The sequence below is a fragment of the Malus domestica genome, chromosome 15 (genome assembly GCF_042453785.1).
Source record: "Malus domestica chromosome 15, GDT2T_hap1".
NCBI lineage: Eukaryota > Viridiplantae > Streptophyta > Magnoliopsida > Rosales > Rosaceae > Malus > Malus domestica.
The window spans coordinates 28,382,460-28,454,548 of NC_091675.1; the positions used below are offsets into that span (position 1 = coordinate 28,382,460).

The window sequence follows — 72,089 nt, forward strand, 5'->3', positions numbered from 1 at the left end:
ATCCCTAAACCAAGTCAAAAGTGCCCAAAGGAAGGTAACAAATTCATAGTTATCTCATCCATCCACATTTTAGGTAGTTACTTCATAACCTACCAATTATTCCACATATTTGAGATAATTAACAAATTAATGGGATTATTACCTAATAAACTCATTAATTTGTCAATTAAATTAGCAATTAAACCAAAAAACCTACCCTAATGGTCGGTTATCCTCCTCCATAAAGGGGGCCGGCCATTTCCTTTATTTTTTCCACCTTTCCTTACTCCTTTTTTCCCTTTTTAAGCCAATTATTTAATTATTGATTATAACCTTTTCATAACCACAAAAAACATTCCCCTTTGGTTTAATTAGTCAATTAACATCCAATAAATGGGCTAATTAAACCAAATTCAAGCCAAAAACCCTAGCTATGGTTGGCCACCTTTGATCCCTATAAATGGGATCCCATTCTCACTAAAAAACGGATTCCAATTCTCTTACAAAAAATCCCAAATACTCTAAACACTATTTCTCTCTAAAATTCTAACTTTGGCATCGGAGGTTCTTCGGCCAAAGCCCCCCCATTCATCGTGGGCGCGTGAGGCTTTTGGCCTTAACCTAAGGTGCTAGTTGTTTTGTAGGTGCAAAATCATCCAAGATCGAGGAGGAGAAAATTTGCATCCACAAATTGGTGCTTTCATTGAGAGTTGAAATCCATACTCGTAGAAGACTCTCGCACAAAAAGGTTTTTTCTTTCTTTTCTAGTCCATTTGAATATTTTTCATACGTTCTTATTATTAGAATTTTTTACTTGCAAAGGTTCTTTGGTAAAACATATAAGCAAAATATAATGACGAGAAATTTAGAAAACTTCACAAGTGAAAATTCTAATGTTCAAGAAATGGGATTGCGGAGATCCGTGAGGCTAAATGCAACAATAAGTGGAGCAGCACCACCACCACGAGTTTCCACCACAAGAACCACCACGGTGGCTACCTCGGTAGCCACATGGTGCCTTCACCACGGCCTGAGCTGTGCCATCCAAGGCTCACGGCACCAAGGCCACAGCTTAAGCCATGTCATCCAAGCTTGCACGCATCCGAGCCCAAGCCTCGCATTCGCATGCATCACGCGCTGAGCAGCCTGCTCCCGACGAGCAGCCCACTCTTGTGGTCCAGCCTGCTCTCGACGAGCAACCCACTCTCGCGGCCCCGCCTGCTCTCATGGCCCAGCTTGCTCCCGACAAGCAGCCCATTTTCGTGGCCTAGACTGCTCCCGACGAGTACCCTACTCTCGTGGCCCAGCCTGCTCCTGCCGAGCAGCCTACTCTCGCAGCCCAGCCTGCTCTCGTGCCCAGTTTGCTCCAGTGGCTTTCCAAGTAGCCCAAGTCGGCCCAAGACTATATCAACCATCCAGACCTACCATCGAGTCGGGGGCATTCTCACCATATTTTTTCACGGATTTGACATTTCCCAACTAAAATCTCGCACCCAGAGTCTACCACCCTTCCATTGCCCAATGAGGCACATTCATTCTAAGCTATTCCAATCCAAATGGCGAACAACACTTGTCTCGACAAGTTATAGAGTTGATGAGCGCCCTTGCACAACAAACAACCTTGGTGAATCAACTTTTACAACGCATCGGGATCCAACGTGCCCCGGACGAGGTATCCCGAAGTAGGACAAGGGTAGACGAACCTTTCCAGCAGCGTCCCGACAAGCAGCCACTCAACCAGCCACGAGCCGAGCGTTCGACCAATGTACATTCTCGATTAGGCCTCTGAGATAGTGTATACTCTTGTCTTAGCACGCGGAAGAGCGTGCACTCTAAACTAGGCCCACGGATGAGCATACGTTCACGGTTGGGGTCACACTCCGATAGTCAACATAAGCAACCTTCCGGGCAAAGTGTTCATTCATGGTTAAATCCACAAGGAGCATCCTCCACCTTACATCGTAGTAGGCAACACGACGGACGGAGAGAAGCAATTACTCAATCCAGCTCAAGTTCAACCAGTAGCCTACGAAGAACTCGCTCGCTTACTAGGAACGTACCACATGCACTGCATCCGTGGTATAGACGAGCCAAACACATGGAAGAGCAGCTTAGACCAGTAAGTCATGGCTGAGGGCAGCCGAGAGCTCCACTACCCCAATAAAGGCAAATTCAGGAAGAAGTAGAGAGACTCTTGACTAAACGATTGCATGATTTCCAACGCAATGAGGTCACCGACGGAACATGACCAACATAAGTAAGTCACCCTTCACAGACGAGATCGAGCAGGCAGAGCCTCTACGCGAGTTCAGTATGCCACATTTCGCATCTTTCAAAGGGGATGAAGATCCGGAGAGACACTTAAAGTGCTACCGAAACGCAATGATCCTTTATCGAAACAACGATGATCTCATGTGAAAGATATTCGCCACCACTCTACAAGGCGAGGCACAAGATTGGTTCTACACCCTGCCGCCACAATCCATCCGGAATTTCTACGAACTTTCTTTGGTTTTCACCAAAGAATATTCATCATATCGCTCGAACAAAAAGAAGTTTGACCATTTGTTCGACGTCAAGAAGAACCCAAAGGAGTTGCTTCACGACTATGTGAGGAGGTTCAAAGTAGAGAAGGCAAGGATAGTCGGATGCAATGACTCGATAGCTAGAGCACCATTCCAAAAAAGACTTCCAGCAAACCATTCGCTATTCGGAGAATTGATCATGAAAGAAGATCTAACTCTGGCAGACTCTTTTGCTCTGGCAGAGAAGCATGCATTTTGGGACGAGGCTCGCCAATACACATTCAAAGACTTGAAGGAGTACCCGACGTCACATCCTTACTATCCAAACCAGAAGTAGCGGATGACTTATTCACGTGTTTGACAGTATCTAAACCAGTAATAAGCTCTATCATCATGTAAGAAGAGCTGGGGGCCCGACTACCTGTATTCCACAGTTTAAAAGCTCTCATCGATGTTATCAGTTGTATTCCACAGTTTAAAAGTTCTCCTCGATGCTATCAGTTGTATTCCATAGTTTAAAAGCTCTCATTGATGTTATCAGAAATTCAAAAGCTAACTTAGGCGATAGTTGTTGTAAACTAAAAGCTCAAGTTTTACCTTCAAACGCATGCAGTCATCATCATGATGCACTATTCCACCGAATCCTGATGAACGCAACAACTAGGCCCAAAAGACACGCCAAGGGTAGACGAACACTGGAAGGAACACTCAAAAGCAAGTTTTATCCTCGTCGTCCTAGAAGATTCTACATAAAAGTAACATGTACCGGCAGTTGAGGACTACTTTCTACAGCCCAATGGCGCCCCGAAGGCAGCCAAGCACACTTTAGTTGCACCTTTTCTCTCAATGGAGATTTCTGGCATTTGCATATCGATGACGTAATACCTAAAGAAAGTACGCAAGCAGCTTGAGGCATTTCAGACTTAAACTTTCACTCAAGTTCCCTAGGTAGACAACGCCCATGCAGACGTGCTAGCCGGCTTAAGCTCCGCACTTGATCACCAACTCAAAACGCTCTATTCCGATGGAATATCTTGACAAGCCAAGCATAAAGATGGAGCCAGTAGCCTATGTGTCATAGCATTCTCATCCAAAGATCCCACACCGGACCACATATCCGCTGCCTAGCGCCTCCCGACAATTTGAAAGTTTTAAGATCAATCCATGAAGGTGTATGTGGAAACCAATTCGGAGGCCAATCCTTAGCATAGAAGGCTCTTAACGCAGGCTACTATTGGCCTACCATGCACCAAGATGCTAAGGAGTTAGTATAAAAGTGCCTTAAGAATATGGCATCTAGCAGCACATGTCCACGTCGAGATATCCTCAAAGCAATGGGCAGGTCGAAGTATCCAACAAGACGATCCTCGACTGCCTCAAAAAATCCCTCACCAGCAAGAAGGGAAAATGGCTAAATGAACTCTTCGGATGTCTATGGGCATATCGCACCACCAAAAGACGAACACCCGAGCAGTAAGGAGATGGCCACAAGTTTAGATCTGGCAGAGAAGAAGTGTGAGCAGACCATCACTTGAATCGTAGCCTACTAGCAGCAATTTCTCTTCAGTTACAACAAAAGGGCCAAGATTCGACAGTTTTAGCCCAGAGATCTAGTATTAAGGCCTTCCTCACTGCCCGTATAGAAGCCTCCAAAAATATGATTCTCATCTGGGAAAGTCTGTATAAGATCAGCAGAGAAGGCGGCAAGAGTAATTACATCCTCGCCACCATGAAACGGAAAAAAGATTGAAAACCAGTGGATGGCCTACAATCTGAAGAAGTACCGTGTGTGATCACCCGCTACATCAAAACCCGAAGACTCAAGAAACTCCATGGGCACCACCTCACAAGCTGAGGACTATCCAGTTGTTATGCAGTTCCTACCTTATAGCTAAGTTCTCGTTCGTTTCACTTATTTTTTCAATGAGGAATTCAGAAGTAATCACAAATTGGCTCAGCTGCATACTTATAACAACTGATCACTCCTACACTTCAAAAGAAAACTGCGCCTTAATTAGGGACTCATCGCAGGAATTGTGCCCCCCGAGGGACCAACCATGCTCTCCAATGCGAGAGGGTAAACTAATTACTCTCTAGTGCGAGAGGGTAAACCAATTCTCCGACACCTACATGGGTTAGCTCTCTAAAGACGGGAGGATAAACTCTACACTCCGAATATGCAGACATGGATGAGCCTGGCTGCTCTAGTATAATTAAATGCACGATGGCTTGCGCTAGGATTCCTAGAAGTAGCCACAATGGTCTTTCTCAAGGCTTAGCTAACTGAAGGATTTTGGGTCTCTTGGCCGAATTCGTGGGGAACTGGGCCCTAGAGACGGAGGGGGCACATTACGCAGTACATCCGATGGACGGCTGCCCTGGAATCCTAAAGCTGCTATCGAGTGCACTAAGGTAGCCTACGAATGTTGGAAGACTGTTTACAGCTTGCCCTTCGAGCAGTAAAACCGCGCTAGACTTATACAACCTCATATTCTTGTAAAAGGCTAAACAAGCTAGCATGCATATACGAAGTTTTATCCATTGCCGACATGCTACGTAGTTGATAAGCTTTACCTCTGTCAAGCGCGGAACAACCTATATCAAGTCCTAAAGTATTGTGATACTTGCTACACAACCTACGGAATTGGAGAAAGTCAAGTTAACAACCTAGTGGTTACGCGGACTTGTCTACTTCTGTAAGTAAGGCATCCGGCTGCCAACCCTATGGCTAACAACTTTGCAAAGTTGTACACCAAAACCTACGGCTGCATAGGCTATGCGGGCTTGTCTGCTTATAAAAAAGTAGCATGCCTGCCACTGGTCTATCAAGTCTAAAGGTTAGGGCATGAACAAAAGAAACGAAGATGAAGAAAAGTGAAGGAAAACATGTTTATAAACAACTAGCAAAGGCCGAATGAGTTCAAGCAAAACGAGAGCTACAAGAAAAAACAAATAAAATCCTAAAGGCTACCTAGAAGACTATAGCAGCTTGGACATCCCACGACCACTCGATCGCCACACCTTCAACAGCCGTGACGCTCTTAGCAGCTGTATCATTTGGCGCTTCACCCTCGGCTGCCCCAGCCTGGGCACTAACTTCTCTAACTACTTCACCAATAGAAGCCTCAAAAGTAAAATCAAGCAAGTCTTCCGGAGAAATAGAAAAGGTCTTGAAACCCCGAGCCAAGCCTTTTCACCTTTCAGCTGCTCATCCTCCTCGAGTAGACCAACAGGGATGCTCTGTAGCTCATCCACTTCCTCCTTCAGACTTTCATTGATCTTCAGTACACCTTAAAGTTCCAACACTTGGGGTTCAAGCCTATCGATGATTTTCTTGAAGTGGATCACTTGATTATAAGCAGCAATCAACTTTTCATCCTTTGCATAAGCAGTGAAACGAAGCTCAAAAATGGCACCCTCAAAATCTTGAATCTGAGTCAACAATATCTTAGTGAGCAGTCTCAAGCTGCAGAGAAGCAGAGGGCCGAGATATTAGACCTCTTCAAAGCTACGAGCTCAGAATCCAACGTTTTAATCTCGTCGGTCGAGGAGTAAGCTTCAGCTACCATAGTTTTTGCCACCTCCTTGGTAGCCTTACTATATCTGCATCATAGCAAGCATATCAGTCATTCTATATTGTGTCGTATGCTTCGCAAAGGAACTTGGGAAAACAAACCTTTCTAACACCATCAACAAACTTGGCACAGGAGTCTATGTCTTCAAGCAGATCTGGTTTCAAGAGCACACAGATCTCATCAGCCTCCCCAGAAGTAGGCTTAATGGATTTCTCACAGTTGCCCACGCAAGCAGTCTCTTCCTTCCCAGCAAGCGAATGAGTCTCAGTAGCAGAGAAAGTAGGCCTTGGCGCCACTTTAGCAACAGAGTCCATCTCATTGCTCTTTCAAATAGCAAGCTTTCCCAAATATGAACCAGACTTGGCTCTCAACGGATGTCTTGGTACAAACTTCAGCACTGGGAGCATGAAAGGACCTTTACATTGAGCAATTCTATCAACAATCGTACAAGCCATTCTCGACATGGCCAGCGCCACATGCTTAAATCTAGCAGCCTCATTTCTCTTCCCATTGGAAGAAATCATGTCAATCACAGGCCTCTCGACAGCTGGCGTACCCTTACAAACAACGGAGGAAGTTTTCAGTTTTTTCTCAACTGGCATCTCTTGTGCAGGCAGGGAAGATCTTTTCTTTCCACCTTCAACAATGCCATTCACGGTACTCAGCATGGGAGCTCAACCTATACTGGCTTATCCCTCATTTTTTCCTTTCGAACCAGCAAGTAGGAGGCCTGCATACGCAACATTCCAGCAGCCCATGAGGCCCACAATCTCCTAATTTCTCTCAATCGCCAGCCTAGCCCAAGTCAGGTCCAAAAGCCCAAAGGACATGAGCCATGTGGCTCGCCTAGCATTGCGCCCCAGTGCTATAATCCACGACCCCAGTCGCACAAGCTGCCCTTGGCTCAAGCCAAGCCAAGCTGCCCAAGCAGTGGTCTCTGCCACGACATCTCCCTAGCCCATGCCGAGCTAACTCATGCCCCTGCCAGCCGACGTGCCGCACCACCCCGACGGCTGCCTCGCAATAGCACTAATCCAAGAAGAAGGCAAGAAAAATTAATTTTTTTTTACATCGGTGCGACACGAAGAAGACAAAGAAATCAACGATAGACGGTCCTTTGCACGGGCAAGATGTAGAAGAATGCTAGAGGAGGGGGAACAACTATCCTCTAACTTTCTCTCTCTTGTAGGGTAGAATAAATTGCTCTCCAAAGTTGATTTAATAACCCACTTAAGGTGGACTTAAATAGGCTTTGAGAAAAGTTTATTTCCCTTTCCTAGAAGGACCCAATTTCCAATTAAAGAGAGAATCAACATCAAAAGAAGAAGCAATCATACGTTTCCTGAAGTAAGAAGATCTCTACACCTGCTGCCCTTTCCTACAAGTAGCCCAACAGGTGTGGGGGCATTTGGGTAAAAGAGGACAATAATACCCTTGAGGCATACTGGGAATCCTACGTGCGAGCAGCAGGTAATCATCCCTAAACCAAGTCAAAAGTGCCCAAATGAAGGTAACAAATTCATAGTTATCTCATCCATCCACATTTTAGGTAGTTACTTCATAACCTACCAATTATTCCACATAAATTGAGATAATTAACAAATTAATGGGATTATTACCTAATAAACTCATTAATTTGTCAATTAAATTAGCAATTAAACCAAAAAACCTACCCTAATGGCCGGTTATCCTCCTCCATAAAAAGGGGGCCGGCCATTTCCTTTATTTTTTCCACCTTTTCCTTACTCATTTTTTCCCTTTTTAAGCCAATTATTTAATTATTGATTATAACCTTTTCATAACCACAAAAAACATTCCCATTTGATTTAATTAGTCAATTAACATCCAATAAATGGGCTAATTAAACCTAATTCAAACCAAATTTGCATCCACACCTAGTTTCGTGGAGCGTCTCAAAGATCTTCTCATACTGCTCCTGGAGGACCTCATTCTTCATTGCTATCTTGTTGTTCTGAGCTTCTAGTTCATAGACTTTAGCTTGAAGAGTAACCCTCTTTCCTTCATTCTTTTGTTGCTTCGCACTAGGTGCAAGAGGAGTGTCATTCTGTGTGTTGTGGCTTCCTTGGCTCCCCATGTTGGAGAGGGATGCCTGGTCAAAAGAGAGTGTATGAATGGTGGAAACCAGCTTGGCAAAGCTAAAGAGAGTGGGAATAAGTGTCGTTCCCACAGACAGTGCCAAATGTTGATGCACAAAATCAATGAGGACTTTGGTACAACAGAAAATGTTAAGTTTGTGACCTTCACTAGATTGCTCCGGTCACTAGATATACGTGGTTCACCTAAATTGGCTACGTCCACGGAGTAGAGGAGTTCTCATTAATTATGAAGGGTTTACACAAGTACATAGGTTTAAGCTCTCCTTTAGTGAGTACTAGTGAATGATTTAGTACAAATGACATTAGGAAATATTGTGAGAGAATGATCTCTATTTATAGAAGAGAGTTTCTAGTTTCATTCTGACATTGACACGTGTCATGTTGTGATTGACTTCTAATATTGACACGTGTCGAGCTGTGATTGGCCTCCTGGTTGGAGGGAAACTCTTCTGGGTCCTTGACGGTATAACGTTGACTGGTGCTCAGTAGTTTCGGGATTGGTCAAGTATGGTACAAACATTGGTCACATTCATAAAAGTTTTAAAAACAAATATCAATTCAAAATAATTTCATTTATTCAAGGATGGTAATTAATTAAAACTTAATATCCAAAGACAAATCACCAACAAATAATCCAAATATAAAGGAAAATTGTTCAAAAATCAACCAAAACACAAAAAAAAAGGGGGGGGGGGGTTGGCCACTGATGTACATTAACTAACCTAAATAATAGATTAATTTAAACCAAATTAAACTCGCAAGCTTGCGAATCAATTTTAGAAATAAATGAAAATACAAGGTCTTTCCCACAGAGAAATATTGCGTTTAATACAAATTCAACCAGTTCATTATGTAAAACTTAACTTAACTAGGAAACGAATGATTGGTTAATTGATTACGAAAAATAATTAAAACTTCAACTTAAAATTAAACTAGAATATGAATAACGAAAACGCACAATGAATGCAAGTTTAAAAGAAAGCCTAAGGTCATGAATCCACCAATAACAATCCTATTTCCTTTTCTTCAAGTTGATTACTCTCCAATTACAATGCCAAGATTTAAGGTTGTTCTTTATAAAATATGAATTAATCTGTGGTCAGGCATCAACTCGTATGTCTATACATGGCAACCATATCCTATTGGTTAGGCATACAGTTAAACACATAAAAACCCATTAGGCACTGAAGAATTATGTCAACCAAGTAGGACTAGTTTGATATTGGTCATCCTCACTAGTTTGTCTGCTCTTCTTAATCTTAGTTCCAATAAACCTAATTGATTGGTCATCCTCTTAGTTTTATCTAATTATCTAGAAACAAGTTCACAATGATGGCCAGTCACAAGAACGTTCGAAACTAGAATAGATTAAGCATAAGGATTAAGAACTAAACATGGCATGTAATTAGATAATAATCAACAGGATACTTCGGAAATAATCATGTCATGGCTTCATCGTAAACCTTAGAAAAGTAGTTTAGTTACACATAGTCATAATAAAAATTACAAAAGAAGTCATGGAAAAAGATAAAACTCAGAAAAGAATGGTAAGAGCACGCTAAACTCTATTTATTCTAATAAAATCCTAAAAAGTCTAATAAAAAAGCTCTCTTAAAAGAGAACAAATTCATAAATAATCAATGAGAGAAACTAGGAAAGAATCCTTCTTGACTTGGGAAACATGGCATCAGACTTGCATGCCAAATTTTAGGTTGATTTATCTTCTGGAAAAATTTTGTAAAAATATGGGAAACGTAGCTTTATCTCTTATCTTTCCAAGCATATATCGCACGCCACTAGGAAAATTCGAGAAAGCCTTCAAATCTTCATAATATTACAGTTGCGCGATTCTGACGGGAAAGTTACTTCTGCAGGATTAACTTTGAAAATTGGAATGTTTGGCTCCATGGAAAATCTTAGATTCCTTCTCTAATTGTCCTTGCATAAAAACTCCTTCGGAAAGTCAAATTATCACCAAAAATGTCCTACATGCACAGATTAGATGAAACAAAGAAAAAGAAAGTAATAAGGCTCTTTTAAGACCAATTCCTTAACGAAACTTAGGGATAATTAACCTGAAAATGTGATAAATAATGCACCTATCAAATACCCCCAAACTAAACACTACAAGAAAGCATGGGTTTTGTGACGACCAACATTCATCACATAAATATGAAAAATCGTCACATTTGACTATATGTGACGAAATTTCAGCGTCACAATTAGCGTCACCTATATAGCGTCACCGATAGTTTAAGTGATGAATATTGGAGTCACCACATATTTTCCTTTTACGTGACGCTTATTCCGTCACTTATTATTCTAACATGTGACGAAATTAGCGTCACAAAATACAAAATTCAGTGACCTATGTTTTTCGTCTCATATCAGACTTATAAGTGATGCTTTTTGGATCATTCAATATGATCCCAGAATTATAGAATTACACTAAGTGACACTGAAATCGTCACATATTCTTTTGATGGGTGAAACGGCTTATGTCACATATGTTATAATCAAATAACTATTTAGGAATAATATTTGAGGAATCCATTACTTATTCATGTTTCGTAATCTAGAATAGCAACTCATAACAATTATATAAGGTAATACTTTCCATTTTCATTAATCAACAATTAAACCACATAAGTTCGAATATGTTCAACAACTATACATCCAACAAAATAACATAAACATCCCAAAATCAATCTAACCCATGGTGACCTATCTTAATAATAGCAATTTGTGAAGAAGGGTACCAAGGCCTATACATGGACCGTTTAAGTTACTAACTAACAAAAGAAAAGTCTAAGACACATTGAGGTGCTAACAAAAAGGTCTACCATGTGCATACTTAACTAATACAAAAGACATAACTATCAAAATCATTCTTCTTCAGAGTCATGTTCTTCCAGTTCAAGATAAACATTTTCACTAGATGAGTTATTACCACCAGATTCCTTTGAGTTGTTGCTGGTCTGCCCTTGACTTACAGCCAAAAAAGCCATAATTTTTTATGCCAAGGTTTCATCATCATTTTGTAAATCCAATTGAGCTCTCAATTGTTCATTTTCCTGTTGCAATTAGAGGAAACCATCTGATAGAATCTTGATCCGATCTCTCATATCAGTTAACTCAGAACTTGAAGCCATAGAAGAAACACAACTAAAGGTATCCGTACGAGGGAAAAGACCTACACCGTTAACAAATTTTCCTTTCCTTCCAAGGTTCTTAGCCATGATTCCAAATTCATCTTCCAAAAGTACTTGTATGGAATCAAATATAGTACCCTCAGGTGCTTCTTGGATTAGTTTCTCCCTAACTTCATCCTTCTTTTTCTTCATGTTATCCTTTCATATTAAAATACAAACAAATAAGTTTCTTTTGTTTCAAACAAATCAGCCACAATATGCTTAAGAAAACACCACTTAAATACTTGGATGTGATCCTAAACTGATGTAGAAGCAAACCATTGGGTATAAACTGTCTTTACATATGATTTTGTAGTTTATGCTTCAATGTGTTTTACATAGGATTAGGCAACATACAACGTATAACCTTTAAAGTAGTTTATGTTTGAATGTATGTTAGGTATAACCTTTCATCTTCTAGCTAGTTATATTAAGTTTTTTTTTTTAATTCAATCTTGCATGTTCACTTTATTTGTGTGTTCCTAAGTTGTCTCATGCCAAATTTGATTTTTTTTTTTAAACTCTATCTAAAATGACACAAATGATAAGTCCGTGAATGACTTACATATTTGTCCCGAGCAACATCATTTATCCACTGACCATTCTTGTCTTTATGGAGAGCTCCCCAATTGTCAATCATAGATAATGGATTTCCTTTCTGCTCAATAATGCAGAAACATACAATAGAATATGTAAATTCCATAATGAGTATAATAAGTAATTTAATTTCATTACCATCTGGGCCTTCCTAGCATGTTGGATAAATGGCCTTGCCCCTCCTTTGTGGTGATACTTCTGTTTCTTCCTATTAACAACATTTTGCTGTGAAAGCTCCTACATTACAAATTTGGTACATGACATACAAAAGAAGATTTAGTTAGCTATACATGTGTACAATTTGGAAAGTTTCAAGCTCTCAAACTTGTCATATATAACGTCATGTATTTCAGTTGTACATATTCATTCACCTTAAAAGGCTATCTCACCTCACCTTCTATATTCTCTCGATCAACAATGTTAGAAACATCACAAGCTAAGGAGAGAGAAATATATAAACACCAAGCTTAAGGAAATTGAATGGAAGATACTCTTTCTTCTACCAAGGGCATTAGGCTAACACTGTTAGTCAGATGAGTATATGATAACCATTTTCAAACATTAAATTTTAACTCCAAATTATCTAAGTGTCAACAAGTAACAATCAACAAACTTTAGATTTTAACTCAAAATTACCTAAGTGTAAAGAGTAACAATCAATTTAACCACAAGGTGAAATTCATTAATGCATGTTAGGATATTTTTATTTCAAATATGGCTATCGAAACTATTAGACGATATGGGATGACTGATGTTGCATATAACTGATGTTGCATGATTGATGTTGTATACATATGGGGTGACTGATTATTAGACTATATGGGGTGACTGATGTTGCATATAACTGATGTTGCATACATATGGGGTGACTGATTATTAGACTATATGGGGTGACTGATTATTAGACTATATGGGGTGACTGATGCTGCATATATATAGGGTGACTAATGCTGCATATATATAAGGTGACTGATGTTGCATACTGAGTGATTATTAGACGATATGGGGTGATTGATGCTGCATACTGACTGATTATTAGACAATATGGGATGACTGATGCTGCATACATATGGGATGACTAATGCTGCATATGACGGATGCTACATACTGATTGATTATTCGATGATATGGGGTGACTGATGCTGCCACATTTTATGTTTCTTTTTTCCATGCGATTCTCTATTAAGTCTAATCCCTTAATTTGAGGAAGATTGACATCTAGATGACTTGTTGATAGTTGTGTGCTAGCTACTTGCTGCACTCCCTCAATTTAAGGAGTGACAGCTTTAGGGTTTACCGAGTGATGAGTAGATTTTATATTATATATTTTACCCTCATCTTAGTATATTTTGGTTAATATTTTGGAAGAATTTTGATGCTTTGAATTGTATTTTCAATATAGGACTTTCGACTTCCTCTGGAGCAAAACAAGATCAAATGGATGAATTTTGGAGTAATTCCAGCTGGAAGACGTTCGTGAGTCACTTAGCTTGATCATATCAAAATCTGGGATTTTTCCACCAAGCGGTTATTTTCTGACGATAAAATAAAGGAGCGATGCGCAGTGCTAGAAAATGACGTTTTTGGGCTTAAATTGCGTTTTTGGAGCCCAAGATGACCTCGGATGGGTTCGTGGCGTTCTGGAGAAATGTTCAGAATATTCCAAACATTAAATCCAGCAATATTGGACCAGTTTTGGAGCAGCTTATGGGTCCAAAACGTGGCTGTTCAGATTTTAGGCGAATTTTACCATTTAATTTAGGGTTATGTTTCATATTTTATTGATTATTAATTTTAGTTTCCTAGGGGGAATAAAGGACCTAGTTTTAGGGTTTGTGTGGGGGGCTTAGCAGATATATTGCTTGGCCGTCTACAGTTTTTCACTAGGCTTTATTTTATGAAATTTTGGAGATAAAGAGAATTGCTAAGGTTTTGGAGATTTTCTAATTGAAGGTGTTTTCAATCATTTTCTTAATAATATTTTCTATGATTTCAATTATGAATATGCGTAACTAATTCCTTTTGCTAGGGCGAAGCCTTGAGCCTTAGCATGAATATGTGATTTTTATTTAATTGCGTATGATTGATTGCATGCATACTTTGAATTATTAATCACCGGGATAAAAACTATCTAATTGTCTTAATGCTTGATCACCATTAGGACCTTTAGAAAAGTAATTTGATGCAAGTTTTGGTCGGAAGGTTCCCTAAAATTGATGCTGGCTTCTCGTGATTAATAATTGTAATTTCACTTAGGATGAACACCACGTCTTAAGGATTGCATGGTTTTTCATAAGATTTTCATAAAGCATAATGAGTCTTTCATGTTCAGATTTGATCCGAACGTCCGGACGGGTTGCATGTTAGATATACGTTCTATGTTGGAGGTTCCAAGTAGAATATGAATTAGGAAAATCTAACCTTCAAAGTGACATGTGTAGATCATAAGTAATTGGTAAAAGTTTATAGGATTACTAGGTGATGGTGGAACCCTAGTGTTTTCTTAATTTGATTCTTCCAAAACTGTTTTCTTTTTCCCCCAATTTTAATATTGCAGATTGTCTTATTTGTTTTAATTAAATTCGTTTTTTAATTTAAGTAGCCTATAAAATCAATCATCATAATTTCTACTTTACAATAATTAATTGGAATTTGGGTTGTTTCGAATTATTTAATAATCCCCGTGGAGAACGACCTTGCGAGATGCATTTATACTACAACAACCTTGTGATTCTTGCAAGTATTATAGGAGTTTTTATCCCATTCACATGAGTAGTAAAATCCCTATCAAGAAAATGGCGCCGTTGCCGAGGATTATTTAAAATAATTTCTACTAATCAGATTTTCAATTACTTATTTCTGTTTATACTTATAAAAAAAAATTAATTTTTGTTTTTATTTTATTTTTCACAGATTACAGCAGTACAGTGCAGATTACAAAGATAATCTGTGCATGGTCAGCACTTGTTCAACAGTACAGAAATTGCTTCCTTTTGATCTAGAACTTGAGTAGACTTTGAGGAGACGCAGGGAGAAAAATTTGCAGTGGGTTCCTTCTCTGCAGGGTACTTTTCAGCAATCTTTAATTTCTGCGGATTTGCACAGTAAAGAAAAATGGCGTTTGTTTTCCAAAGGCAAGTCAGCCTTTGGGTGATTCTTTAACAGCCCATACCACAAATATACCAAGTTGCATTACTTATTCGGCAGTGGAGGAAGGGTCTACATTTGAAATAAAACAGCACATGTTGAATATTCTACCTACATTTCATGGGTTATCATCTGACGATCCAAACATGCATATTGCAGAATTTTTAATGGGATGCAAAAATATTTTGGTGAGGGGATTTTCAGCCTAACCTATTAAGCTCCATTTGTTTCCTTACACTCTAAAAGATCAAGCAAGAAGATGGCTCCTCACACTCATATCGGGAAGCATTAGTACTTGGGCCCAACTTAGTGAATTTTTTTTAAACAAGTATTATCCAACTTCAAAAACTCTTGACATGAGAACTCAGATTTTACTTTTTGCCCAAAAACCAAATGAAGAGTTTCATGAGGCGTGGGAGCAGTTCAAAGAGTTGATTAGAAAATGTCCACATTTGGGTATTAACACTACTGATCAAATGCATATATTTTTCAGAGGGTTGAATATGACTACAAAGACTCTTGTCAACGCGTCATGCGGAGGTTCGTACAAAGATAAAAATGCACAAGAGGCTTGTTTGTTATTTGAAAAAATGGCTGTGGATACACAACAGTGGGCAGTTGAGCAACCACAATCTAGGTCTGTTTTTAAGATGTCTAACAGTTCTCCGTATGTTACAGCACAAATTGAAAAAATGGAGAAAAGACTTGATGCAAAATTTGACATGTTATTACAAAGAATACCAGGTTCACAGGTTGCTGTACAACAGCCCTTACAAGCTGCCTGCAGCATTTGTAACATGATAACTCATGATTTTATGAGCTGCCCACATAGAGATGTTTGTCCAGATTTTACAGCAGAGTAGGTTAATGCATTTAACAATTTCCAGCGTTCCCGATATGGCCCGTATTCAAATTTCGACAACCCAGGTTGGAGAGATCATCCTAATTTAAAGTGGGACAAAGATCAGCACTCTAGGCCTCAATTTCAACAGCAGGTACAACAACCTGCTGCACCTAAGGCTGCTTGGGAGGTTGCAATCGAAAAATTAGCAAATACTACCACTTAAGAAATCCAAAATCTACAGGCAGCAATGAAAAACATGGAAAAACAAATTGGGCAGATTGCTTTGCAGGTTTCAGAAAGAGCTCCGGTTACATTTCCTAGTCAAACAGTACCTAATCCAAGAGGACAAGAAGAATGCAATGTTGTACATACTTTACGGTCTGGCAAAAGTTACGACAACAGACATGAAAATTCTGCTGGAAATTCGCGAGCAGCAGAACAGCCCCAAACTAAATCTGTAGATTCTGGGCAGCTACAAGACAGATCTGAAAATACTGCAGAAGTTACCACAAAAACTGCAGAACATGTATATGAGCCTCCTATGCCTTATCCTGAAAGATTGAAGCCTAAAGCTAAAGATCAACAGTTGACAGATTTTATGAAAACTTTGGCTAAAGTTCAAATTAATCTTCCATTAATTGATGCAATCAAGAACATTCCATGTTTGCACAAAGAAAAAGAAGCTTGTTGAGTTTGAAAAAGTGGTTCTTACAGAACAGTGCAGTGCGGTCCTATTGCATAAATTACCTCCAAAGAAAAAAGATCCAGGGAGTTTTACTATCTCTTGCACCATTGGAAATTGTGATTTTAGTAATTCTTTAATTGATTTAGGTGCAAGTGCAAACTTAATGCCTTATTCTGTTTTTAAACGTTTAGGTGAAAGAGAGCTGAAGCCAACCTTCAGTATTATTCAATTGGCTGACCGTTCAATTACCTACCCTAGAGGAGTCATTGAAGATGTTATTGTGAAGGTTGACAATTTATATTTACTAGCTGATTTTATGGTGTTGGACATGGATGAAGATTTGACAGCATCCATCATTTTGGGCTGCCCATTTCTGGCAACAGCCCGGACTCTTATTAACGTTAAAGCCGGAACATTAACATTCCGGATTAAAGATCAAACTGTTGTTTTCAAGTTGTTTGAAGCAAGCATACATTCAGGTGACAAGCAAGAATGCATGCGCGTTGATGCATTGGATGGTTTACCAAGTGCCGAGTTTATGAACAGATCATCAGCTAACAATAAAATAAAGGAGCGATGCGTAGGTGCTGGAAAATGACGTTTTTGGGCTTAAATTGCTTTTTTAGGCTTAAATTGCGTTTTTGGAGCCCAAGATGACCTCGGATGGGTTCGTGGCCTTCTAGAGAAGTGTTCAAAATATTCCAAACATTGAATCCAGGTATATTGGGCCAGTTTTGGAGTAGCTTATGGGTCCAAAACATGGCTATTCAGATTTTAGGCGAATTTTACCATTTAATTTAAGGTTATATTTCCTATTTTATTGATTATTAATTTTAGTTTCCTAGGGGGAATAAAGGACCTGTTTTTAGGGTTTGTGTGGGGGGCTTAGCAAATATATTGCTTGGCCATCTACAGTTTTTCACTAGGCTTTATTTTACGAAATTTTGGAGACAGAGAATTGCTAGGGTTTTGGAAATTTTCTACTTGAAGGTGTTTTCAATCCTTTTCTTAATAATATTTTCTATGATTTCAATTATGAATATGCGTAACTAATTCCTTTTGCTAGGGCGAAGCCTTGAGCCTTAGCATGAATATGTAATTTTTATTTAATTGCTTATGATTGATTGCATGCATACTTTGAATTATTAATCACCGGAATAAAAACTATCTAATTGTCTTAATGCCTGATCACCATTAGGACCTTTAGAAAAGTAATTTGATGCAAGTTTTGGTCGGAAGGTTCCATGAAATTGTAATTTCACTTAGGATGAACACCACGTCTTAAGGATTGCATGGTTTTTCAAAAGATTTTCATAAACCATAATGAGTCTTTCATGTTTAGATTTGATCCGAACGTCCAGACGGGTTGCATGTTAAATATATGTTCTATGTTGGAGTTTCCAAGTAGAATATGAATTAGGAAAATCTAACCTTCAAAGTGACATGTGTAGATCATAAGTAATTGGTAAAAGTTCATAGGATTGCTAGGTGATGGTGGAACCCTAGTGTTTTCTTAATTTGATTCTTCCAAAACTGTTTTCTTTTTCCCCCAATTTTAATATTGTAGATTGTCTTATTTGTTTTAATTAAATTCGTTTTTTAATTTAAGTAGCCTGTAAAATCAATCATCATAATTTCTACTTTACAATAATTAATTGGAATTTGGTTTGTTTCGAATTATTTAATAATCCCTGTGAAGAACGACCTTGCGAGATCCGTTTATACTACAACAACCTTGTGATTCTTGCAAGTATTATAGTAGTTTTTATCCCATTCACATGAGTAGTAAAATCCCTATCATCGAGTTAGTAGGATTTGCCAAGGTAGGATTGCTTGTAACCTTCTACCTCATTGTATATCCCCCCTTGTACATTCAATCAATCTATGAAAAATACATTCAAACAAACTTAAAATTGCCACAGAAACAGAGGTTATATTACCTTTGCCATATTCTTAATTCTAACCTAATTAAATAGGTGTTCGAGTAGATTTGAAAATTACAAGTAAAAAAGTGTTTTGCTGTATAGCCAAGTAAGCTAAGATACATAAATCATATCCTAACAAAATATAAATGTTGTAGACAAACAACATGAGATCTTAATCACACTGAAAGAAACAAAATTCATTTAAAACAAACAGTTGAAACACTAATCGGTGGCCTGCAAAATGACACTAAGCAGATGAGTTCCATAGGAACAAATCAGATGAATAAAGCCACCATCTACAAGATAGGGAAAATCTCAATAAATAAAGCGAAAATACGAAACAAAAAGTAACAAAACCAGGATGCAGAAATTTTAGCCATAAATACTGAATTTAAAGAACGAACACAGAAAATGTCTATGTATTTCACTTTGTAAGGATTAACCAGCCTACAACTAAAATGAAAATGAAGAAGCATATAAGGTAAGAGCTAGAATGCAAGACTTATAACTAGAAACACTATGTTTGAAGAACACGACAAGTCACAATTTCACATTGGAAAATTAAGTAGATGACAACCAAAATGAAAATGAAGCATAAAAGGTTAGAGGTTCTGACTATAAAAATTGAATTTGTAGAACATGACAAGAAGTCTTCATGTTGAAAGAATTGATTTCTAACTTGGATTTATACTAGAAAAGATTGTATAGAATACATACCAAAAGGAGTGTAGTATTGTAAACATTATCACATAACCAACCCCAATGACTCTTTGGTCTTCCATTCCATATCTTACATTTGGAAGCTTAGCTCGTCCTCTCGCAGGTGTTCCACATGACAAGTAGTGTAGATGCAACTGGTGCCTAAACTAAGAGTACAACTTTGCCATCTTCTTGTCAACATATTCAATAATCTTTGGATGGGATAAGTCCACAACAAATAATACCTATTATTAAACATAAATATATGCAAGTGAGTGCTTGAAATTACAATGAATAAATTGAATTAAATTGAAAACTCACAAGCAATTTCTCTTACAGTGTCTTCTTTTCTGAAGCTGGGACCTTAAACTATCTCTCATAGCAAACCGGTGAATAAGTTTGAACAATATTCCCTATCTCGGACGTGAAAAAACCTAACACAATTGGATCACTTGGAACTTGATGTTTAAAATCAAAGATGATTGACATCTTCAGCCCGTTATTGGCCTCCGAAATATCATGGACGCCTTTCCCACATGACTTTCCATGAGTCATTTTTTTTTGCAAAAAAATCAAAATTTATCTTTAGAAAAATATACGTATCTCTAATCAATGTAATGTGTTGTTTAAAACTACGTTAATAAGGAAAAAGTAAATAACCTGGGTTAGTGTTTGTTGGCGAAGGAGCAGGTGGTAATGGAAGAGGTGTTGGTGGATGAGGTGGTGGATGAGGTGCAAGTGCATCATTTGGAGGAGGTAAGGGATCCCTCACCTACTTCGCCCTCTTTCCTCATTGTGTAGAAGTTGCCATCTAAATATGAAACATAGAAGTAAATAACATAACCAAAATATTAATATATACAAACACAAACCATTATAAGCATAGTGACTATTTGTAAAATGATAGGCAAATATATTTACTATTGTAGGATAATAAACATTAATTTATAATGCATAGATCTCACCATAGTCATCAATTGTAATCATCATTAGTATCATTGGTTCCAACATTCTCCTCCTCATCATCCTCTTCCTCCTCCTATTCGTCATCATTTTCTTCCTCCTCCTCCTCATCCCTCTGTAGCCCTAGCATTCTTCAAACCTCCTCATTGTTAATATCAAACGATTCAGGATCAACATCATCTCTACATAATGATATATCAACTTCATCATCATTATGGACCCGCCTTGTAGAATTTTCAGTTTCATCTACATACTTATCATCTTCTTTGTCAATGGCATTGTCTTCCTCCTCCTCATCATCATCTTTCTTAGGAACATCCTAAATGTGTCTATGTTGTATCTTTTGCACAACTTTCCATGGATGACCCAATTTTAAGTCATCAATATAAAATACTTGATGTGCTTGTTTAGCTAACACATACGGATCACCATCGTACCAACGATTATTTACATTCAATGATGTAAGATGATAATCCTGTATAACTTTTTTACCTCTTGTATCTATATTGTATCAATGACATTTGAAAACAATCACCTTAAAACCTCTAGTAAATTGTACTTTAATGACATTAACTAAGATGCCATAAAAGTTACATGTTTCACCATTATGCGACCCCGGCGTCATAACCCCACTGTTATGTGTTGTACGGTTTTGATCAACATGTCTGACCAAATATCGAATGTCGTTCACAATACAACCTATGTATTGGAAAATATGTTGGTCTGGACCTTGGGCTAATGAAAAAAATATCTTCACTAACCAATCTAGGCTCTTGATAATATAATGACGTGATCTGCTGCCTAAACCATTCTGGAAACAACTGTCTATGCCTTTGTTGTACATTAGCATGACTATCTCTTTCCAAAATCTCGATATGCTTATTGCATAAATAAATAAAATGTAAGTGAAAGTTGTGGAAGTATAATTATTTAAATAAATGTTCAACTATTACTATCACATGCTTTTTGAAGTCTTCTATTTCGGCGCAATTATCTAAGATATACCAATAAGCCACTTTTATATCTTCCCTTGAAAGTTGAACCATTACATGAGCACTAAATGGACGTGCTTTTTGAGCAAACACTGAGCCGAAAGGAGGAGTGAAGTCACCCACTCCTAAGCCGAAAGGAGGAGTGAAGAAAAAGAAGGCAATGGAACCCAAGGGGAAGGAGAAGAAGTCACCCACTCCTAAGCCGAAAGGAGGAGTGAAGAAAAAGAAGGCAATGGAACCCAAGGGGACTTGCCACCACTATGGAAAGGAGGGGCATTGGAAGAGGAATTGCAGGTTATACCTTGCAACTCTTAAGGACAAGCCACAAGGTATGGTTTATGTTCTTATCTTCAATTCTAAATGTTAGATCTTCTAAATATTTATATTTGATATAAAGGGCTAATCACTTGTATAATTGTATATAGGTGGAGGAGCCAAGTAGAAGAGGAACAAGCAAGGAAAAATGTGGAGAAGGGTTCGGCCACTATGTTTTTTGCTCACTACTTAGGAAGTTTGTTAGGCATTAAAGATTGTCTTTAAACTTTCTTATTTTGATAAGAACTTATTATGTGGCTTCATATGATGGAATACCACTATTAGTGCCTAAATGTATAAAGGTATTTAAATTAGTCTCTAAATGTATAGAGCTAATACTTTTTGTATTAAACATTATGAATGTTTGAATTATCATATTAATGTAATGTGAAGAATGCCTTTTTAATATACTATTTCCTTAAAGTAGTGTTATGAATTGAAAATTGTCTTGTTGTATCCTAGATGAGATACAATCACTTATTGTAATGTGATAACTAAACTTTAGATTTATCAATTATGGATAGATCTCACATGTAGGACATAAAAGGATACAATGAATCTTTAGATTTGGTTCCATTTGTCTACCTATGAGTTCTATATGAATTGACAAAAGTCTAGAGTATCCTTTCTTGAAGAAAAGGAAGATCACATTATAATGATATAAGTAATAAGAAAAACGTTTCTTATATGGTTATCACTTGAAACACAATGATCAAGATCACTCTTGATTCAATTAGTAGTTTTGAACAACTAATTGGGCATTCTTTAAAAGGTTTTATAATGTCAATTGTGTTAGTGATTAAACGAAGAAAGAAGTGTCTAAATCTATAAAATGTTTAAAGACTTTAGTCACTTAATAACAAGACATTAACTTAGTGAAGATTGAAACAAATAAGCTTGAAATGTTTTAAAGCTACTACACAATGTCTTCTTCCAATATACTCCACTTTTATACATTTTGAATGTATGAAATGATTTCTCATTAAAGTCATGAGAAATAGTGGGAGGTGTGAAAATGGATATAAACTTGAATGTGATTGGTTTATATTTGTCTAAAGAATAATAGTACTTGACTATTATTAAAAGTTTGTAATTTTAATTGTTAAAAGGACTCAAGCTCTTCAAACGTTAAAATTCTATGTTGTGTGACATTCTAAAGAATAGTCTTTGAATGTTGGTTTCGTCAACCTAGCATAAAATGGTTATATGTTGGGAGTTGTCCATCATTCTCTTTTATGAGAACAAGCTAAATAACTAAGCATATGGACAAGTTGATGAAACAAAAGGGAAATAGTTTCAAAATGAGTCACAACATATGGTTTAACAACAAGACAATCCAAATTCAACATCTCATGTAACTATAATGCTCTATGTAGTTTTGATAAAGAATTATATCAACCACCTAGAAGGAATGGTTGAGTTTCTATATCCTTAGTAGGAGCCATGCTTCCACTAAAGACTTGGATAATTCTTATATGACTACATTAAAGGCCTTAGTATGACTAAAACTTGAAGTACGGTGTATGACACCATATAATTTAAATGAATAGACTTAATAAAACAAGTCACACATTTCAAATGGAATTACTTGAGAAGGAATTATTTTGTGTATGATTCATTTAAGTTAAGTGGGAGCAATATGCATTCAAATCAAGAAAATATAATTGTTATTTTTGAATGAATGCTAAGTTACAACAAGGCCAGTGGGAGTGATGTCATAATTTGAGCAACAAGATGTGAATAAAGTCTATTTGATAGATTTGATAAAACATAGATGTTACTCGAGAAATGACAAAACATGACACGGTCAATTTTGAAGTATAGACTTGAAATTGGACTTATTGATATAGCAAGGCTATCTCAAGGATATTAAATAGGGAAATTAAATCTCAAATGTTGTAGATTTAAGAAACCATTTTCCTATGTGATAGGAAATCACTTTCATAACCCTTATAATGAATGTGTCACAAAATCACAAAAGGGACACATGTATGGACTTGTGAAGTAGATATCCAAAAGTGAAGAACCACAGGGGTTGTCACTATAAGATATTACTAAATCCCAGGATCAGAACCAAAGCAACTAAAAGAGTATTATTGCCTTTAAAGAAAGAAACATCAGAGTGGGACTCTGGAAGCGTGCATTCACTTAGGTTGTTAACCAAAGTGAAAATAAGCCATTTTAACAAATGGAACTTCATAATGGATGAAGTACTAATCATATGAATGAATTGTTAATATTGTACTACAATGGTCTCAAGGTTGGAGCAAAGTTTGTATAAAGTATACAAACGAAATATATGACGATATATTGTTTTAGAAACTGCTTCAAAAAGGTGTTTTGAATGAAGGGGTTCTTATAGAACCAATGATTGAATCCAAACCATAAGGTCGTTAGTAGGATACTACGACGTAATGGGGCGATAGCTCAAGCCATGGAATCAAGGTCTCATCAAAGTATTCGAACACAAGAAAGAGACATCATCAAATGTTTTGGAAACATTTGATAAGTAAATCCCTTTTAAATAATAAAAGGGATTAATACATAACCGAGTTAACCTACGAGCATAAGCTCTTTCAACTAGCATGTATAAGATACACTAGTGATTGACTTTAGTGCAAGTGGGAGATTGTTGGAAATATGCCCTGAAAGTCAATATTTGGAAGAAACCTTTCAGGACAAATGAATGGATGTATAGATGATTCTTATACATCAAATGGCAAAGATACTAATTAAGACTATCTCAATAAACGATATATGTCCTAAATAGTGAATCCATGGACAATGGATCGATTGAAGAAGTAATCTAATGATGTTAGACTACAGAGACCTTCTTCACATAACCATAATGTCCAAAAAGGTTCCTGGTCATTGGATTGTCGGAGGGATACTGACAATGCTTAGATCTTACATACTGTGTCTGCTTCAAATGGAAGGATGGAAAGTCTCATCCCATTCGTGTGGTGACACTAAGACAAGTATGTAGGTGCTCATTAAGGGAATGAGTTCACTGAACACAATCGAACGAGAGTACTTGCATGGAGGTCTACTCACATGTCAAGCAAGTAACTCTAATGGTTGGAATAATGTAAGTAGTCCTTTGACCTGAGGCATCGTCGTTGTCTTGTGGCTAAGTACTTAATCTTTGATTATGTCAAAGTCACCCCATTCGCGGGTGTCCACGGCATAATTGGGGTTAAGCCACTTAGTCATGAAGGCAAGTGAATGTGCAACAAGGAATCTCTAACCCTCGATAAGAGAGGAAGAATACTCTAAGATATGATTCGGGAATCTTCGGCCGAAGTATCGAGCGTAATAAAGGAAAGCGTTCCTATACGACTCAATTGAATGATATAAGAAGGCATAATCACATTAGGGGTTTGACATAATATATCCATACCCTAGTAATGTGATTGAGAGTATTGTTTTAGAGAAGGATTGAATTACATTGTAATTCCAACTGAATAGGTTCTCCGAACAACTTCTACATTAGCTTGGGTAGCTATGATATATGGTTAGATGTCACTCATAGCTTGTGAGTTCTTCTAGATGATTAAATGTAGTCATCAAAGAAGAAGGTGAATTAAAAGGAAGTTTTAATTCACTAAGTGATTGAATTAAATATAATCAATTGGATTGATGTCAATCACCTCACTACCTTGCTAATTAGAACCTAAAATGATTGTACACCGATACACTCTTGTGGTGAGTAATTAATGGATGATGGAAATAATTAATTGGATTAATTAAGTGTTGTGATTAATTTAGAAAGTCTAAAGAAATCATAAAAGCGATAAAAGATCGTTTTGGGCTTAAAGAAACGTTCGGGTTTAATTGGGCCCATTGGGCTTTTATTCAAGCATTGGATGACTAGAAATAAATAAAAGCCCAAAGCCCAAACCAACACAAAGGGGCCGGCCATTTAAAGTGGAGAGGGAGAGATATTAAGTCAAGTTGTTGACTAGGTTTATTTTTGTCTATATAAGGAACTTTATAGAGATTTATTCCTAAGGGTTTTTTGTGTGTTTAAAACAACAAAGAGGCAAAAGAAATATCTCTCTAAAACTACACAAAGGCCGGCCACCTTAAGGGTGATTTAGCTAATCCTTTTTTCACTCTTTTGGTTATTCCTCCATCCATCTCACTACACTAGTGGGTGTGGATCTTTAGAGGTCTTCTCCTTTGGAGACTAAAGGAGAACCTAGGAGCACTCTTACCAACAAAGTGGAGGAGGCAAGGAGGGAGGCTAGGCTCAAGGAGTTCAAGGAGGAAAGGGCTTGGAGGTGGTCCATCCTTGGTCTAAAATCTAGATCAAGAGGTATAGATCTATTCCTTCACTTTGTTCTTAACTTAAATGTTTTAGATGCATTATATATAAACCTATGAACCTTGAAGAGGATTTGCATGACTATAGCTTTGATATTATTTGATAACATGCTTCCGTTGCTTATGTATATTCATTTTGAATTGTATATGCATGCTAGTCATTAGAAATCCCACATGAATCTCATAGATTTCCCTTCATGAACCATGTTCTAGCATCACCTGTGAGAGAAAAAGGGAAAAGCTTTAGGCGAATGAACTCATCGGAGACGCCTTTAATATTATGTGTCCCACAAATATCCAGAAAATTATCTACATGTTCACTAGCATCTTAATTCTCATCACCATAAAACTTGGGTAACATGTTAATAACATAATCTTTGATCTCATAAGAAGAAGTAGCATCAAGTTCAGGATAAACTATGCATGATTGTTGAGAAGAAAATTGCAGCATAAAGAAACCTTGAATGGTTCGAGGAACACCATCGTTATTGCCGTTCGCAGCCATCTCTTCTTGTTCGTGCTTCTCCTTTGCCTTCTCTTATCTTTGTTCCTTGCGAATTTGCCTAAGATTTTGTTCAATCTTTGGTTCAATTCCACACGCGGACTTTTTGAGGAATGAGTATTGATCATTCACCTACAATGAACCAAAGAATGATATCAATAATATGCTTGCGAATGCGCTACAGAAGAACTGATGATGATTAATACAAACAACGATTAATTTAAGTGAACACAAAGGAAACATAAACCAGAGAAGTCCAATTCCTAATTACTCACGGATTACACCACAAACAAAAGACTCCAACTAGCTAAAGGAGAATGAAAAGACTCGGACAAATTAGTGAGAAACTGATGTTGGTTAATGGTGGAAACAAAACTCCAATTGGAAAACTAGAAGATTCGGGGTAGTATAGGAGAATGAAAAGACAAAAGAAGGTATCCTACTAGAATATAATCACCAAACACTAATAGACATACAAGGAAAAGTCTAATTGACAATTCAACGATTTATGCAAACAACAATTTACATACATATATATATATATATTATAATTGTTATAATATGGAAACAAACAAGATAAAGAACAGAAACACATGTAAAAATAAAATAAAATAAAATAAGATAAAAAAATCAATTAAGTAAAGTGTAATCAACAAGTAGAGTTGGGATTAAGGGGCAATCCTCGGCAATGGCACCAAAAACTTGATGTACATTTAAACTAGCCCAAAACATAGATTAATTTAAACCAAATTAAACTTGCAAGCGCACAAATCAATTGTAGAAATAAATGCAAATACAAGGTCGATCCCACAGAGATTGCGTTTAATACCAATTCAACCAGTTGATTACGTGAAATTTAACTAGGAAACGAATGATTGGTGAATTGATTACGAAAAATAATTAAAACTTGAACTTAAAATTAAACCAGAAATACGAATAACGAAAACGCACAATGAATGCAAGTTTAAAAGAAATTAATGTGATGAAAGCCTAAGGTCATGAATCCACCAATAACAATCCTATTTCCTTTTCTTCAAGTTGATTACTCTCCAATTACCATGCCAATATTTAAGGTTGTTCTTTCTAAAATATGAATGAATCCATGGTCAGACATCAACTCGTGTGTCTATACGTGACAACTATATCCTATTGGTTAGGCATAAAGTTAAACACATAAAAACCCATTAAGCACTGACGAATTATGTAAACCAAGTGGGACTAGTTTGGTATTGGTCATCCTCATTAGTTTGTCTACTCTTCTTAATCTTAGTTCCAATAAACCTAATTGATTGGCCATCCTCTTAGATTTATCTAATTATCTAGAAACAAGTTCACAATGATGGCCAGTCACAAGAACGTTCGAAACTAGAATAGATTAAGCACAAGGATTAAGAACTAAACCTTAGAAAAGTAGTTTAGTTACACATGGTCATAATAAAAATCACAAAAGAAGTCATGGAAAAAGATAAAACTCGAAAAAGAATGGTAAGAGCAAGCTAAACTATCCGCCTTCCCTTTGGATGAATTTTGTGTGTATTCCATTTTCCCCCTCTTAAGATAGCCTAGAGTACTCTATTTATTCTAATAAAATCATAAAAAGTCTGATAAAAAAGCTCTCCTAAAAGAGAACAAATTCATAAATAATCAATGAGAGAAACTAGGAAAGAATCCTTCTTGACTTGGGAAACGCGGCATTAGAATTGCACGCCAAATTTGAGGTTGATTTCTCTTCTGGAAAATTCTGTAAAAATATGAGAAACATAGCTTTACCTTTTATCTTTCCAAGCATATATCGCACGCCACTAGGAAAAATTGGAAAAGCCTTCAAATCCTCATTATCCTACAGCTGCGTGATTTTAACAGGAAAGTTACTTCTGCAGGATTAACTTTGAAGACTGAAATGTTTGGCTCCATGAAATATTATGAAATTTGGATACAATGATCTTCCACGTCTTAGCTTCCTTTTCCAATTGGTGTTGCATCAAAACTCCTCTAGAAAGTCGAATTATCACCAAAAACGTCCTTAACAAAACTTTGGGATAATTAACCTGAAAATGTGATAAATAATGCACCTATCAGCCACTAGGTGGAATTCAACCCCATTGTGCAATTTTAACTAGTTAAAATTGTTTATGTCTAAGAGTCTAATCTTCGATAGGGGTGGTATCCCCTTGAAAGTCAGAAACCTTTATCTTTGTAGTCTCTAGTTCGTCCACTTGCACGAAGTTTCATTCAAACTTCTTACGACGAGAATGATATTCAGCTACAACTTTTTGGGTAGCTTAGCAAACACGGGACCAATGGTCCTTTGAACCACAGCAATAACGCATATCCACATCCATGGTTTCAGGTGCTTTGTGCTTATTCTTGAAGTTTGTGGCCTTAGGAGCGTGGTTGGGGTGCTTTTGGGCTTTGTTTCCTCCCTTGGATGGGCCTTGACTCTGTCTACGGAGACCTCAAAGTTGAACATAGATTGAAAAAATTCAATCATTCTAACAAAACCCTAGAAATTCAAATCGGGTTTTTAGAAAAATTCTGATGAATCTCTGTCCAATTTCGATGTGGGACGATTTTTGGTCATCAGCGACGTGAACGAAACGTTCAGGGTGGTGCCCATGGTCGATATGGACAAGGACACCGTCGATGGTGTCAGGTTTTCTAGGTTTCCACCTGGAGCTCTCGGCTCCGGCACAGCTAAGCCACAAGCTGCAGGTTTGGGTGAGCGCTCGAGGTCATGGGTTCGAAGAACCTAGACCATGGTTTCTGATTTCTTTTGTTTCCCTTTTTTTCGACTTAATTCATATATAATTCAATTTGATGCATATGCAATTCAATAATTTTAATGCATGTACATATATTTCATGGCAAATATCAAATTCACATAATTCAACAATTATGAATAAATGCATACACAATTTATGCAGAATCTAAAATTCGAAAAACGTTAAGTTGGGTCATTCATTATGGTGAATGTTCATGCAATCAGGGCTGCAAAAATATCGAGATAAAAACCATTATTTTGAAAAAACATGATTGCGTGATGATATGGATGAACTGGTTTGATGCAGAAAATGTCCTCGTCAAATTCCTATGCCCAGCGGTATGAGTGTGCTGATAACGTGTTGTAACCTATTTTATCTGATAAGGGGAAGGGGGCTGACGGCAAGGAGAAGAGAGATTTGAGAGAGATGTGTTTGTAGAATTATAGGGGAATATGTGTGTGTTATCCCTCCTACATAGTGCCTTTATTTATAGTAGTAAAGGAGAGAAGAAATTCCTTCATCCCCAAGGAATACAAGTTGCAATGGGAAAAGGATAACTAAATCAAATCTAATATAGGATTTACACAATCACACTTAAACTAGAAAAATTTACAACAATAGGGTCTATAATTTGGTTGTTTTTTTTCCTTCAAATTTCCCTTGGTAGGGATGGAAAGAAATCAAAACATTGGATATGATGTGGTAAGTTTGCCTCGGATGCCACGGAAGGAAAATGCTAAAAATTCATATTTTTAGGCCATAATTACAAACCACCTTATAAGAAAATTGATGTGGAATGCCATTTCACTTACTCTTTTTGGTGATGAAATTTAAGATTACTAGTAAATTTTAATATAACGGAAATTGAAATGATGGAATTTATTTTCTAGAGCTTATGAATTTTTTTGTTTGGTTAACCTAAAATAACAATGAAACTTGAATACAAAATTTGTTATTTTTAAACTCTCACTCTTATAAATTTGCAAGTAACACCTATTTACATCGAATTTAAACTTGAGAATTGGAGGTCTCAAATTTCAAGTTTTCTTTCCACGCTAAAATTCTAAATTTCCATGTTTATGAGTTCGAACAAGGGAATTGATACATATCAATTTATAATTTCTGACTTTGGTTAAAATTTCAAGTTTATTTCTCTCATCCAAACATAATGTTAATGAAATCTAGGTGTACAACAACAACAACAACAACAACAACAAAGCCTTTTCTCACTAAGTGGGGTCGGCTATATGAATCCTAGAACGCCATTGCGCTCGGTTTTGTGTCATGTCCTCTGTTAGATCCAAGTACTCAAGTCTTTTCTTAGGGTCTCTTCCAAAGTTTTCCTAGGTCTTCCTCTACCCCTTCGGCCCTGAACCTCTGTCCCGTAGTCACATTTTCGAACCGGAGCGTCAGTAGGCCTTCTTTGCACATGTCCAAACCACCGGAACCGATTTTCTCTCATATTTCCTTCAATTTTGGCTACTCCTACTTTACCTCGGATATCCTCATTCCCAATCTTATCCTTTCTCGTGTGCCCATATATCCCATGAAGCGTCCTCATCTCCGCCACACCCATTTTGTGTACGTGTTGATGCTTCACCGCCCAACATTCTGTGCCATACAACATCGCTGGCCTTATTGCCGTCCTATAAAATTTTCCCTTGAGCTTCAGTGGCCTACGATGGTCACACAACACTCCGGATGCACTCTTACACTTCATCCATCCAGCTTGTATTCTATGGTTGAGATCTCCATCTAATTCTCCGTTCTCTTGCAAGATAGATCCTAGGTAGCGAAAACGGTCACTTTTTGTGATCTTCGCTAGATTGCTCCGGTCATTAGTTTGGATAAGTATATAGATGGATAGAGATAGGAAAGCAAACACAAGATGTACGTGGTTCACCCAGATTGGCTACGTCCACGGAATAGAGGAGTTCTCATTAATTGTGAAGGGTTTACACAAGTACATAGGTTCAAGCTCTCCTTTAGTGAGTACAAGTGAATGATTTAGTACAAATGACATTAGGAAATATTGTGAGAGAATGATCTCGTAACCACGAAACTTCTAAGTACCGGAGTGTGGTATCGTCTTGACTTGCCTTATCTGTCTCATAGGTAGATGTGGCATCTTCTCTGGAAGTACTCTTCCTCTATCCAAGGGTGGTATCTGTAACTGGTGGAGATGCACAAGGTAATGTATCAATTTCACTTGAAGCTTACTTGTACTTTCAGGCTTGGTCAAGCGCGATACAAACCTTGTAGTAGGAGTCCCCCAAGTCGCCGAGCTAGGGGATCTGCTGAAAGAGGTGACAGACAAGATAAGCAATCAGAGCTCCGGCTGATTGTTCACATTCTCCCTATCTTACAGGCAGCATTAAGGATAAAGAGAAGAAAAATGAGAAGAGATGATATGGGATACTTTTGCTTTTGAAGAAGTAACTTTCCACAAGCTTATTCTTGAACTGGGCTAGAGCGTTTTCTGGTTTCCTCCAGAGTATAAGGCTGACTGAAGAATTTGAGGGTCAAAACAAGTCCATCAAATCTAGAGTACGTTTGACCCTGCTGATATGGGATACTTTTGCTTTTGACAGAGTAGTGGATGTATCGGCACGTGTGCTGTTACGCTTGTCTCCACATGCTTCCTTGTATCCTTCTCACTTACCCTATCTGTTCCTCAGGCAGATGCGGTATCTTCCCTGGAAGCATAAGATGTTGAAGATGAGTACTCGAGAGCAATGCCAGGTAAGTAATCAGGTAAAGGGTTCCAGGCAGTCAGTTCCTAGCTAGAAGCTTGATTCCAAGTGCTGACTAATTGCTCTCTTTCTCCTTGTCTTGCAGGTAAGTACAAGGCCAAAGGAAAAGACAGGGAAAAAGCATGATATGGGATACTCTTACTTTTAACCCTGATGATATGAGATATTCTTGCTCTAGTATAGCTTGTTTACAGAGGTATTATCGGGGGGGAAAGAAAGCTGAATATTTCGAAAGGCTTCGTTGGGAGTGCCCTCTCAGATAAGAGGAAGGGTTGAGCATTTTTGCAGGTCTGCCTGTCCGTTGGGGATGGAGGTCGACATATAAAGGAGTCTCCCTAACATCAAGTAATAATGGTATTCCTTTACCCTGCTTGGTCATAGCACGGTAGTAGGAGCTGCCAACTTCACATGTTTTAACTCTGTCAGAGCACTTTGAAAAAGTGGTCTATGGTATCTGGAAAGCTGATGTTGCATGTGAAGATTACAGACAAGCTTTATCCAAGGAGATCCAGCTCTTGAAGTTGGGAAAGTGGTGCCTCTTCGGTTTTTGAACAAGCAATCCTGTCGGGGATCTGGCTCTCGAGATTCGGAGAACGATGCCTCTTCGATTTTTGAGAAAGCAATCCTGCTGGGGGTCTGGCTCTCGAGATTCGGGGAGCGGTGTCTCTTCGATTTTTTAGAAAGTAATCATGTTGGGAGTCTGGCTCTCGAGATTCGGAAGGCGGTGCCTCTTCGATTTTGGAGCAAGCAATCTTGTTGGGAGTGTTTTCTCGAATGTGAGTAAAGGTTGGGCATGTTTGTTATTCTACCTTGCCACGAAGCACAGAGGTTGACACACAGGGACTTTCCAATTATCCAGCAGTGGTACTGTTCCTTTACCCTCTCTTCGATTTTTGAGAAAGTAATCATGTTGGGAGTCTGGCTCTCGAGATTCGGAGGGCGGTGCCTCTTCGATTTTGGAGCAAGCAATCTTGTTGGGAGTGTTTTCTCGAATGTGAGTAAAGGTTGGGCATGTTTGCTAGTCTACCTTGCCACGAAGCACAGAGGTTGACACATGATAGGAGCATATTTATGCGACTTAGTTGGCTTGTTCTTGTGCATTTATGTCGTGTTTCCTTAGTTATTTTAATGTTTAAAGTCATTTTCGTGTGTTTTCAAATTTTATGGACAAAGTAGGCAAGAAGATGCATTTTGGAGCATTTTGGAGCAAAATAGAGCTTGGAATGCATGTCACATATTTGGGCCAAAGTGGATGGACGAATTTGAGAACTAAAGAGGCCAAGAATGTGAAGAATTATGGTCCAAAAGATGAAGAACTCAGCCCAAAAATTTGTCACCCCAACTTGCCTTCATTGCCATGCAAAATAACATAGAATTCCCTTTGGATTCCCATGCCATGCTTGATCACTCTTGTCCCCTACATAATTTCTGATTTCATGCTTCAATTCATTTAATTATTACACTTAATTGCTTGATACCTCTTGTTCCCTTCACCCACAAAATTTTATACAACTTTCACAACCATAACATGCACCAATTGATGCTCCATCATTCACATTTGGAATCCCATGCCTTGTGTACCACATGTTGCTGCACCTTTGACCCATTTATTGACACATTTTCACCTCCCTTTCCATCTCTATGCAATGTACACAATCATTCATACCCCCTAGCTTCAAGACCACTCCATTTTACCCTTCACACTTTGCATCATCACTTCATTTTCACCCTTGGACCATTGCACACCACATACACTCTTTGCCATGCATTCTCCCTAGCCTAACCTGATTCTCTAAGGTTTTTGGGGCCTATATATACATGTTTACACCCCTTGGCAAAGGGTTCACACTCTCATATTCACCATTCATCACAGAAATTCGTCCATACTCACCCTAGGTAGCAAAACACCCCAAAAACACCATTCTAGTGCCTTGAAAACATAACAGCCACTCCACCTTCTTCCACCCTCTTTGCCTAATTCTCCACCACCCTCCAACCCTCAAACACTCCTCCACACTTACCCTAAACCTTTCCATACCATTCCCCATCCATTCTACATCATAAAACTACCCAAAAATCCGTCCACAAAGCAATCTGCCGCAAGCAAGCAAAGGAGAATTCTTGGATGCACTTGCTACCCAAGTTGGAGCATTTTAGGTGTTTTCTTTCCTTTGATTTTAATGTCTAATTTTATGTATCTTTGCTTTGTGAGTATGAGGAACTAAACCCCTCTTAGTTAGGGGGTGATTCGAAACCATGTTCATACTTGCAATATGATTTGATTACATCCAGTTGTGATTCATAAGTTGTGAATTCAATTTACTTATCCGATCGTATAAAAAATGATTTGTGTATGTTGGTTGTGAGTGCACGCTTAATTTTCATGCATGAATTTAACGCTAGAATATAAGGGAGTTTCACCTAATCGTTATGAACTTATATTCACAAGTAGTGAAGGTTGCTAGTCACAATCACGTTAAGTAAATTCTTGGCATAAGTTTCATGCAAATCATAGTAACGAGTGCCTCGTCAATGCTTATGTTTTTCATAGAACTTAATGATTCTTGCTTGTATCTCTATTATGCAATTCATGTAGGGAACTTGAAGGGAATGTTTTGGGTTGTCGTATGCAATCATCCAACCCAATAACTTGTGGAAAAACTGAGGGTTAATTAGTGCAATTCACGGTTAATTTGGGGCGTTGAGTATTCATAGCTTATCGAAAAGCAACTGGAAATCGTTTTGTATGCAAGTGTGACATGTGTGGAGAAGAACCTCCTAGCTAGCCTTCCATCCATAAGTTTCATTCAAATTCATTTTACAATCTGTTTTGATTCACTTAAATTTGTCTAAGAATTTGTTTACTTTGTTCTTGTCTTAATTTAATTATTTTCGTCCAAAATCAACCCCATCTTATTTCTTTGAGTCCTATTAATTAGAACTTGTCTTAGATTATGTTTTTAAGTGTTTTAGTTCATTAGAAAACCAAAATTCGTCCAAGTTTGTGTTAGAGTCCCAAAACTGCCCAGATTGTGTGTTTAAGGTAGTTTTGAGTGTTTAAGGGCTGTTTTGAGTTTTTTGGTTTGTTTTAGTGTTTTAAAGTATAGTTTTGCATTCTTTAAGTCTAGTTAGTGTTTTAAACTTTGTTTTTACGTATTCAAGTTAGTTTCCAAGTGATTTAGCAATCCCTCCTAATCCCCGGCCTAGAACGATCCCTACTTACATACTTTACTACAATTGATAAAAAGAGGGTTTAATTTGTGTGCTTATATATTTCGCATCAACACACCGGGACTTTCCAATTATCCAGCAGTGGTATTGTTCCTTTACCCTTGTGGGTAATAATATGGTACCTAGACCTTCAAAATTTATGTGTCTAAACTTTGTTAGTGTTGTTTCTTTGCTATTCTTTTACCCTTCTTGGTCAGAGCGATGTAGTGGGAGCTGCAAGCTTCACGTGTCTCAACTTTGTCAGAGAACTTTGGCAAAGTTATCTGTGGTACCCATGAGCTACTGTTGCGTGTGGGAAGTGGGTGATTGAACAGTACGATTCATGTGTTTTCTACTTCGCCAGAAATCTTCGACAGAATGCCCATAATTTCCGCAAAGCTGAGTGTGCGTGTGACAGGTGCTGAAAAAGCTGGAAAAGTAGGTGCCTCTTCGATTTCTGAGATCGGCCCTCGTGGTCTCTAAGCAGCCCAGCTTTTGTGAAAGCAAGCCTCTTCGATTTTTGAGATCGGCATTCATGGTCTTTGAGCAGCCCAGCTTTTGAGAAAGCAAACGCCTCTTCGATTTCTGAGATCGACCTTCGTGGTCTCTGAGCAGCCCAGCTTTTGAGAAAGCAAACGCCTCTTCGATTTCTGAGCAGGCGCCTCTTCGATTTCTGAAGCTTCGTCGAGTGCAGATTTTTATAGGGGCCGACATTAAGTTCCAAAGCACACTTGAATATCCACCAGTAGAAGCTCAATTCTTGCACTTCTAAGATATTGATTTGTCCGACCTCTTCTCTCTTCAACACCTTTGAAAATGTCTGGCCCCTCCGACCGTCGTTTTCACTTGAACCTTATTGAAGAGGTAGCCCCGCCTTTTCCAGACAACATATGGCGCTCATCCTTCGTCTCCCCTACTGGTCCTCTTACCGTTCGGGATTCCGTGATGAAGAATGATATGACTGCTGCGGTAGTGGCCAGGAACCTTCTCACTCCCAAAGATAACAGACTACTTTCCAAACGGTCTGTTGAGTTGGCTGTTAAGGATTCTCTGGCTCTCAGTGTTCAGTGTGCAGGTTCTGTGTCTAATATGGCCCAACGCCTATTTGTTCGAACCCGCCAAGTTGAATCATTGACGGCTGAAGTGATGAGTCTCAAACAGGAGATTAGAGGGCTCAAGCATGAGAATAAACAGTTGCACCGGCTCGCACATGACTATGCTACAAACATGAAGAGGAAGCTTGACCAGATGAAGGAATCTGATGGTCAGGTTTTACTTGATCATTAGAGATTTGTGGGTTTGTTCCAAAGGCAGTTATTGCCTTTGTCTTCTGGGGCTGTACCGCATAATGAAGCTCCAAATGATCAACCTCTTATGCCTCCTCCTTCTAGGGTTCTGTCCAGTACTGAGGCTCCGAATGATCCCCCTCCGGTGCCTTCTCTTTCTGGGGCTCTACCGACTGCTAAGACTTCTCCTAAGCGACCTTTGTGAAAGCTCCCTCTTATTTGTTTATTTTGACTCAATTATATGTACATATTTGTAACTTATCGGGGATATCAATAAATAAGCTTTCCTTCATTTCAACGTATTGTGTTAAATACACCAAAGCCTTCTTCGCTAAGTTCTTTGAATTTTCTTTTGTTGAAGCTTGTATGTTGAAGCTTTGTGAGTGGAGCATGTAGGTTGAGGTAGTGTTCCCTTAATTTCCCGAGTGAGGAAAACTTCTCGGTTGGAGACTTGAAAAATCCAAGTCACTGAGTGGGATCGGCTATATGAATCTTAAAACGCCATTGTGTTCTGTCCTTTGTCATGTCCTCCGTTAGATCCAAGTACTCTAAGTCTTTTCTTAGGGTCTCTTCCAAAGTTTTCCTAGGTCTTCCTCTGCCCCTTCGGCCCTGAACCTCTGTCCCATAGTCGCATCTTCTAATCGGAGCGTCAGTAGGCCTTCTTTGCACATGTCCAAACCACCGTAACCGATTTTCTCTCATCTTTCCTTCAATTTCAGCTACTCCTACTTTACCCCGGATATCCTCATACATAATCTTATCCTTTCTCGTGTGCCCACACATCCAACGAATCATCCTCATCTCCGCTACACCCATTTTGTGTACGTGTTGATGCTTCACCGCCCAACATTCTGTGCCATACAGCATCGCCGGCCTTATTGCCGTCTTATAAAATTTTCTCTTGAGCTTCAGTGGCATACGGCGGTCACACAACACGCCGGATGCACTCTTCCACTTCATCCATCCAGCTTGTATTCTATGGTTGAGATCTCCATCTAATTCTCCGTTCTTTTGCAAGATAAATCCTAGGCAAGGAAGAAAATATCGGTAATATCGGAAATATCGGTAGTCCGAAAACACGGAAATATCGATGGAAATATCGGGATAATATCGATATCGATAAAAATTACATGGAAACCACGGAAATTGTAAGAAAAACTTGGAAATTTTTAATGAAACTTTGTAGGATGTTTATTTAGTCAATTATCTATTAGTTTATCACAAAAAATTGGAAGGAAATGCATTGCATGATGGATTTAACTGATTTAAGTTGATTATATAGCGAGCTGGCAAACATTGTGAGTGTAGAAAATATGTAGTAATTAATGAAAGAAGTTTAAACACACCATAATCATTTATATATAATTAATTAGTACAATATTTGGAGGTTTTATTTAGGATATTAAAAAAAAAAAAAGGGAAGTGAATAAAATGATGAAGAATAATGTGCCGAATTTGACAATTTAAATTTCTTACACATAAGCATGCGTCTAGGCGTTGAAGTTCCAAATTATAGTATATCAATTAACGATTGAAAATCAATACATTGAATAAGATTAAACTTTAATTTGGATGCCGATTATGTTTTTTCAACTTGATATAAAGTAAAAGTATTGAATTTTGGAAGCTAGGAGTGTGTCAATTGAATTTTGGCTGACGTGCAAGGTATCAATCTCTTCGTCTCTTCGAGGGCTACAACTTTCCTTTTTGTTTCACTCAATTTCGTTGCGTATTGAAAAAGTTATACTCATTTGAATCTTACCCAGTTTCCGGCGACCTCAGTAGATTTCGAGGCAATTTCCGGCCAAACCACAACGAGTCAGACGTCGTGTGAGGTACCATTCTCTTCGCCTCTTCGAGGGCTACAACTTTCCTTTTTGTTTCACTCAATTTCGTTGCGTATTGAAAAAGTTATACTCATTTGAATCTTACCCAGTTTCCGACGACCTCAGCGACCTCAGTGACTTTCGAGGCATTGTCCGGCCAAACCACTACGATTCAGATATCGTGTGAGGTACCATTCTCTTCGTCTCTTCGAGGGCTACAACTTTCCTTTTTGTTTCACTCAATTTCGTTGCGTATTGAAAAAGTTATACTCATTTGAATCTTACCCAGTTTCCGACGACCTCAGCGACCTCAGTGACTTTCGAGGCATTTTCCGGCCAAACCACTACGATTCAGACATCATGTGAGGTACCATTCTCTTCGTCTCTTCGAGGGCTACAACTTTCGTTTTTGTCTTGCTTGATTTCGTTGAGTTTTGACAAAGTTATGGCCGTTTAAAGTGGGTGTAAAATTTCGGCCGAAATTTTGATTTTTTCCCCCATTGGCGAGTCCCACATCGCCCATGCAAGGAAGTGAGCAATGAATTTTTCCTATAAAACTCACACTCCCCAGGTGAGATAACCAAAACTTGTTTGGCCTTTGGGTCATGATCAAGTTAACTATGTGTTGAGTTTTCTCAACATATTTAAGTATTTTTTAATAAAATATTGTCGATATTGTTGATAATTTCGAAAATATCGTGATATTATCGATATTATTGATAATATCGCGATATTTTGACGAAAATAGGTTGGATAGTTAAAAAAATTTCGGAACTTAAAAAAAACGATAATATCGGCGATATATCGCCGATATTATCGATTTTTTCTTCCTTGATCCTAGGTAACGAAAACGGTCGCTCTTTGGTATTTCTTGATCTCCGATCCTCATTTCGGAACTTAAAATCCAAGATAGCTTCCCCATCCTCGTTTCTCTCCCCAAAACCATGGCCACCATAAAAACCTCCATAGTTGCCTGTCTCCCTGCCCACGTGTCCATTTAAATCTCCTCCTATAAATAACTTCTTCGTCTGAGCAATTCCTTGCACCAAGTCTCCAAGGTCTTCCAAAAATTTCTCCTTCGAACTCGTATCCAACCCTACTTGAGGTGCGTACGCACTAATCACATTGATAAGTTCTTGTCCTATTACAATCTTGATTGCCATGATTCTATCTCCTACCCTCTTGACATCTACAACATCTTGTGTCAAGGTCTTGTCCACGATGATGCCAACACCGTTTCTCGTTCTATTTGTGCCCGAATACCATAGTTTAAACCCTGAGTTTTCTAGATCCTTTGCCTTACAACCAACCCACTTAGTTTCTTGTAGGCACATAATATTTATCCTTCTCCTCACCATAACTTCTACTACTTCCATAGATTTTCCCGTCAAGGTTCCTATATTCCACGTTCCTAATTGGATTTTGCTCTCTTGAACTCTACCCTTCTGTCCTAGCTTCTTCACCCTTCCCCGTCTAATAGGATCAAAGTACTTCTTTTGTGTGTCCCGTGTAAAGTTGATAGGAGCATATGCTCCCAAACAACTTTGAGTGGAGTCGTTCGAAAAGAAGTTTCTATAGCCCCCTTGCTTATTTAACACTGCATCCGGGTGCCGATGGAGATACAGCGACCCTTGCTCACTAATCACTGTGCTCGGGCCACACAGCGCGCCACTTACGGGTGACGCCCTAGCTTTAGCGCGATTTCGTTATGGATTCATTTTCATAAGGATTCGACGTAATCATGGAGTGCCGGCTGTCGACTACCTGACGCCCTCCCCCTCCTCCTTTATCCGGGCTTGGGACCGGTAATGTAAGATAAACTTACACGGCAGAGTTTAATGAAATCTAGGTGTATTTTAATTTTTTAGATATCATAGTAAAAAAAATTATTTACCAAATAAAAATCTTGGGGTCTGGAACTCCTAGCAGCCCACCTTTTTTTTAAGTGAAAATAGTCGTTTTAGTGATAACTAGGAAGTAAAATATTCAAAGAGAGCGTCTTGGATAATATCCGGAGGATGATTAAACCAAGAAAAATTAGATTCATTAACTAAAGCCGACTAGGCTATTCTATCGGCCACAACATTAGCACTTTGTTGGACATGTATAATGCGAGAGCAGAGCAAAGACTTCAGAACAATTTTGACATCTTCAATCACTAGACTGCACGGTGAATTACCGAGCTGGAGGCTGCCAATTGATAGGGTCACTTGGAGAGAATCACACTCTAATATGATGATATGAAAAAGCTTTGTACGAGCTAACCTAGCCACTTCCCTAGCTGCCATGATCCCTGCCAAATGACGTTTGAACATTGGAAAGTCTAAAGACAAAAATACCAACAAACTCGCCAAAATGATTACGAAACACACCGCCAAAACCTCCCACACATCCTGCCGCATTGAAAGCACCGTCGGCATTAAGTTTTAGCCATCCAAGAGGAGGTTTAGACCAAGTTGTGGGAGAAAAGAGAGGCTTAGGCATGGACTTTGGTTGAGCATGCTAGAACTCCTGAAGGTAAGACGATGTCGTTTAAGCAACATGGAATGGGTCTGACGACTTACCTTCCCAAAGTAAAGCATTACGAGCTTGCCATATATCCCCAAGATGCATCATTAGGAAATCAAATTTCCCTTGGTACCAGTTAGCAACCATACAAATCATCCAATCACACAAGCATATCGAAGAACTAGTAGACATACTGATTTTAAGAGCAAAAGAAAACAACACATCTCTGGCAAAAGCGCACTCAATAGCATGTGCGGCAACGACTGCGCAGAGGAACCACAAAAAATGGAAGTGTCCAGCACCAAACCTTTTTTCATTAAGTTCACACGAGTATGAATGATGTTAGAGCAAACCTTCCAGTACATAAATTTTAGTACGCCCCGGCACTCTTAACTTTCCAAATTACTTTCCAAAGAGGGGAAAGATCCTTTGAAAGAGAAAATGAGCTAAAGGCATGAAGATCTCAGGCAACTTTATTAACACCTTTTATTGAGAATGCACCCTTAGAGTCAAAGTGCTAGATGAGGCGATCTGGAGGCAGGTGAAAACTCAACGGAATTGTGAGAATAAGGGCTACATCCTCGGTCCCAAAAAAAGAGTTAATCCAATTGATATTCCAGCTTATAGCGTCGACGTCAATCATGGAGGAGACTTGGTTAGATTGAACGTTCACCGGAGGAGGGAAATAAGGCCAGAAAAGATGTGGCCTGCTGTTTAGGTTAATATTTAAACTTTGGACCTAAAAGAAAGAAAGCCTAGAAGAGCTAAAGGAAGGAGACTTGCCCGAGGTCCAGTACTAGGCCCATCCATCCATCTCAAGTCATTATGTCAGCTCCCCATTAATGCAAAAGCTAAGTGCTTACAAGGGAAGTGGCAACCGATGGAAATCAACCTACTTTCAGCCCAAAAGCACTTTCCGGATAGCAGAACATGTAAAAAAGATGATAACTCACTAAGTGCTTTCGGGCAAAGCTTGCAACAGCCAAGATGAAATGGCTATAAAAGGAAAGGCAGGGCCCAGAGACAGGGACACTCAACCAATCAAATAAACAAGCATACAATCTTTGCTCTCAAGCCAGTTCGCACCTTCCAAACCTTTTTTAGCAATAATTCCCTTAGAAAGTCATCTTTTGTTTGGTGTAAAAGCTCTCCTACCTTTTCCAGATGTTGTAATATCGATTCCCTCATGTAAACTTGTTTACCACTTATCCCTTTCAACACACAAACCTCTGTAATCACAAAGAGAAGAAACTGCAAGATGTTCACCCTAGCTCGACAAGGTGAAATCTTGCCCGACTCTTTGTTTTATCTTTCAATTAGTGGATCTAGTATTACGATGTACTCTCCAGTATATATTCAAGTCATTTTCCGGTCATTTGATGGTCAAAGGTTCCATTGGCACTCAAATATGGTTCATTTAATAGTTCTAATGCTATAAAAGATTGACCGGGAACTAGACCGAGGGCTTAGTCAGATCTGGACTTCTAACCTTTAAAGCATACAAGATAATAATAAAAGTCATTGATCTCAAGGCACAGAAAAGAACTTAATGGAGACTTAACTCATCTACGACAATTATTTGATAACAAGAAGTCATAATAACTTGGGGCGCAAGTAATCGACTTAAACACACTTGTTCTACATATGCCATACTAAGATGGCAATGGCATGCCTAAGCACTTAGTTAGTTTTGATTGCGAGCCTCAAGGCCTACACCTAAGGCCTTACAAAGTCACATTTCATAACTAACTCTGTCTTCCTCTTGCAACCTATCAACAAGCAAAAGTCTGACAGCCAACTAAAGTGCCAACTCCTCAGGGAGCTATATGCTCGAGCTAGGGATTTTCTTCATGGAAATTCCTGCCCGAACATAGTTTTGGCATGCTCAGTGGGACCACAAGTCTTGTATGCCAAGAAGGCAAAGGAAATAGCAAACCTTCAGGTGGAGAACAAAGCAAAAATACCCTAGTATATCCCAAAGATCAAACATGGCGAATCTCCCCGAAGATCTACAAGGACCTGTCTTGAGGGAAAGCCCAACTGCTTTTGAGGAATTAGGAGCAAAGGTCACAAATGAAGACCTACAGGCTACCATGGTCGCTATATTAAGAAGCATAGAGAAAATCTCTCTAGAAACTCGAGAGGAAGTAAGTAGACTATGTTCCCTAATAGGGAATCTGCAAAAAAGGCTAGATCCGGAGTACTCTTCCCCAGAAAATAATTTTACTAGAGAGACGATGAGAGAAGCCAATCCTGTGATAAAGCTAGTTGTTCCTCTATTTCCTTTACTGGAGGAAAAAGGGAATAAAGGAAAAAACAAGGAATGATTCGGAGTTAGTCAGCCAGTATTGGAAGAAATTCTAGAAAAAGAGTTGCTTGACCCCTTATTTTTACTAAACAGTAGGGGGTAGAGCAGGCAAGAAAGGACAAAGTATGGGATACCTCAGTTGATCAGGAAATCCAACAGGAAAGGGGAACCTACCAAGGCAGACAAGCCTCCTCCTTATAAACCATCACCCTTGGCCAATAAAGAATGAGAAGCTCGATGGAGATAGCCCGAAGCAAGAAAGGAGATTAACTCGAGTAACGATCGTAGCCCGAAGTAGGGACTTTTGCATACCCAGCCTAATAATACAACCAATCAGCAACTCAAAGATGAGTTGGCCAAGTTAAGAATGATGGTGGTGAGAAATGCTCAACCACAAGCTCGCCCGCTGGTTAGGATTACCTATCAGAAGCCCTACCCGGAGTTTGTTGATAAGCTAAATCCCTTCCTCCTAACTTCAAGATGCCCGCATTCCGAACATTCAGCGAGGAAAATAAAAATGTGTCCTACAAGATCCATATCTTCAAATTCTCCTACCATTGTGTGGCATTTGAAGATAATCCTAACTATAAGTTTAGGAATTCATTGAAGGGGTTAACATCTCAGTGGTATTCTCTTTTGCCTCCAAATTCTATTGCTAACTGAGGGCGAATAGAGACAGCTTTCCCCGAGCAGTTTTATAGGATAGAGCCAAAAATGACCATCAATGATCTGGTTGAGGTAAAGCAGTACGAGCATGAATCTACCGAGGACTTCATGATGAGGTTTAAGAAGATAAGGATGAGATGCCAGTTTCCTACCAACCATGTCCAGCATATAGTTATTGCTCAGAATGCCTTGAGGTTACCCTTGAGGAAGAAGTTTTATGATGTGAAGTTTAATGAGTTGCAAGAACTAGTGATTGCTGCCACCAAGTATGAAAAATTGTTGATTGAGGAATATCAAGCAAAGCATTCCTCCAAAGTACCTCCATTCTATAAAAACAAGATTGTCATTCATCAAATGGAGTTCGAAGGGATAGAGCTAGAAGAAAATGATGGTTGTGGAAAAGATGGAATTGATATGTGTGCAGCAAAGATGACCATTCCTTTCAAGCCTTTGACACTAAAGGGATTGGTCCAGCCGGTTAAAGACCTGAAAGTGGTCTTGAATGATGATGGATTCGTACCAATGAAACCCCCAAGTATCAAAGCTATTCTTTTGATCTAACCAAGGCAGCATAAATCTATAAGGAGCTGGTTTGGGCAAGAGTCATCATGCCTGACAACACCAAAAAGTTGCCCAAGCCTGAAGAACTAAAAGTGAAAAAGTATTGCAAGCTGCATTACATTTTCAATCACTCAATAACCAACTGTGTCCAGTTTAGAGATTGGATACAAGATCTCATTGTCAAAGGAAAACTATTGCTGGAAAAACCGCAGGCTAATATGATGGTTGATACTGATCATTTTCTAGAGGCCACCTCTTAACGTGGGCTGAAAAGGGGAAAGGAAAAGTGACCTGAGAGGTGAAAGCATAACGGAGGCAAATTGATAAGCCAACTGAGGGAGTCATCAAGTTGCCCAAGAAACCCAAGGCGACCATAATCAAAGGAGTAGTATTGTGTAGTAGATGCCAATGTGAGTGTAAGTTGGAAGTCCCAGCGTCAGGAGCCATTATTGATCAGGAACTGATCAAAAGAAGAGAAAAAGAAAAGCATGAGGCCTGCAAAAATGTTAAGCGGCCAACTGAAAAAGAGACCTCTAAGAATGTTTTTCAAAGGTTAGGAGAAGATTCTCAACCAAGGGGCTTGTTTAAAGGGTTTAGAAATTATGAAGCTTCTGATGAGGTAGAATACAGAGAGGCCGAGGTGTTAAGATGGGTGGATGTGAAGTCATCCCAACCAAGCTATACTGGTGGAGATGTTAGAGTAAAGGGGGGAACTATGAATCTCGTTACAAAGAAGAATCTTACCCGACTTGGTCTAAAATCGTATGTGGTCGGAAAGGATGAGAAACCTGTTAAGAAAATGGGAGCCTTCATGATTAGAAGAGTCCAAAGGCAACATAAAGCCCACATGAACTCATTAAAGGTCCCCATTGCCTCAGAAACCTCTGATAATGTAAAGTTTGAGAAGGTACCCGATGAAGGAAGGAGTTAACTCCATTGGAGAACCAAGAATGAGGTGGAGAAGGCTAATAGCAAGACTCAAGAGGATATGATAATGATACCAATCCCAAGATGGAGCCCAGAGCCAATATGTTTTGGAACTATCTAGCCCAAGAGAGGGATACCATCACCATTGCTGGTTGATACCCTTTGTGAAGATACGGACCAAGTGCAGAATTTTGGCATAACTTAGGAAGGAGGTTTGCCCGAACTAGTGCTACCAAAAGAAGCATAGGATTGGTTGGATAAGTTTGTAGAGCATGTCCGAACCAAGGAGAAAGACTTACCTAGATCCAGCAACTCCCACGTAAACATGACATATGTTTTATCTACCATGTTTTGTCCCAAGCACAATCAACTTGCCACAATGAAGGGTGACTACTTGGCAACAGTACCCCTGATAGCACATGTTAGTGTTGAAGAGACAAGGAAAAGGGAATCAAGCAAAACATATACGCTCGAACTGGCAAAGAGGGAGCCTGAAATGATGTATACAGATAGGATGATCTTTGGCCACCCTAGTTTGGCCATGGCCAACCATCTCAAACCCATATATGTAACTGCTCATTTGGAGGGAATACCCTTTAAGAGGGTCTTAATTGATGGTGGAGCTGCGGTCAATGTACTGCCTTACAAGCAAATGAAAAGAATGTGCAGAAGTGAGAAGGATCTCATCCCCACAGATCTTACAGTTTTTAGTTTCTCGGGAGCCATTACTAGGACTCATGAGATACTGCTATTAGAAGTTAACTTGGGTTCTAAACAAATCATGCTAGCCTTTTTTGTTGTTGATAGTACTTCCACTTAGGGGGCTTTATTAGGCATAAATTGGATTTATCAGAGTCTCTATGTGCCATATACCTTACACCAATAAGTGGTTGTTTACCATAAAGAATGGGAAGCAAGACCTGGATTTTGGGAGATAATAGAGGCCGAATCACGTCCATTCCTTCCTACAGCCAATGTAGTAGAAGCCAATTTCTACAATCCCAGTGTTGGGATTCTTTAATGTTCAGGAGCTGATAAGAACGGCCACCCAACCAGGGTGACAGCCTAGAAACTTCTAGAGCAAGGGTTATCTTTTACAAGGGAAGAATGGGATCGGCCCCATATCATCCCAACTCCTCAACATCAGTAATGTCAAAACTATAAAAGAAAGGACTAGGTGGTTGCAGTTAAGTCCTTAATAAAAAGACTGTTGGTGTATGGGAAAGAGAGAAAGCAAGAGAGTGAGAGTTCAAACAGGGAAGAAAAGGAATAGGAAGAAGGAGCCTCAAGCAACAAAATAGAAGAGAAGTGTTTTGAGTTGGAAGCAGCCATACAGATGGTTGAGTGCATATATGATCTGGATGAGCCAAAGGATTTGCCCGAAAATCCAAAGTTAGTTGAATTTTTATGTGCGAAACCTGACAAGCCGCTCTCAAAAGTACAAGATCCCTTGGAGACCATTGATTTGGGAACTAAAAAGGATCCAAGGCCTATACAGATCAGTGGTATGTTGGAAACCAAGGATCGGGCAAGGATTATCAGCATTTTGCACGAATTCAAAGACTGTTTTGCTTGGCATTACACTGAAATGCTAGGTTTAGATCCAACCTTAGTAGAACATAGAGATCAAAGAGATCGAAGAAAAGGCCAAAGAAGAGATCGAGAGGCTGGTGAATGCTGGATTTATTAGGCCTTCCAAATATGTCGAGTGGTTAGCCAACATTATACCTGTATTAAAAGTTATAACTAAAGCAATTCAATGTTGTGTTGACTACAGAAACATTAATGGAGCCACACCTAAAGATAAATATCTCATACCCATGGCCGACTTATCCATATATGCAGCTGCCAAACACAAAGTTCTATCTTTCATGGATGGGAATGCTGGTTACAACCAAATAAAAATGGCTAAAGAAGATATACATAAGACAGCTTTTAAGTGCCCGAGTCATGTCGAAGTATATGAGTACTTGGTAATGTCATTCGGGCTTAAAAATACTGGCGCAACCTATCAAAGAGCAATGAATGCCATTTTTCATAACTTAATCGGCCATAACATGGAAGTATACATTGACCACATTGTGGTGAAGTCTAAAACTGAAGAGCATGACTTAGTAGACCTCGGGCAAGCCCTGACAAGGATAAGGATCCACAAGTTGAAAACAAGTCCTTAAGAATATGCTTTTCAGATAAAGATCAGGCAAATTTAAAGAACTAAGGTGAGAAAGGTGGAGATAGACTGCTACTATTAAAAATTCAGAAAAATGGGGTTAAAATAGAAGAAGATTTCATTTCATGAAGGGATTACAGAAATCTTAGTCTAAAAACTTTACATCCTCGGCCAGAGCAACTACTCTAGAGAAGTAAGTTTGCATGATAGTAAAAATTCGGCCTGGTTCTCCTAAATACATGTTGCTATTTACAAGTTGGTTCTCAAAATCCTCAATCTCTTGAGAAGTTTTCTCCATTTCTTCTACCTTTTTGGGAGAAATTGTTGGTAAGGGTCACTCTCTCAGCTTTGAGTAAAGACAATTGCTCTTTCAAACGTTGGATCTCATAATCGACAACGGCAATCCTTTCGTCCATCATGGATCCTTCTTCCACCAACTGTCGAAGAGTTGCTGTATTCTTCACATGTTTTTCCTGAAAACACTTCACTCTATTGGATGCCCGCTCCGCCTTATAATGTTGATCCCTTAATGCCTGCAAATTCTTGAAGAAACTCAGAAAAGACTCATACTGATCATTAGACAACAACTGAGCTTTGTAAATCTTAATAAGAGCCTTCTTTGCTTCATGGAGAATCTTAAAGCTAAAAGAAGTCGTGAAGTCCCTTTTCATCTAATCTTTGAAGATTTGACGAGCATTTTGAAGAAGATGAGACTTAGAAGATGGTGAAGGTGAATGAAGTTTATTTTTGATTTACCCGAACTTCTTAACCAGATCGAGCAAGGATGATGCTGATAAAGTTGAGGGCACGGTTCTTACACCTTCATTCAAGCAATAGGGGCGGCCTCAGTTAAAAGAGTAGGAAGGATTGCAAAAGTAGGAGCAGGAGCAGGAATGAAAGTAGTGGTTGCGGTAGTCTTGGCTCGCTTCTTCACCGGACTAGATGCGGAGTGCCTTGGGATCCCAGAAAGCGAAAGAAGATGAGGAAGATCTCTTTTGCACACTATGAAGGGTGGAGATTTGCCCGATACCTCTCCAGAACCCTGTTGCAACCAAGACAAACATCTTAAGAGAAAAGTTTACAAGTCAAAGAATGGCAAGGTAAGAAAAGTCAATATACCTGAATTAAGCCTGGAGCCTTGGAAAGAGGTGGAGGGGGAGTCATTTCCTTTGATTGCTAAAGGAGATCATCGTGGCTTACTAAGGAAGAAGAGTCAATGCCCGAACCTTAAACAGAGACCTACAAATAACAAAATAGGGGATAAAGGTCAGTAATTAACTTATGAAGAAGAAAAGCAGAAAGTCTAAGTAATGATGTACCTAAGGGGGAACTTGAGGTTGGTAAGCAGACACTTCAGAGGCTTCGAGTACATCAATGTGAGCTGCCTGTGGATTAGTTACCTTTAAAACCACCAGAATCTTAGGGACTATAAGATTCCTAAAGGTAGAAACTGGTGTTTGGTGGAATTTCTGTGCTGGGGAAGGCTGGAAAGAATAAAAGACAGTAAATACAAAAAGAGAGGATTCTTAGCATAAAAGTGTTGAAAATAGGCACTTACTGAGTTACTGTTATCTTCCACATAGTGCATCATCTTCCCAGTTGAACGATCAAATTGAGAAAGGGGAGTCACCACCAAAGGAATGGATTTTGCTTGAGAAGGAGAAGCTTGCCTCGTTCGGGCTAAAGGAGATGAAGCCTTGGGCAGAGAAATCTTTTTTGCCCGAATTTCCTATTACAGACAGTCACGTAAAGGGTTATAAAAAAAAGAATGAGGGGAAATCCAAAGAAATGGCAAACTATACCTCTAGCACTTTGAGATTTAAGTCTCGAAGTTCATCAACCTGCTGATACATTTCAGCCCCTAACCCTTGAAACAATAGTAGGCTTCTTGGATGACGAGGGTCCTAAATATGAGAAAAGTCAAATTGTTAACACTCAAGCGTAAAATATAAACGGAAGATCAAGGCAAGATGTACTTATTAGAGGCCTTCTATTTCTGCCTACCCGCTACAGAAACAACAACAATTGAAGTATTTGAAGCAGAGGCAGCTTTTGAAGACTGTGAACTCTGAGCTCTTGTACTCTTCCTGGTTGAAGTTCCCCGCTTGGGCTCGGGCTATTTTTCAGGCTCAAAATTAGAAGTCTCCACCACAACTATTTGTGCCCACCTAGGTGCCCGAGTTTTTGCTTCGGGCACAACCTCACCTTCTGAGTCCTCAAATAGCTCAGAGACATCCCCACCAGTCCAAACATTTTTTTTCTTTATGCCTCGGCTGCAGCGTCTTGAAGTACAAAGGCATCTACTGCATCTTTATCCTACCCAACATCCATTTCTGCCAGGTTGCATTGAGCTACAAGTATAAAGAAAACAAGGGAAAAGGGTAAGAGAATGATGGAACCATGAGAAATTTTATAAATCACAGAAACAAAAGATACCTACTAAGAAGAGTTGGTTTTTTTGATAAATAATTTCTTTCCAATTCTCAAGCTTGCCCAAGCTGGGGTAAGATTTAAAGGAAAGTTGGTTGAATAGACGGTCGTGCACTTCCTGTAGATCTCCTTCGTATTTCTTAACCCACTTAGTCTTTCACTAGATGGAGAAAGCAAAAGGTACTTTCAAAGTTAAGGGCTAAAGGCTTTCGAGCAACCTTGCTCATAACCTTAAGGCAACATTGGGCAGCTCGGAAAGTGATTTCTTGAGGAGAATGGAGGCAGTAAGCGGTACCACAATGAACAAAGTAAAAACAAATGGGATTGGAATGGCCTACGTAAAACCTAACTACCTACTACAGAAGTTTGGATGATAAACCTTCAGCCCGCGTTCATAACGATCACTGTGAACTCCCCAGGCTAAGTCCCGTGGTTGAATACAGCTAATAAAGTTCTCTCTGCAAAAAAAAATTAGCATCTTCTCCAAAGGCATCTTGGAAGGCTTGATCAGAAAACCAGGGATATCTCATAAGAATATACGCTTCCCACTCCACATCTGCTCAAGTTTTACAGACTCTAAAGAAATAAAAACAGGCAAACGCAGAATGGTCGGTAGGAGAAGCCTCGGCCAAAATTCGGGCAGGGGCCACACTTTCTGGGAACTCCAAGTTAGATGCCCGAAACATTGGGAAATACCATTGTAACTATAATTGGACCATCCAGATTGGTCCATTAAGGTTGGTTTCAAAAGGTTCGCCCCGAGTCATTTCAAAAAGAAGATGGTAGAGATGAGAGAGAATGAATGGGCATGTGGCGACATCGTCAAAATTATGAAGAGCTTGTACTAATTGGATCCATTTGACCTTTACTCCCTTGGATTTATTAGGAAAAACATGCTTGTGGAGCCAGTACAGAAGGAAGTATATGTGTTCTTGATCTAAGTTGGCTTTAGAAGAGTCTGCACCAAAATTATTCTTCATAAAAGGAATAAAACACTTGAAAGAGGTCCCATAACTCTTGAAAGTTGCATAATTATATTCCAGTTTGAGTGAGGAAGCCGAAGCACTTGAACTTTTAGCAATTGGACGAGAAGAGGAAGCCCAGTCATGAGTCACATCCATAATTTTGCCCGACAGTCTTAGCCCAAAGACTTACGCCATATCTAGGATGCTTAGAGACATGGGGCCCATCCTAAAATCAAAGGTATTAGTGCCCGAGTTATAGAAAATGAGAGCGATGGTCAGTAGCTCAGGCTTAACAACCACAGTGGTCTTTAAGAGCATTATTAGTTCATAAATGCCATTGTTCATCCATTTCCTTTTGAAGATAGACTCAAGATCGTTTATCCATTTAACCTAGGCTTCACCATTCATTAGAGGAAAGCCGCGATAATGGTTTGACCAATGAGGAAATGCCCGACTCAGCCATGAATGGGTTCAGAGTGAACCAATTGGCCTTAGGCATTTTGGTCTCTATAGCAATTGGAACCTAAGAAATCCATGCAGGTCCCAATGAGTGCACCCCCTTCTTCAAAGAAAAGTTCAGAACGCAAGCCTGCCCGAGGGCAATAAAGGCCGTTAAGAAAACGGCACAAGGTGTCAATACCCTCACCAGATTCATAAGAAGATTGAGTTTGAGTGATTTTTTGGGCCATTGGTTGAGCTTGAAGGAGGAATAAGAAGAATTTAAGACAAAAAGAGGGAGGAAGCCGAAAACAAGAAAGGTTTCTGAAATTTCTGGTAATTTGAAGGTTTGAAAAAGTTTAAGGTATTTAACCGAGGGATTAAGAAAGGATTATATAGTGAACAGTTAATTAACGACAGAGATCGTGGGTTAGTGTAAAGATCCAGTTCACAAACGGTTGAGTTAAATGGCATGAGTCCCGACTAGGGACGTGCGACAGTGGGTAATGTGAATCGGCTATTCAATCATTATTTACTCCTCGTTTTATAGGCTCAACAACGATTGAAGGGGACACTGTTTAGGTTAATATTTAAACTTTAGACCTAAAAGAAACAAAGCCCATAAGAGCTAAAGGAATGAGACTTGCCCGAGGCCCCGTACCAGGCATATCCATTCATCTCAAGTCAATATGTTAGCTCCCCATTAATGCAAACGCTAAGTGCTTACAAGGGAAGTGACAACTAATGGAAATCAACCTACTCTCAGCCCAAAAGCATTTTTCGAATGGCAGAACATGTAAAAAAGATGATGACTCACTAAGTGCTTTTAGGCAAAGCTTGCTACAACCAAGATGAAATGCCTATAAAAGGGAAGGTAGGGCCCAGGGATAAGGACACACAACCAATCAAACAAACAAGCATACAAACTCAACTCTCAAGCCAGTTTGTACTTTCCAAACCCTTTTTAGCAATAGTTCCCTTAGAAAGTCATCTTTTGTCCGGTGTAAAAGCTCTGCTACCTTCTCCAGATGCTATAGTATTGATTCCCTCATGTAAACTTGTTTACCACTTATCCCTTTCAATACACAAACCTCTGTAATCACAAAGAGAAGAAACTGCAAGAAGTTCATCCTTGCCCGACAAGGTGAAATCTTGCCTGACTCTCTTTGTTTTATCTTTCAATTAGTAGATCTGATGTACTCTCCAGTATATATTCAAGTTATTTCTAGTCATTTGATGATCAAAGTTTCCATTGGCACTCAGATCTGGTTCATTTGATAGTTCTACTGCTATAAAAGATTGAACGGGAACTAGACCAAGGGCTTAGTCAGATCTGGACTTCTAACCTTTGAAGCATACAAGATAATAATAAAAGTCCTTGATCTAAAGGCACAGAAAAGAACTTAATGTAGACTTAACCCATCTACAATAATCATTTGATAACAAGAAGTCAGAATACCTTGGGGCACAAGTAATCGACTTAAACACACTTGTTCTACATCTGCCATACTGAGATGGCAGTGGCATGCCTAAGCACTTAGTTTTGATTGCGAGCTTCAAAGCCTACACCTAAGGCCCTACAGAGGTACCTTTCATAACTAACTTTGTCTTCCTCTTACAGCCTCTCAACAAGTAAGAGCCCGACAACCAACCAAAGTGCCAACTACTCGGGGAGCTGTGTGCTCAAGCCAGGGGCCTTCTCCAGGAAAATTCCTGCCCGAACACCTAGGAAGTCATTTGTCATTCCAAATTCGAATTACAAACAATCCATCAAGTGCTCGCTCAAGAATCAGACGGGCATCAATTATACCTTTCCAGCAAGCTGAAGGAAATGACCTAAGCAGAACATCCCAAAAGGATTTATGCGGAAAATATTTGGCTTTTAAGAGCCTGGACGCTAGCGCCTCAAGACTTTAAAGAAATCTCCACCCTTGTTTTGCAAAAAGAGCAAGGTTGAAGTAATATAACTAATAAAATCCAGTCCCCCTTCGTTTTAGGTTGGCACATAACTTCCCAAGAGAGTTAATGAATACGTCTTTTACCTTCGTTACTACCCCACCAGAAACGGCTCATTTGATTCTATTTCATACAAATCAAAAAAGTTTGATCTATTATGTGCCTCTGCATCTAGCATTGGGTAGACCTCATACAATAAATGTCCTAGCTTTACCTATCTTTTGTTTCGCAAGGGCCAACTTGATCCTCTTTCCCAAGGATCCTAGATGAGGGAACCCTAGGAGAGCCGCCGACTCCAACTACCGTCCATGTACAATCCATACTAGATTTGACCAATTGCCCAGCCTACCTCCTCTACGTTCTTGACAGCCCATCTTTGTCTTAGGACATTATGCACTTGTTACACAACAACCCCTTAGAGGAAGGGCCAAACAAGGGGCACAACACGAATCCTACCTCCCCTCCAAATTCGGTCCTGAAGAAATTCGGAATCAGACGAAATAGAAGATAAAATCTCCCAACCTTTTTTTCAGCAAGAAAGCCTTATTGAGCACCACTAGTTGTTTAGAGCAAGACCCCCTTTCCACCATAGGTTTACAACATTGACTCCATACAACCAAGGAACACCCCATTCATCAAAAGAGCCAAAGCAAAGAAAGTTTCGACACCAAGTCTTAGTTTTACAAATTAAAAAGACTGGCCATTCATAAATTTGAAAGTCGTAGGCAAGCATACTAGCCAAAATGGATTTTAATAATTGGAGTCGATCAGCCATAGAGAATTGTGACCCCTTCCATGCAGACAACTTCGCCTTGATCTTATCTACGATGCCTAGAAAAAAATTAACGCGTGGTCTTAAAAAATGGGAACTCCAAAATAATTAAAAGGAACTGACCCTACTTTAATGCCCAAGATAATTATATCACCCGTAAAGAGAACATGAGAGACCGTCACACCCCTTGAGAGAAAATTGGTACCAGTATTCCGGAATTCACCAAATTAGAAATACCACAGATAAGCACCTCTTCTCAGATAAAGGATCACTTTGACGAATCCCGAGTCTACAAGAAAAATAGCCTGGAACTTGACCGTTGACAAGAATATTGACCATTCACGAGAATAGAGAGCTTGGTAGAATGCAACAAGGCTTTCACCCGATCAACAAAAACACGATGGCAACCAAAGGAACTCATCCAACATGTGTATTGCTTATAAGTTTTGTTACACTGTAAGTATTCTAGTTGTCACATCCTTGATTAGCCAACCATTAGCATCACGTCATTCACAACATGTAGCATCAACTAGCAATTGAACAACATTTATTCTCTTCCACATTTTCTAAACGCTATAATCATTCTTCACCTTCACTTTTTTATTTTCCTGTTGTTCGTCTCCCATTTGTAATGTTAGTAATATATACTTGCAAATTATTACTAGTTCTAAATTTAAAATTAGATCTTAGAGAATTCTTAGAGATTTCTTGCTCCGAAAGTAATACGATTACGTATAGGCAAGATGTTTTAGATCTTAGAGAATTCATGATCTCTACTTTCGAGTTACACAATCACACTTAATGTCAAATACTAACTATAACACTCTCCTATGAATATGTAAATACTAAATACTCAAGTAGCAAGCACATTTAATCTTTAGACAATTGTAGAAGCAATTGATGATGAAGTCGTCTTGAATCCAATCACTAATGCCCTGACACATAAAAAGTAGGGAACCCAATAACTAAGGCAATAACACAGAAGTAGCCTGATAGATACTAATAGTTTTGGTGTGCGTCATTGTGATGATTGGATTTAGTGAAATAAGAGATTGTTGTACTTGTGCCCTAAACGTCAATTTTGTAATATTAGATCTAATGTAATAATGGATCTTTTGTAGTATTAACTAATTCAATTTTAGCAAAATTTTTGAGTCTGCGACCGGAGAAGACCTCTTATAACCCACGTCCACCTTTAATGTCGCATCCATACTAATAACACATTATGTGTGAGCTTTTACCTACATTACATCTCAGTGACATGGGAGGTGGTGTAACCGTTTTATGAAAGTTATTATTGTGAGACATGGCAACTTTCTAGTAAACTTTACGGTATGTAATAACTAAAATATAACAGTAAAAAATCACCGGAACACAATAAACTTTGGGACAAAAAATTAATTTGATGCTTTTTTTAGACAATGGCAAGAAGTGCCAGCTCTATAAAACAGAAGCATAACTTGTAGACTTGTAGTATCGTACAATTTTGGTTGCACTCAAGCCATTACTAAGTGGAATTTCTTGGCAGTTGTCACTGCGATGATGATACACCAATTGGCAAGTCCAGCAGTCAAACAAACTAAAGTGCAATTTAACATTTTACATATGTGAAATGGTGAAGGGATCTGGAAAATAAAAATATAAATAATAAAAAATAAAGAAAACTGTTTCCGATATGCAGTGAGAAACAGCTATAAAATAAGTTGTTGAGTGTTTGGACGAGAAATTTCTAAGTAATTTGTTAGAAATGTACCACAGGATTAGATGAATTGACTTGGGTATGTCTATTCATTAATATAGCTTGCTTCTTCCATTCCGTTCTTTGAGTGAGAAATTTTGAAAAAACAAATGGATGACAACTTTCTTATTTTGTTCAAGTTGAAGATTACTTATAAAGAAAAGTTGTCTATTTCAATCTATCCATTTTTGTGAATGGTGAGGATTAGGAAATACTAGATAGTAATGCCCGCACTTTGCTGCGGGATTACAAATTGCATGAATAATTATGTTTGAAAGACTACCAAAGTTAAATCTAATGAATTGCTAAATCATGAGGAAATGAAAGGTTTGCAATTAGGTGCAATCGAACCCATTAGGCCAAATGCTAAAACAAAACTGAAAAATATAGACCACAGTTTTTAAATCGATAAGAAAATGATTACATTAGAAACAACCACACATTGTTGATTTTAGTTTGTAAATATGTTGTTGTTCTTAAGTCTTAACCGAGATATGATTTTCAGCTGCAAACAAACTTAATCAATGAATACCAAAGAATAGAAAAAACTTGTAATCCTTGTATGCAACTTTGGAGATGATGTAATTTTGTCAGCTACAAGGACTGAAAATCCATCAAACAGAATAAATAGTTAACTTACTTGTAAGCCTTGAGCTTTATATACAACAACAACAACAACAAAGCCTTTTCCCACTAAGTGGGGTCGGCTATATGAATCCTAGAACGCCATTGCGCTCGGTTTTGTGTCATGTCCTCCGTTAGATCCAAGTACTCTAAGCCTTTTCTTAGAGTCTCTTCCAAAATTTTCCTAGGTCTTCCTCTACCCCTTCGGCCCTGAACCTCTGTCCCGTAGTCACATCTTCGAACCGGAGCTTCAGTCGGCCTTCTTTGCACATGTCCAAATCACCAGAACCGATTTTCTCTCATCTTTCCTTCAATTTCGGCTACTCCTACTTTACCTCGGATATCCTCATTCTCAATCTTATCCTTTCTCGTGTGCCCACACATCCCACGAAGCATCCTCATCTCTGCTACACCCATTTTGTGTACGTGTTGATGTTTCACCGCCCAACATTCTGTGCCATACAACATCGCTGGCCTTATTGCCGTCTTATAAAATTTTCCCCTGAGCTTCAGTGGCCTACGACGGTCACACAACAATGTTGGATGCACTCTTACACTTCATCCATCCAGCTCGTATTCTCTGGTTGAGATCTCCATCTAATTCTCCGTTCTCTTGTAAGATAGATCCTAGGTAGCGAAAACGGTCGCTTTTTGTGATCTTCGCTAAATTGCTCCGGTCATTAGTGTGGATAAGTATATAAATGGATAGAGATAGGAAAGCAAACACAAGATGTACGTGGTTCACCCAGATTGGCTACGTCCACGGAATAGAAGAGTTCTCATTAATTGTGAAGGGTTTACACAAGTACATAGGTTCAAGCTCTCCTTTAGTGAGTACAAGTGAATGATTTAGTACAAATGACATTAGAGTACAAATGACATTAGGAAATATTGTGGGAGAATGATCTCGTAATCACGAAACTTCTAAGTATCGGAGTGTGGTATCATCTTGACTTGCCTTATCTGTCTCATAGGTAGATGTGGCAGCTTCTCTGGAAGTACTCTTCCTCCATCCAGGGGTGGTATCTTTAACTGGTGGAGATGCACAAGGTAATGTATCAATTTCACTTGAAGCTTACTTGTAGTTTCAGGCTTGGTCAAGCGCGATACAAACCATGTAGTAGGAGTCCCCCAAGTCGCCGAGCTAGGGGATTTGCTGAAAGAGGTGACAGACAAGGTAAGCAATCAGAGCTCCGGCTGATTGTTCACCTTCTCCCCATCTTGCAGCAGCATGAAGGATAAAGAGAAGAAAAATGAGAAGATATGATATGGGATACTTTTGCTTTTGAAGAAGTAACTTTCCACAAGCTTATTCTTGAACTGAGCTGGAGGGTTTTCTGGTTTCCTCCAGAGTATAAGGCCGACTGAAGAATTTGAGGGTCAAAACAAGTCCATCAAATCTAGAGTACGTTCGACCCTGCTGATATGGGATACTTTTACTTTTGACAGAGTAATGGATAGATCGGCACGTGTGCTGTTACGCTTGTCTCCACATGCTTCCTTGTATCCTTCGCACTTGCCCTATCTGTTCCTCAAGCAGATGCGGTATCTTCCCTGGCAACATAAGATGTTGAAAATGAGTACTCGAGAGCAATGCCAGGTAAGTAATCAGGTAAGGGGTTCCAGGCTGTCAGTTCCTGGCTGGGAGCTTGATTTCAAGTGCTGACTGATTGCTCTCTTTCTCATTGTCTTGCAGGTAAAAACAAGGCCAAAGGAAAAGACAGGGAAAAAACATGATATGGGATACTCTTGCTTTTAACCCTGATGATATGAGATATTCTTGCTCTAGTATAGCTTGTTTGCAAAGATATTATCGGGGGGAAAGAAAGCTGAATATTTTGAAAGGCTTCGTTGGGAGTGCCCTCTCAGATATGAGGAAGGGTTGAGCATTTTTGCAGGTCTGCCTGTCCGTTGGGGATGGAGGTCGACATATATAGGAGTCTCCCTAATAACAAGTAGTAATGCTATTCCTTTACCCTGCTTGGTCATAGCATGGTAGTGGAAGCTGCCAGCTTCACATGTTTTAACTCTGTCAGAGCACTTTGAAAAAGTGGTATGTGGTATCTGGCTTTCGAGATTCGGAGAACGATGCTTCTTCGATTTTTGAGAAAGCAATCATGGTGGGGGTCTGGCTCTCGAGATTCGGGGAGCAGTGTCTCTTCGATTTTTGAGAAAGTAATCATGTTGGGAGTCTGGCTCTCGAGATTCGGAAGGCGGTGCCTCTTCGATTTTGGAGTAAGCAATCTTGTTGGGAGTGTTTTCTCGGATGTGAGTAAAGGTTGGGTATGTTTGCTAGTCTACCTTGCCACGAAGCACGGAGGTTGACACACAGTGACTTTCCAATTATCCAGCAGTGGTACTGTTCCTTTACCCTTGTGGGTAATAATATCGTAGCTAGACCTTCAAAATTTATGTGTCTAAACTTTGTTAGTGCTGTTTCTTTGCTATTCTTTTACCTTTCTTGGTCAGAGCGATGTAATGGGAGCTGCAAGCTTCACGTGCTCAACTTTGGCAGAGACTTTGACAAAGTTATCTGTGGTACCCATGAGCTATTGTTGCATGTGGGAAGTGGGTGATTGAACAGTAAGATTCATGTGCTTTCTACTTCACCAGAAGTCTTCGACAGAATGCCCATAATTTCTGCAAAGCTAAGTGTGCGTGTGACAGGTGCTGACAAGGCTAGAAAAGAAGGTGCCTCTTCGATTTCTGAGATCAGCCCTCGTGGTCTCTGAGCAGCCCAGCTTTTGAGCAAGCGAGCGCCTCTTCGATTGATTCGGAGAACGATGCCTCTTCGATTTTTGAGAAAGCAATCATGCTGGGGTCTGGTTCTCGAGATTCGGGGAGCAGTGTCTCTTCGATTTTTGAGAAAGTAATCATGTTGGGAGTCTGGCTCTCGAGATTCGGAGGGCGGTGCCTCTTCGATTTTTGGAGCAAGCAATCTTGTTGGGAGTGTGTTTCTCGAATGTGAGTAAAGGTTGGGCATGTTTGCTAATCTACCTTGCCACGAAGCACAGAGGTTGACACACAGGGACTTTCCAATTATCCAGCAATGGTACTGTTCCTTTACCCTCTCTTCGATTTTTGAGAAAGTAGTCATGTTGGGAGTCTGGCTCTCGAGATTCGGAGGACGGTGCCTCTTCGATTTTGGAGCAAGCAATCTTATTGGGAGTGTTTTCTCGAATGTGAGTAAAGGTTGGGCATGTTTGCTAGTCTACCTTGCCACGAGGCACAGAGGTTGACACACAGGGACTTTCCAATTATCCAACAGTGGTACTGTTCCTTTACCCTTGTGGGTAATAATATGGTAGCTAGACCTTCAAAATTTATGGGTCTAAACTTTGTTAGTGCTGTTTCTTTGCTATTCTTTTACCCTTCTTGGTCAGAGCGATGTAGTGGGAGCTGCAAGCTTCACGTGCTCAACTTTGGCAGAGAACTTTGGCAAAGTTATCTGTGGTACCCATGAGCTATTGCTGCGTGTGGGAAGTGGGTGATTGGACAGTAAGATTCATGTGTTTTCTACTTCCCTAGAAGTCTTCGACAGAATACCCATAATTTCCGCAAAGCTGAGTGTGCGTGTGACAGGTGCTGACAAGGCTGGAAAAGTAGGTGCCTCTTCGATTTCTGAGATCGGCCCTCGTGGTCTCTGAGCAGCCCAGCTTTTGAGGAAGCGAGCGCCTCTTCGATTTCTGAAATCGGCTTTCGTGGTCTTTGAGCAGCCCAACTTTTGAGAAAGCAAACACCTCTTCGATTTATGAGATCAACCCTCGTGGTCTCTAAGCAGCCCAGCTTTTGAGAAAGCAAACGCCTCTTCGATTTCTGAGCAGGCGCCTCTTCGATGTCTGAAGCTCCGTCGAGTGCAGCTTTTTATAGGGGCTGGCATTAAGTTCCAAAGCACACTTGAATCTCCACCAGTAGAAGCTCCATTCTTGCACTTCTAAGATCTTGATTTGTCCGACCTCTTCTCTCTTCAATACCTTTGAAAATGTCTGGCCCCTCCGACCGTCGTTTTCACTTGAACCTTGTTGAAGAGGTAGCCCCGCCTTCTCCAGACAACATATGGCGCCCATCCTTCGTCTCCCCTACTGGTCCTCTTACCGTTGGGGATTCCGTGATGAAGAATGATATGACCGCTGCGGTGGTGGCCAGGAACCTTCTCACTCCCAAAGATAACAGACTACTTTCCAAACGGTCTGATGAGTTAGCTGTTAAGGATTCACTGGCTCTCAGTGTTCAGTGTGCAGGTTCTGTGTCTAATATGGCCCAACGCCTATTTGCTCGAACCCGCCAAGTTGAATCATTGGCGGCCGAAGTGATGAGTCTCAAACAGGAGATTAGAGGGCTCAAGCATGAGAATAAACAGTTGCACCGGCTCGCACATGACTATGCTACAAACATGAAGAGGAAGCTTGACCAGATGAAGGAAACTGATGGTCAGGTTTTACTTGATCATCAGAGATTTGTGGGTTTGTTCCAAAGGCATTTATTGCCTTCGTCTTCTGGGGCTGTACCGCGTAATGAAGCTCCAAATGATCAACCTCTGATGCCTTCTCCTTCTAGGGTTCTGTCCAGTACTGAGGCTCCGAATGATCCCCCTCCGATGCCTTCTCTTTCTGGGGCTCTACCGACTGCTGAGACTTCTCCTAAGCAACCTTTGTGAAGGCTCCATCTTGTTTGTTTATTTTGACTCATGTATATGTACATATTTGTAGCTTATCGGGGATATCAATAAATAAGTTTTCCTTCATTTCAACGTATTGTGTTAAATACACCAAAGCCTTCTTCGCTAAGTTCTTTGAATTTTCTTTTGTTGAAGCTTGTATGTTGAAGCTTTCTGAGTGGAGCATGTAGGTTGGGGTAGTGTTCCCTTAATTTTTCGAGTGAGGAAAACTTCTCGGTTGGAGACTTGGAAAATCCAAGTCACTGAGTGGGATCGGCTATATGAATCTTAGAACGCCATTGTGCTCATAAAAAAAATAAAAATAAAAAGGCACTGTGAAAAATAACAGAAAAATTATTGAGAGTAACATAATTTACACCAATAAACTACCATTGAATTTTAATTTTGAAGTAACTTCTCCATATTCTTCAAACCATTAAAACAATATTATTTACATACATGTGGAAATCTGTTTATAACCCTAGAAAGTGTTTTAACTCCTGAAGTTGAAACCAAAATCAAATTAAACCAAATGTAAGATCTGAGGCTAGAAACAAAACCCCAAAAGCCGCAAAACCGAAATTTGAACAGAAAAAACATGACAAAGAGCACCACAGGTAATTTGTCCGAATACGGTGAATTCCACATGCAATATTTGGTCGGAGAACACATGACAAACAGTGAGCACCACGAACTTTTCAGCAAGCACCGCATATATGATTTCATTGTATTTATGAACAATTTAAAATGGAATGTGATAAAGAAGTGAAACTACATGTACCATTAATTTAGAGATTGTGGTGATGAAAAGCAGTGAGCATCACATTATCTAATCTTTATTGCATTCATCTACACACTGGATATTCCAGGCACATCAAGCTAACCAGTAATTTTAAATGACAAACCATGTTAAAATAAAAGTGATTGCAAGGGAAATTAATAGATTATAGCATTGAATCGAGTTGAAAATGAAATAATGTGATAAGATGTTTTTTGTCAAAATTATATCATATTGTTTATATGTTTTGGTTTAAATAGTATAATTTAGTTAAATAGTTTTAATACGAACAATAGTTAAAATTATTACTTAATCTTAATTTTCTAGTATTTTTATTCTAAAAATGAAATAAAAAGGTGGAGAAAGATGGATCAGATACACCTGGTTTGGTGTCTTGGTGTAATACAGAGATCATGATTTCCATCTTTTCTCTTCAAGGGAATCAGTTGCTACTAATATATATACAAAGCCTTTGTTCTTTTGACCTGCTTTAAACGCATGACTAATAGCTTAGCTATTAAATGAGGGGTTTAAGATGAACATCCAGAGTATAAATGGGGAAGCTGCCACCAGAGATAAAATTTCTCCATATGCCTTAATTAAGCTTAAGAATGGTGGTAGCTTAAATTACTTATCAATTGGTGGTAGCATGGTTCTTGCGTGAGCTGTGGTATGATTGATTGGCTTTGGATCAGTTGGTTCTGGGAGTAGTGGTCTAGCTAAGCTGGTGGAAAAGCACTTGATAAGAATTGTGAAATTTAATTATAATCAGAATAATAAGCATTTGATGATATCTTGTAATTGTGCAATTTGGGAAGGATAGATTGTCACCTTCTCTGGGGCTTGGTTCTCCGCAGCAATTGTCATGACAGAGAGGGAGAAAGTGGGTCTTCGTTGAGAGTGTTTGATTGCTGTATATTGGTACAGAAGCAATTAAATCTTGGAATTAGATAACATCTTCCAATGGTGTAAATTGGAACTTGATGAATATAAAATAAAATGAAAAGAAATTATTGAATATAGGAACAAACCATAGTTTGTCTAATGGCATATTCAAACTGCATATAAACATTTCCAAGTAAATTCATACCTCCAAGCAAAAGAGAATAGAATAAATCATTGAAATACACAACAACAACAACAACAACAAAGCCTTTTCCCACTAAGTGGGGTCGGCTATATAAATCCTAGAACGTCATTGCGCTCGGTTTTGTGTCATGTCCTCCGTTCGATCCAAGTACTCTAAGTCTTTTCTTAGGGTCTCTTCCAAACTTTTCCTAGGTCCTCCTCTACCCCTTCGGCCCTGAACCTCTGTCCCGTAGTCACATCTTCGAATCGGAGCGTCAGTAGGCCTTCTTTGCACATGTCCAAACCACCGTAACCGATTTTCTCTCATCTTTCCTTCAATTTCGGCTACTCCTACTTTACCTCGAATATCCTCATTCCCAATCTTATCCTTTCTCGTGTGCCCACACATCCCACGAAGCATCCTCATCTCCGCTACACCCATTTTGTGTACGTGTTGATGCTTCACCGCCCAACATTCTGTGCCATACAGCATCGCTGGCCTTATTGCCATCCTATAAAATTTTCCCTTGAGCTTCAGTGGCCTACGACGGTCCCACAACACGCCGGATGCACTCTTCCACTTCATCCATCCAGCTTGTATTCTATGGTTGAGATCTCCATCTAATTCTCCGTTCTTTTGCAAGAACATCCTAGGTAGCGAAAACGGTCGCTTTTTGTGATCTTGGCTAGATTTCTCCGGTCATTAGTGTGGATAAGTATAAAAATAGATAGAGACAGGAAAGCAAACACAAGATGTACGTGGTTCACCCAGATTGGCTACGTCCACGGAATATAGGAGTTCTCATTAATTGTGAAGGGTTTACACAAGTACATAGGTTCAAGCTCTCCTTTAGTGAGTACAAGTGAATGATTTAGTACAAATGACATTAGGAAATATTGGGGGAGAATGATATCGTAATCACGAAACTTCTAAGTACCGAAGTGTGGTATTGTCTTCACTTGCCTTATCTGTCTCATAGGTAGATGTGGCATCTTCTCTGGAAGTACTCTTCTTCCATCCAAGGGTGGTATCTTTAACTGGTGGAGATGCACAAGGTAATGTATCAATTTCACTTGAAGCTTACTTGTAGTTTCAGGCTTGGTCAAGCGCGATACAAACCATGTAGTAGGAGTCCCCCAAGTCGCCGAGCTAGGGGATCTGCTGAAAGAGGTGACAGACAAGGTAAGCAATCAGTCCCAGATCAAAAGTTTGATTTCGAGTTCCGGCTGATTGTTCTCATTCTCCCTATCTTGCAGGCAGTATGAAGGATAAAGAGAAGAAAAATGAGAAGAGATGATATGAGATACTTTTGCTTTTGAAGAAGTAACTTTCCACAGACTTATTCTTGAACTGGGCTGGAGGGTTTTCTGGTTTCCTCTAGAGTATAAGGCCGACTGAAAAATTTGAGGGTCAAAACAAGTCCATCAAATCTAGAGTACGTTCGACCCTGCTGATATGGGATACTTTTGCTTTTGACAAAGTAGTGGATGTATCGGCACGTGTGTTGTTACGCTTGTCTCCACATACTACCTTGTATCCTTCTCACTTGCCCTATCTGTTCCTCAGACAGATGCGGTATCTTCCCTGGAAGCATAAGATGTTGAAGATGAGTATTCGAGAGCAATGCCAGGTAAGTAATCAGGTAAGGGGTTCCAGGCAGTCAGTTCCTGACTGGAAGCTTGATTCCAAGTGCTGACTGATTGCTCTCTTTCTCCTTGTCTTGCAGGTAAGAACAAGGCCAAAGGAAAAGACAGGGAAAAAGCATGATATGGGATACTCTTGCTTTTAACCCTGATGATATGAGATATTCTTGCTCTAGTATAACTTGTTTGCAAAGGTATTATTGGGGGGAAAGAAAGCTGAATATTTCGAAAGGCTTCGTTGGGAGTGCCCCTCAGATATGAGGAAGGGTTGAGCATTTTTGCAGGTATGCCTGTCCGTTGGGGATGGAGGTCGACATATATAGGAGTCTCCCTAACAACAAGTAGTAATGTTATTCCTTTACCCTGCTTGGTCATAGCACGGTAGTGGGAGCTGCCAGCTTCACATGTTTTAACTCTGTCAGAGCACTTTGAAAAAGTGGTCTGTGGTATCTGGAAAGCTGATGTTGCGTGTGAAGATTACAGACAAGCTTTATCCAAGGAGGTCTGGCTCTCGAAGTTGAGAAAGTGGTGCCTCTTCGGTTTTTGAACAAGCAATCCTGTCGGGGATCTGGCTCTCGAGATTCGGAGAATGATGCCTCTTCAATTTTTGAGAAAGCAATCCTGCTGGGGGTCTGGCTCTCGAGATTCGGAGAGCGGTGTCTCTTCGATTTTTGAGAAAGTAATCATGTTGGGAGTCTGGCTCTCGAGATTCGGAGGGCGGTGCCTCTTCGATTTTGGAGCCAGCAATCTTGTTGGGAGTGTTTTCTCGAATGTGAGTAAAGGTTAGGCATGTTTGCTAGTCTACCTTGCCACGGAGCACAGAGGTTGACAGACACGGACTTTCCAATTATCCAACAGTGGTACTGTTCCTTTACCCTTGTGGGTAATAATATGGTAGCTAGACCTTCAAAATTTATGTGTCTAAACTTTGTTAGTGCTGTTTCTTTGCTATTCTTTTACCCTTCTTGGTCAGAGCGATGTAGTGGGAGCTGCAAGTTTCACGTGTCTCAACTTTGTCAGAGAACTTTGGCAAAGTTATCTGTGGTACCCATGAGCTAATGTTGTGTGTGGAAAGTGGGTGATTGAACAGTAAGATTCATATGCTTTCTACTTCACCAGAAATCTTCAACAGAATGCCCGTAATTTCTGCAAAGCTGAGTGTGCGTGTGACCGGTGCTGACAAGGCTGAAAAAGTAGGTGCCTCTTCGATTTCTGAGATTGGCCCTCGTGGTCTCTAAGTAGCCCAGCTTTTGAAAAAGCAAGCGCCTCTTTGATTTCTGAGATCGGCCTTCGTGGTCTTTGAGCAACCCAGCTTTTGAGAAAGCAAACGCCTTTTTGATTTCTGAGATCGACCCTCGTGGTCTCTGAGTAGCCCAGCTTTTGAGAGAGCAAACGCCTTTTCAATTTCTGAGCAGGCGCCTCTTCGATTTCTGAAGCTCCGTCGAGTGCAAATTTTTATAGAGGCTGGCATTAAGTTCCAAAGCACACTTGAATCTCCACCAGTAGAAGCTTCATTCTTGCACTTCTAAGATATTGATTTGTCCGACCTCTTCTCTCTTCAACACCTTTGAAAATATCTGGCCCCTCCAACCGTCGTTTTGATTTGTCCTCTTACCGTTGGGGATTCCGTGATGAAGAATGATATGACCGTTGCGGTGGTGGCCAGGAACCTTCTCACTCCTAAAGATAACAGACTACTTTCCAAACGATCTGATGAGTTGGCTGTTAAGGATTCTCTGGCTCTCAATGTTCAGTGTGCATGTTCTGTGTCTAATATGGCCCAACGCCTATTTGCTCGAACCCGCCAAGTTGAATCCTTGGCGGCTGAAGTGATGAGTCTCAAACAGGAGATTAGAGGGCTCAAGCATGAAAATAAACAGTTGCACCGGCTCGCACATGACTATGCTACAAACATGAAGAGGAAGCTTGACCAGATGACGGAATCTGATGGTCAGGTTTTACTTGATCATCAGAGGTTTGTGGGTTTGTTCCAAAGGCAGTTATTGCCTTTGTCTTCTGGGGCTGTACCGCGTAATGAAGCTCCAAATGATCAACCTCTAATGCCTCCTTCTTCTTCTAGGGTTCTGTCCAGTACTGAGGCTCCGAATGATCCCCCTCCGGTGCCTTCTCTTTCTGGGGCTCTACCGACTGCTGAGACTTCTCCTAAGCAACATTTGTGAAGGCTCCCTCTTGTTTGTTTATTTTGACTCATGTATATGTACATATTTGTAACATATCGGGGATATCAATAAATAAGCTCTGCTTCATTTCAACGTATTGTGTTAAATACACCAAAGCCTTCTTCGCTAAGTTCTTTGAATTTTTCTTTTGTTGAAGCTTGTATGTTGAAGCTTTGTGAGTGGAGCATGTAGGTTGAGGTAGTGTTCCCTTAATTTCCCGAGTGATGAAAACTTCTCGGTTGAAAACTTGGAAAATCCAAGTCACTGAGTGGGGTCGGCTATATGAATCTTAGAAGGCCATTGTGCTCGGTCCTGTGTCATGTCCTCTGTTAGATCCAAGTACTTTAAGTCTTTTCTTAGAGTCTCTTCCAAAGTTTTCCTAGGTCTTCCTCTACCCCTTCGGCCCTGAACCTCTGTCCCATAGTCGCATCTTCTAATCGGAGCGTCAGTAGGCCTTCTTTGCACATGTCCAAACTACCGTAACTGATTTTCTCTCATCTTTCCTTCAATTTCGGCTACTCCTACTTTACCCCGGATATCCTCATTCCTAATCTTATCCTTTCTCGTGTGCCCACACATCCAACGAAGCATCCTCATCTCCGCTACACCCATTTTGTGTACGTGTTGATGTTTCACCGCCCAACATTCTGTGCCATACAGCATCGCCGCCCTTTTTGCCGTCCTATAAAATTTTCCCTTGAGCTTCAGTGGCATACGACGGTCACACAACACGCCGGATGCACTCTTCCACTTCATCCATCCAGCTTGTATTCTATGGTTGAGATCTCCATCTAATTCTCCGTTCTTTTGCAAGATAGATCTTAGGAAACGAAAACGGTCGCTCTTTGGTATTTCTTGATCTCCGATCTTCACCCCTAACTCGTTTTGGCCTCCATTTGCACTGAACTTGCACTCCATATATTCTGTCTTTGATCAGCTTAGGCGAAGACCTTTAGATTCAAACACTTCTCTCCAAAGGTTAAGCTTTGCATTTACCCCTTCCTGAGTTCCATCTATCAACAATATATCATCTGCGAAAAGCATACACCAAGGAATATCATCTTGAATATGTCCTGTTAACTCATCCATTACCAACGCAAAAAGGTAAGGACTTAAGGATGAGCCTTGATGTAATCCTACAGTTATGGGAAAGCTTTCGGTTTGTCCTTCATGAGTTCTTACGGTAGTCTTTGCTCCTTTTTACATATCCTTTATAGCTTGGATATATGCGACTCGTACTCCTTTCTTCTCTAAAATCCTCCAAAGAATGTCTCTTGGGACCCTATCATACGCTTTTTCCAAATCTATAAAGACCATGTGTAAATCCATTTTCCCATCTCTATATCTTTCCATCAATCTTCGTAAGAGATAGATTGCCTCCATGGTTGAGCGCCCTGGCATGAACCCGAATTGGTTGTCCGAAACCCGTGTCTCTTGCCTCAATCTATGCTCAATGACTCTCTCCCAGAGCTTCATTGTACGACTCATTAGCTTAATACCCCTATAGTTCATGCAATTTTGTACGTCGCCCTTATTTATGTAGATAGGCACCAAAGTGCTCGTTCGCCACTTATTTGGCATCTTCTTCGTTTTCAAAATCCTATTGAAAAGGTCAGTGAGCCATGTTATACCTGTCTCTCCCAAAACTTTCCACACTTCGATCGATATATCGTCTGGGCCTACTTCTTTTCTATGCTTCATCTTCTTCAAAGCTACAACCACTTCTTCCTTCTGGATTCGACGATAAAATGAGTAGTTTCTACACTCTTCTGAGTTACTCAATTCCCCTAAAGAAGCACTCCTTTCATGTCCTTCATTGAAAAGATTATGAAAATAACCTCTCCATCTGTCTTTGACCGCGTTCTCTGTAGCAAGAACCTTTCCATCCTCATCCTTGATGCACCTCACTTGGTTTAGGTCCCTTGTCTTCTTTTCCCTTGCTCTAGCTAGTTTATAGATATCCAACTCTCCTTCTTTGGTATCTAGTCACTTATACATATCGTCATAAGCCGCTAACTTAGCTTCTCTCACAGCTTTCTTCGCCTCTTGCTTCGCTTTTCTATACCTTTCACCATTTTCATCGGTCATATCCTTGTATAAGGCTTTACAACATTCCTTCTTAGCCTTCACCTTTGTTTGTACCTCCTCATTCCACCACCAAGATTCCTTTTGGTGTGGAGCAAAGCCCTTGGACTCTCCTAATACCTCTTTTGCTACTTTTCGGATACAACTAGCCATGGAATCCCACCTTTGGCTAGCTTCCCCCTCTCTATCCCACACACACTGGGTCATTACTTTCTTTTTGAAAATGGCTTGTTTTTCTTCTTTTAGATTCCACCATCTAGTCCTTGGGCACTTCCAAGTCTTGTTCTTTTTTCTCACTCTTTTGATATGTACATCCATCACCAACAAGCGATGTTAATTAGCCAAGCTCTCTCCCGGTATAACTTTGCAATCCTTACAAGTTATACGATCCCCTTTCCTCATTAGAAGAAAATCTATTTGTGTTTTTTACAACCACTCTTGTAGGTGATCACATATTCTTCTCTCTTCTTAAAGAAGGTGTTGGCTAAGAAAAGATCATATGCCATTGCAAAATCCAAGATAGCTTCCCCATCCTCGTTTCTCTCCCCAAAACCTCCCTGCCCACATGTCCATTTAAATCTCCTCCTATAAATAACTTCTCCGTCTAAGCAATTCCTTGCACCAAGTCTCCAAGGTCTTCCCAAAATTTCTCCTTCGAACTCGTATCCAACCCTACTTGAGGTGCGTACGCACTAATCACATTGATAAGTTCTTGTCCTATTACAATCTTGATTGCCATAATTCTATCTCCTACCCTCTTGACATCTACAACATCTTGTGTCAAGGTCTTGTCCACGATGATGCCAACACCGTTTCTCGTTCTATTTGTGCCCGAATACCAAAGATTAAACCCTGAGTTTTCTAGATCCTTTGCCTTACGACCAACCCACTTAGTTTCTTGTAGGCGCATAATATTTATCCTTCTCCTCACCATAACTTCCACTACTTCCATATATTTTCCCGTTAAGGTTCCTATATTCCATGTTCCTAAACGCATTCTGCTCTCTTGAACTCTACCCTTCTGTCCTAGCTTCTTCACCCTCCCCCGTCTAATAGGATCAAAGTACTTCTTTTGTGTGTCCCGTGTAAAGTTGATAGGAGCATATGCTCCCAAACAATTGAAATGAAATACTAAATTGGGTCAGTTAGCTATATACATACCTGTAAAAAAAACTTTAAATCAGGTATGATGAGAAAGTTCGAAAGGTTACCAGAACTTACAGATACACAATTTGATTAGTACATGATGAATGCATAAATTCTTGGATATGCATTTATGAAGTTAAAAACCTGAGTCCAAATTTTGCAAAACATCTTTGAATACTATATTTTTAGTATAATTGTTTGAATTGTTTTCTCCATTTCCTATCAAAATCTTTAGACCTTCTCTTGATGTAACTCTAGATAATGCAACATACAATTGACCATGAGTGAAAACGGGTTCAGGAAGATACAATCCAACTTGTTGTAATGATTGTCCTTGGCTTTTATTTATTGTCATTGCATAATATGGTCTAACTGAAAACTGACGTGTTTTAAAAATAAAAGGCCATTTACTTTCAGTTGCTGCAAGAGTGATACTCGGTATGAAAACTTAATGACCAATATTGGTTCCAGCAAGTATTTTAGCTTCAATAACTATATTAAATAACTATGTAACAACCAATGTAGTTCCATTGCATAAACCAAGAGGCTGATTTAAATTTCCTAACAACATAATTGGCATTCTAATTTTTAAAATTAAGTTACGTCCAGGCAAACCATTGAATTCAAGTTTGTTTAAAAATTCTGTAGGATACATCGTTTGAAGATTTTCAACATTTGAATTTGAAGAACACAAATAATCATAGCTTAAAAAAGCATGATCTTCTCCAGGTACTAAATTAATTATATAATTATTTACATCTGATACAGTTGTGTTTCAAGGTATTATAATAGCTCATTCTCTTAGATAAATAAAATTGTTAAAAGAATTTTCAAAATCAGGATACTTGCTAAAAAATTTGAAGAAATTGGATTTGTAGAAGAATGAATTATCAAATCTTCAAATACTTGAACAAAAGATGTGTCCATATCATTTGAATCAATTATATTATATGTGTTATCAATTTGTCCATCACCCACTTGTAAAATCCAAACTGCTAATTCTTTGATTTTTTCTTTTTCATCAAAAGTTAAATCATTTCTTGACAATCTCATATTTTCTTTTAAACGAAAAATTTTGAAATATCACCACAAATAAGAGCTATTTAAAGTGGAATTTATAATATCTTCTTTACTTGCTCCAAGAATAACAAGTAATAACTGTCGAAAATCACCACCTAACAAATTGTTTACCACCAAATGGAACATTGTTATTTGGAGCGTTTAAATGTGATAAAATGTCACAAAGTGATTTATCCAATGCTTCAAAACAATATTTATGAATCATAGGTGCCTCACCCCATATAATTAAATCAATTTTTCCAATTAATTTAGTAAGATGAGTGTTTTTTTTATTGGACAAATTGAGGTATCAGTAATAACCAATGGAATTTTAAATCTTGAATGAGCTGTTCGACCACTTGGTAATAACAAGGATGCTATTCCTGAAGAAGCCATAACTAAAACAATTTTGTCTTTAGATCTAAGTTTACTAATAATTGTATCCCATAAAAAAGTTTTTCCAGTTCCACCATGACTGTATACAAAAAATAATCCTCCTTTTTTTGTATGTACAATATCTATAACAGAATCATACACATATTTTTTTATCTTTATTAAGCTGTGATTTTAAAATTTCATGTTTTTTGGACAATTCTTCACAATCATAATTAAATTCTTCTCTTAAAAGTTTATTTTTGATTTCCAACATTTTTTTTATCAGGCATTGGCAAATTATATTTATTTAAAGAGGTAGATGCATTGTTAAAAAGTAATTTTTGTGGAGCTAAAAATAATCACAAGATGACACGTGAAACTTTGGATAAAAAGGGACAAAAATACCCTTGAGGTATATCGGGATTCCTACGCGCAAGCAGCGGACAATCGTCCCTCAACCAAGTCAAAACTGCCCAAATAGGTAACAATTCAAAACTTATTTCATCCAATCCTCTCCACAAGGTAACTCCCAAATCTTTCCCTTTTTATTATATTAATTAGTTAATCAATTAGGCAATTATTCTATTAATTGGCTAATTAATTAGTTAATTATTCAATTATACCCAATTAAACACAAATCAAGAACATATCCCACAAAGAAAGCCAAGTGGCCGGTCCTCTCTTACCCAAGGAGGTCGGCCACACCCCTATAAAAGGCCTCACATTCTCTCCAAAGCTCACTTCCAATTCTCTTGCTAAAATTCTCTAACTTTGGCATTGGAGGTTCTTCCGCCAAAGCCCTCCCCCAATTCATC

General features: G+C 39.2%; 1 protein-coding gene and 1 non-coding gene across 2 annotated transcripts; one reads left to right on the forward strand and one right to left on the reverse strand.

The window, feature by feature from the left end:
• Positions 1-15,484: 15,484 nt before the first annotated feature.
• LOC114821868 (small nucleolar RNA R71) lies at positions 15,485-15,589 on the reverse strand. Its single transcript, XR_003769705.2, has one exon. It is a non-coding gene; the product is annotated as a small nucleolar RNA R71 (small nucleolar RNA).
• Positions 15,590-15,721: 132 nt separating this feature from the next.
• LOC114821363 (uncharacterized) lies at positions 15,722-17,258 on the forward strand. Its single transcript, XM_070812850.1, has 4 exons — positions 15,722-15,889; positions 16,019-16,126; positions 16,217-16,637; positions 16,807-17,258. Exons 1-4 carry the CDS (start codon positions 15,722-15,724, stop codon positions 17,256-17,258), a joined length of 1,149 nt encoding a protein of 382 aa, XP_070668951.1.
• The last annotated feature ends 54,831 nt before the right edge of the window (positions 17,259-72,089 follow it).

Excerpts from the sequence above, each read along its gene's own strand:
- LOC114821363 (XM_070812850.1), top strand. The coding sequence starts at position 15,722 with ATGGCTGTGGATACACAACAGTGGGCAGTTGAGCAACCACAATCTAGG. Across the intron at positions 16,127-16,216 it reads GGCCTCAATTTCAACAGCAG|GCAGCAATGAAAAACATGGA; the intron begins GTACAACAACCT and ends CAAAATCTACAG. Across the intron at positions 16,638-16,806 it reads TGCAATCAAGAACATTCCAT|GTGCAAGTGCAAACTTAATG; the intron begins GTTTGCACAAAG and ends TAATTGATTTAG.